The 71,773-nt window shown below is 44.6% G+C and overlaps 3 protein-coding genes across 3 annotated transcripts; 1 reads left to right on the plus strand and 2 right to left on the minus strand.

Annotated features, from left to right (window-relative positions):
* Positions 1-25,409: 25,409 nt before the first annotated feature.
* LOC137816140 (uncharacterized mitochondrial protein AtMg00310-like) lies at positions 25,410-26,195 on the plus strand. Its single transcript, XM_068619228.1, has one exon. It carries the CDS (start codon positions 25,410-25,412, stop codon positions 26,193-26,195), a length of 786 nt encoding a protein of 261 aa, XP_068475329.1.
* Positions 26,196-27,734: 1,539 nt separating this feature from the next.
* LOC137819630 (peroxidase RIP1-like) lies at positions 27,735-30,115 on the minus strand. The gene is made up of 3 exons (XM_068623533.1): positions 29,805-30,115; positions 29,211-29,405; positions 27,735-28,467 (listed from the first exon to the last, which is right to left on the minus strand). The coding sequence occupies exons 1-3, from the start codon at positions 30,018-30,020 to the stop codon at positions 27,919-27,921; spliced, it is 960 nt and encodes a 319-aa protein (XP_068479634.1). The 5' UTR covers positions 30,021-30,115; the 3' UTR covers positions 27,735-27,918.
* Positions 30,116-43,429: 13,314 nt separating this feature from the next.
* LOC137816160 (uncharacterized) lies at positions 43,430-45,769 on the minus strand. Its single transcript, XM_068619245.1, has 3 exons — positions 45,465-45,769; positions 43,891-45,410; positions 43,430-43,650 (listed from the first exon to the last, which is right to left on the minus strand). Exons 1-3 carry the CDS (start codon positions 45,767-45,769, stop codon positions 43,430-43,432), a joined length of 2,046 nt encoding a protein of 681 aa, XP_068475346.1.
* Between the last annotated feature and the right edge of the window lie 26,004 nt (positions 45,770-71,773).

Below are 71,773 nucleotides of genomic sequence, written 5' to 3' on the forward strand. Positions count from 1 at the left end.
ACAACGTGCATCTTTTGTACTCATTTTGTCCTGTAAAGAAAAAAATGTAAAGAAAACTTTTACTTTTCTAAAACAAATTAATTATCTAGCTTCTATATTTATTTATTTATTTTAATCGAAAAATAAATAATGAATAAATGAGAGTATTTTAGAAATGCTCAAACTCTCACTACAAGAAAATCATGAAATAAAAATCAATTTTAGAGACAAAAAATAATTAGTTGTTATAGTGGCTAAATTAGAAATCATTTTAAAGACTATAAAAAAACTTGGTTTCTAAATTAGTTTTTATTATTGTTAAATGGTTTCTAAATTGGTATCTAATTGTTAACCAAGAATTTTACTACCAAATTAACAATATAAATAATTGGTAGTTAAAACCTTGGTAGCTAATTAGATATAAATTTAGAAACTATTTAACAATAATATAAACTAATTTAGAAACCATTTTTATTTTAGTTTCTAAAGTGGTCTCTAATTTAGTTACTATAGCAACTAATTATTTTTTTGTCTCTAATTTAGTTACTATAACAACTAATTGTTTTTTGTCTATAAAATTAGTTTGTATTTCATGATTTTCTTGTAGTGTCTATTACTGTCCCCGCCGGTTGACCGGGATCGTCTTTGCGCGCGGCTTGTCCTCACGAGCTAGGGCACCTTCATTTTGCTCCGTCTGTGAGTACCTGAAAAGAAGTGAACAAAGGGGCGCCCTCGCGGCCGTTTGCACTCCGACGATCAAGTCAGCTAGCAAGAAACATCAAAGGTGACACACCCTTTGGAGGTGGTCGAAAAACTGCACTGAATAACTGAAACTGAGTAACTAGAACTGTGTTGCCCTAATTGCCTTGTGCTCACTGGGGTGCGCCGCGAAGACAACTAGGGTTTTCTCTGTGTATCTGTGTCTATTAGGTTAAAGAACTCTCCTTTCAAATGCCCCAAGGTCCCTTTTTATTCATCTCTCATGTTTAAAGCGCGTTAAAGCGCATTGAAAGCGTATAAAAATATTCCTTGAAACATTCGAATCTTAACTGAATTAACGCGTACCTTGGAAAACTTTCCCTGAAACCTTTTATGAGCACGTGGGCATTGCCACGTGCCCCTTTGACTTGATCGTTATTCTGTGCAGAGGGCCCCACAGCGCCGCCACCCAACTTAGGGTTTTTCCATTGTGCGAGCCCTCTTTTCTGCGAAGTGCTTCTATCACGTGGGTTGACTTTTTGGGCGCCAACTCATGCGCCCTAATCACTAGTCACTTGCCCTGGGGGTGTATCTACCTTTCTCTCGTATCATGCACGTGGTTCTCCCCTGGTCATGGCCCTCTCGTGGGTCGTATCTGTCCCAGGGTCTCCCAGTAGTGGCGTGGATACTTCACGAGTCGGGCTTACCCCCTACTGGTACTAGAACCTATGGCCTTGAAGTCACCTTTCTTTGCTACTGCCTCGAACCGTTGAGGTCCGATGTCTTTCCTTAGGCGATGTCTTACTTTGGCGATGTCTTGCTTTGCCGATGTCTCTGCTCGGCGATTTCTCTTCTTGGGCGATGCCTCGAGCGATCGACTTGATGACTTTTCTTCCCTGGGTCCCTTGAGGGATCCCACCATGTGTTTGACTTTGACTTCTAGTCAACGCCCGGGGACGGGACGGTACACAAGTCCCCTAGTCTTGAGTTGAAACTTGTTTCAGCGAAAAGACTAAGGCCTCGCCCCTATTGTCCTTGCGGCATTTTGATGTCGTGTCACTCCCTGACCGGTTGACGTGACATTTTCTGCACCGCCGGCGCGGCGTACCCTCAAGGACTCTGATGATGTGATATTCTCTGAGCGAGAAAAGTGACACTTCAAGTCGTACCTTAATCTCGTGACACGTGGCCCAATCGCACGGTGCTCATTTAGCGTCCTTTGGCGCTTCAATTGTAACGCTTGAGTCTTTGAAATCCCGCACTTTAACTCATTGTTTCTACTTTTTCGCATCTTCTTCATATTGTTCATCTTCCCTCCAAAGAACTCTCCCTGCGTTCTTTCCTCGTCGACTCTTTCCTTCTATACTGCCGTTGAACCCTTCTTCTTTGATCTTTAGTTCCTTCATTGACAGTACGTGCCAAAATGGCTGCCAACCCTCCTTCCTCCAGAGTTAATCACAGGGAGCTTTATGCATGGGCCTCAGACGAACTTCTTGATGAGTGCTCGAGTCTAGTCTCCACCAGAGCCTGGAGGGACCACGTAGGGGACCCGAGCGCCTACAATCACCGCGCCTTCGCGAAAAGGCACGATGATGATATCGTCGTGCTTCCTTGTACCCTAGGGGAGCCGGTATGCGGGGATGAGCAGGCCAACAACGGGGTCCCCTTTTTCTACTTCTATCAAGTGGTCTTTAAGTGCGTCGGCGTGCGCCTGCCTTTCTCCAGGTTCGATAGGGAACTGTTGACGGAGATCAATGTTGCTCCGGCCCAGCTGTATCCTAACAGCTGGGCCTTTGTCAAAGCTTTCGACATACTGTTCGGTTTCTTTGGGTGCGCACCTTCTGTTGACATCTTCCTTCACTTCTTCAAAGTGAAGAGGCAAAGGAATAATCTCTGGGTGACCCTCAGCAACATTCCCAGGAGTGTATATGATTGTCTTTTGTTCAATTTGCAACTATCATGAACATTATCTGTAATCGTAACTCTTGATTTACGCTTGCTTTACGTTTAGACGCTACCCGCTTTATCTTTGCATGCTTGCATCTGCTTCTGCTTTCTTTGCTATGCCGCGTGCGTTACCTTCAATACTCCCCTCCATCGTGTTTGACCCTAACTCTTTAGGTAGCACGTGCTCTTCTCTCCTATTCCCCATTCTTTCTTTTTGAGTTGCGGTGCATACCCTTCTCCCCTGATCTCTTCACTTATAGCTTCGCTTGGCCTTCGTACCTGTGAGGGATGCTCACACGCTCGAACTTCCTCGCCTGAACCCACAACAGCTTTAATCTGAGTTTACTGGGAAAACCGGCGATTTGCTTTCCGCGGCGATGTCAGACCATCTGATCTTTTCGTTTCGGCGATGGCACAACCTGGCGATACCTGATTACGTATGTTGCAGAACGCCGCCTCCAAAAACGGCGACTATGTACGCTTCTTGACCACCTGCCTTTCTCTTGTCCACGTCATCACACTCGGTGACCTGATCAGTACATAAGCTGTGATTCGTCCGGCGAGAAGACTAAGAAGTTGAAACTTCGGCGATCTACGTGGCTTCGCGCGCTAACGCCCACGCCATTTACTGATTTGACACTTCACCAACCCCCTCCCGTTAACTGACACGTGGACTTATCAACGACCATCATTTCCTGCCGTTTGCGCTTCTTGTAACGTTCGAAACTCTTAAAATTCTCGCGCCACTTCACTGTTCCATTATCTTCTTCTTCATTCTCAAACTTTCAAAACGCCTCAGCAAACGCTTCGACTCCCTCAATCACCATTTTACGGAACGCTCTTCTGACCATCAAAAGGTAACTTTTTTATCCCTCCCACTGATATTTGTTGCATTTTAATCGGTTTGCATCATCCATTAACTGTCTGGAGCATACGTTGTGGGCTGTTGTTCTCTGTTTTGCTTTTCCTGCGTTTAGGTTTTTCTTTTCTTTTCTGCGAGCCCCCCTTGTTCATGCTGTTTTCACTTTTTCGTCTTTTAATCGAGTCATTTTGTTTATCAACCCTCCACTTTTCCCCTTTTCATCTTCTTTTCGTCTTCTTTGCAGTTCTCCTGATGGCTCGTACAGGAATCACACCAAACCCCCCTACCTCTTCTCGAAACCCTCCTCCAAAGCCACGCAGAAACCATTAGTCATGAAACCCCTCCTCATCTTATAACCCTCCTAGGGACCCCAGCGTCCCTTCAAACCGGGCTCAGAGACCTGCACCCTCTCAATCCAACCAACTGCGACCTACCCCTCCACAAACCAGTGCCACCGTATGCCCCACCCTTGACTACAAACTACTGTACCCTTGGGCTCCCCCAGCCTTGCTGAGTGAGACCTCTTCGATTAACACTGAGGCAGATGTTCTCCGTTTGAGAGACAAGACCCACCTTTCCTTTAGTAAGGAACACGATGACAAGGTGGCCATTAGCCCTTGTCTTCCTGGGGAACCTGTCTGCACTGACAATGAAGGGAACGACGGCCACCCCTTCTGCTTCATCTACCTAACCGTTTTCAAGAAGGTTAAGCTCAGGTTCCCTCTCACTCGCTTTGAGAGGGAGCTTCTAACTGAGCTTGATATTGCCCCCGCCCAACTGCATCCCGACGGCTGGGCGTTCGTCAGGGCATACCAAATTATCTGCACACACCTAGGCCACCCAGCCTCTGTAGAGGTTTTCCTATTTCTGTTCGAGGCTAAGAACCCAGGGGATCGTCTGTGGGTGAGCTTTAATGGGTTTGCTGGGAGATCCATCCTCTCAATCTTCCAGCAATCCTACAAGGACTGGAAGGGCAAGTTTGTCCGCGTGTGCTGCAATGATCAGGATCCTACCCTTCTTGATGGATTCCCCTTGTACTGGGTTAACAAGGGGAAGAAGGAGTCCAAGGACACCTTTCGAAAGGCTAGGAGTCCAGAGAAAATGGGGGAGCTTGACCGAGACTTGTGCAGCTTCTGGAAAGAAGTGGCATCCTCCAACATCATTTTGGCCACCTCCTTGATCATCAAGTTTGAATTCGCTGAAAGTCAACTGGACTTCCACATAGGTATGCCCTCCCTTCTTTTTCGAATTTCTCTTTCTGTGTTAAGTCCCCTTTATTCTTCATCCAATTTGCTTTCTTTACACCGATTCTACACTCATTCTTGGTTGTTTGATCCATGCATTAGTGTTTCCATCATTTGTTTTCCTTTGCATTATTAATTGCCTGAACTGGATTGATTTGCAAACATTGATCTCTTTGTGCAGATACAATGTTGGGGAAAGATCACATGGCCAGGCTACGCTCCATAGTCAAACGTCACAAACTCGCGGCGGGCTCCCAAACCGTCCCAAATTCAATTGCAGGAGCTGCTGCCGCCCTGGGCAAGTCCCCCTAAGTGGACTCACCTTCCCTTGCCACCCTTCCTGCCCCTGAGAGGAAAAAGCTACCACCAAAAAGGGCCAAGAGGAAGACTCCCACAGTGGTATCGGACGAAGAAGAGGAGGAGAGCACTGAGGATGAGCTTGTTTGCAAAAGGAACAGAGCGACCACAACTGAGCCACCAGCAATCGAAAGCACAGGCCCAAACTATGTAGATAATCCCCCCAGCGCCTCCACACCCTTTGAGAGCGCTGGGGATGCTCTCCCATCGAACACCTCAGCTGCTGGGGGCGCTCAAGAGCAAGTTGTGGATGCTCAATCATCTCCCCAATCTGCAGTGGAGCCAACCGTCTCACCACCACGCCCTGATGCTCCCCTCGCCATCCAAACTTATGAGGGTGGTGGTGAGAACCAACCCTCAACACCTCTTCCAATCCCAGCTCTTCCAACCCCCGTTGAGGAAGTCTTGAAGGCCCACGCCGCTCATCTTAGCGCCATAACTACTGAGTGCATGGAGAAACGTCTTCACAAGATGATGGGCGAGGCTCTAAGGGACTCCTTGAGCCAATACGAGTTCGAAGCTAGCACTGCGAAGGCCCAAGTCCAAAAACTTAAGTGTGATATTACGATGCAGGGACTGGAGTTTTCACGGCTAGAGAACGCCCTGAGGGACGAGTTGCGGAGCGAACGTAAAAGTAGCACTGAGCTACGCAAAAAGCTCAATGCCAAACTCTTAGAGGCCGTCGAACTCGAGAGCAGGCTCGTGCCTCAGCAGGAAAAGATAGTTGACCTGGAGGAGGCCCTCAAAGCTAACAAGGCCTACGTGGATAAGCTCGAGACCAAGTCAATCGAGAGGGAGGACCTTCTGGGCAAAGTTGAAGTCGACAGGGACCAAAAAGCTAAGGAACTGAGCGAGAAGGACAAGGAGTTGAGCGAGTCTGCAACAAAGCTTGTCGGGGCGCTCGAGGACAACGAAAAGCTAAAGAAGCAAATCGAAGAACTCGACCTTAGCGCCGCGAATGTTCTGACTTCAGGGTTTGGCGCGGCCTTGGAGCAGTTCGCTTGCGCTTACCCCGACTTGGACCTCTCTCAGTTCTCGGTTTGCCACGAAGTGGTAGATGGAAAAATTGTACCTTCAGATTAACATTTCCACTCGCCACTCTGTTTGAAACATTCTGAAAACTTACATATTCGACCTTTGTTTATATGTAATGAATTTATTTGTAATGACTTTCTCTTCATCCAAACTGCTTTGATACATATAAATATGCACATGGCTTCGCCCTTATCTGTTGCGTAGTCATCTGATCTTCTTGTCTTAAAGAAATCAACTTAGCACCAGCTGGTGCTTAATTCTGCGAAAATCAACTTAACTGAACAAACCATTAGTTCGTAGCAATAGCATTTAATGCAAGATCCCTTACTGGGCAGTAGGCTTGGGTCAATCTTATTATCTGAAATATCGTTCGCCTGAACTGCTAAGTGTTATGCACGTTTCTGTGTCACCGCCTAAAAACCCTACTCACTTAGTTCTCGCCGTGTATCTCTTCTTTCGAGTTTCAACCACAAAGCCATAGGCTTCCGGCGACGCCATTTTCTTTTTAACTGAAACACCTTTGCTTGATTGGAAGAAGAGCTGGCTTTCGGATCTCCCTCTATCTTGCCTGAGTTTTGGAACAATGATTTAGGTGGTGAGGTGTCCTCTGCGAACCTTCCCCAGCCACCCATCCCTGACCTTTCAACTTCATCTTGCCTGAACTCTCCCTGGCGCTTCAACTTGCCCAGGGGTTACATCTCCTCTTCCCCTGGATGCGTCGAGGACTTTTAAACCGTTCTTGCCTGAACTTGCTCAAGGCGAGGAGGACTTTCTCTGGTGCCTCTACTTTGCCCAGGGGTTACATCTCCTCCTTCCCCGGATGCACTGAGGGCTTTGTAATTTGTTCTTGCCTGAACTCGCTCAAGGCGAGGAGGACTTTCTCTGGTGCCCCTACTTTGCCCAGAGGTTACATCTCTTCTTCCCTTGGATGCGCTGAGGACTTTGCAATCTGTTCTTGACTAAACTCGCTCAAGGCGAGGAGGACTTTCTCTGGTGCCCCTACTTTGCCCAGGGGTTACATCTCTTCTTCCCCCGGATGCGCTGAGGACTTTGCAATTTGTTCTTGCCTGAACTCACTCGAGGGTGAGGAGGACTTTCTCTCTTCTCGCCTACACTCGCTCGAAGCGAGGAGGTCTTTTTAATCTCTTCTCGCCTGCACTCGCTTACGACAAGGAGGACTTTTTAAAATCTTTTCTCGCCGGACGGCGATGAGAACTAAAAACTTTATACTCGTGCCTCCAATCGCCAGATGGCGGTGAGGGCTTAAAACTTTATGCTTGTGCCTCAGATCGCCAGACGGCGATGAGGACTTAAAACTTAACTCTCACCTCTGATTGCCAGGTGGTGATGAGGGTTTAAAACTTTATACTTTAAAACTTTGTATTGGATGTATACGATCTGAATTCACCATTGCTTTAAACTACACAAAGGCGATGAAATCTCTTTCCGAAACTTTAAAAACGAAAAGTGTGCAAACTTAATGAACTTGGAAACTTTGATAAACTTAAAAACCTTCTTTATTGGGTGACCTTGTTAAAAAACCCTCTTTAGGGAAAAAGAGTGCCCCGTTGAAAAACTGTTTTATTGCTACTTACAATGCTTTAACTGTAATAAAACTTGAGATGGGTGGCGTTCCAAGTGCGAGGAATCGCCCCTCCTTCCAGTGTTTCCAAGCGGTAGGCGCCGTTCCCGAGTGCTTTGGTTATTCTAAACGGTCCTGTCCACTTGGGTGACAACTTGTTCTTCATCTCGTACTGGTGGGCCCTCCTCATCACCAGGTCGCCATCTCTTAATTGTCTTGGTTTCATTCTGGAGTTGTACTTGTGTTCAACTCTTCTCTTTACTGCTTCAGCCTTCACCCTCGCTTCCTCCCTAACCTCATCCAGCAAATCCAAGTTCATTCTTCTTTCTGCGTTTGAATCTTCCGTCACAAAGTTCTGGAATCTCGGCGAGCTTTCTTGGATTTCAACTGGGATCATCGCATCGCACCCATACACCAAACTAAACGGGGTTTCATGGGTTCCCGATTACTCAGTGGTATGATATGCCCACACTATACGGGGAACCTCTTCCGCCCAAGACCCCTTTGCCTTCTCCAACCTCCTCTTCAAGCCCCTCAACAACACCCGATTAGCTGACTCCACTTGCCCGTTCGTTTGCGGGTGCTCCACAGAAGCAAACACCTGTTGTGTCCCAATATCCTTGCACAGCTTCTTCAACAGGTGACTTGCAAACTGAGTCCCATTATCTGATACCAAACGCTTGGGCACACCAAAGCGACAAACGATGTTCTTCCACACGAAACTCTGAATCTTGTGCGCGGTGATCTAGGCTACTGGTTCTGCTTCAATCCACTTCGTGAAGTACTCGATTGCCACGACCAAATACTTCATTTGCCTGATCGCCAACGAAAAAGGTCCCAGAATATCGATTCCCCGCGTATGGAACGGCCAGGGGCTGTAGATTGACTTTAGCTCTTCTGGGGGGCCTTGTGCCAATTGGCATGTTGCTGGCATTGCTTGCAATGCTGGGCGTATCTTTTGCAATCTTCCCTCATGGTTGGCCAATAATAACCTGCACGGAGAGTTCTTGTTGCCAGGGCTCGACCTCTGATGTGACTCCCACAAATCCCCTCATGGAGCTCAGCCATAATTCTCATGCACTTTTCTCCATGCACACATACTAACAGGGGGTGTGTAAACCCAAACCTGTACAACTCACCATCGATTAAGGTGAACTTGCTGGAGTTCTTCTTTACCTTTCTGGTCTCCGTCGGATCCACTGGGAGAACGCTATCTGCCATGTAGCGCTGGTATGGCGTTATCCATGTATCTGGTTCGTGGATAGCGCAAACTTGCGTCATCTTCGCCTCTCCTACTGGATGCGCTCTAACTCTCGGCGTCCTCAAAGTTTCTTGAGTTAATGATCTGTGACTCCTCGTCATCCCTTCCATCGACTTGCAAACTTGAAGAACCTGGTGGTCTGCTACGAATGCTCGAGGTGTCTTCAGAGTTTCTTGTATAACGGTCCTCTGCTTGCCCCCCTTGCCTGAACTGGCGAGCTTGGCTAGCAAGTCAGCTCGGGCATTCTGCTCCCTTGGCACGTGCACCACCTCGAACAAAGCAAAAGACCTCCTTAACTCCTGCACATACTCCAGGTAAGCCACCATCTGCGGATCCTTGGCCTGGAACTCGCCGGTCACCTGCCCAGTGATCAGCAAAGAGTCGCTCTTGGCCATCAGCACCTTTGCCCCCATCTCCTTTGCCAACAAAATACCGGCGATCAACGCCTCATACTCCGCTTGATTATTGTTGGCTTTGAAAGCAAACCTCAGAGATTGTTCTATTAACACACCGTTGGGCCCTTCCAAAATAACTCCAGCCCCGCTACCCAACTGGTTGGACGACCCATCCACCGAGAGTACCCAACGATCATCACTCCCGGCACTCTGCGCTGTTTCAGAAGATAGCTCAACCACAAAGTCAGCGAAGATTTGCCCCTTGATCGGTCCTCGGGGCTCATACCTGATGTTGAATTCTGACAACTCCACCGCCCATTTTACCATCCTCCCAGCTACGTCCGGTTTCTTTAGAACCTTATGGATGGGTAAGTCAGTCATTACCAATACTGCAAAGCTTTGGAAGTAATGACGCAGCCTTCTCGCCGAAAACACAACCGCCAGCGCTGCTTTCTCCAAGGCCTGATATCTCACTTCTGGGCCCTGCAACACCTTGCTAACAAAATAGATAGGTTTCTGGACTTGATCTTGATCCTGGACGAGCACCGCACTTAGCGCCCTTTCGGTTACGGCAAAATATAACATGAGGGGCGTTCCCACTTGAGGTTTGCACAGAACCGGCAGGCTCGCCAAACGACGGGACAAGAAATCAGGGTTAATTCCTGGCATATCTGAGGCAGACCACACAAACGCGTCCAGATGTCTGCCTATCACCTTGGCGATCTGGTCTTGCGTCTTGCTATCTAGGGTCTTCCCCAGCTTAAACGTCTTTCCACCGATCTCCTTCTCGAGCCAATCCTTAACCGGCTGAGGCCTCCTTTCACTAGCGATGACCGCCCTCGCGATTCCCAACTCCCTGGTGACAACCGGGCAGTCCGTTTCCTCCTCCATCAGAGCGGCGTTCTCAACATCCGCCATCACCACATCCCCTTCGGCAGCCACCTCAAGTGTTGCGTCCACAACTCGTCGGTTTTCCTGTCCAGGCCCCGCGCCAGGGGGTGGCGTTGTGGTTACATGGCACACTGATCGCCTATTCTTGAGGCTGTTTTCGTAGCACTTCTTTGCCTCCTTTTGATCAGAGTGGATGGTGATGACCACCCCCTCCATCGAAGGTAGCTTGACCTTCATGTGCCTAGTGGAGGGCACAGCTCCTATCCTGTTGAGTGTTGGCCTTCCTAACAGGATATTGTATGCCGAAGGAGCGTTCACGACAAGGTACCTGATCTTCTCTGTACGCGAGGTCGCCCCATCTGTGAATGTCGTTCTTAACTCAATGTACCCCCTGACCTCCACTTGATCACCAGCAAAACCGTATAAGCAACCTCCATACGACCTCAGCTGGTCTGGAGACAACTGTAACTTTTCGAAAGTCGGCCAAAACATCACATCTGCCGAGCTCCCTTGGTCAACCAACGCTCGGTGAACCATCCTTCCCGCCGTAACAAACGAGATTACAATGGGATCGTTGTCGTGGGGTACAACATCCCTGAGGTCTTCTTTGGTGAATGTGATGTCCACATCGGGCGAGTGATCCTCAAAAGCTTCTACTGACATCACAGACCTTGCATACTTCTTGCGTTGGGATGCAGTACACCCACCGCCCGAGAACCCACCAGCTATGGTGTGAATCTCGCAGTGAATGGGTACCTCGTGCTGCTGTCCCTCACTGCTCGCCGGTTGTGAACCTGACGATTGTTCTGTCTGCTTCTCCACGATTTACTGAAAGACCCGGGACGTACCCCCTTCCTGAATGCGTAAACGATCATGGGTTCGTCTGTGGTACCCACCTTCACCATCTGCGCCCCGAAGCGGCTTATGTATTCCTTCAGGGTCTCACCTTGAAATTGTTTTACGTCGAAAAGGTCGTACGAGACTGGGGCTGGGGCCCTGTTGGCTAAATACTACTCTCTGAATAATCGTGAGAGTTGGGCGAAGGACGTGATGTGGCCCTCGGGGAGGCTGATGAACCAATCCATAGCCATCCCAGTCAGAGTACTCATGAAGAGCTTGCATTTTACGGCATCAGAACCACCAACCAACAACATCTGTGTGTGGAACGCCGTGAGGTGTGCCTCAGGATCCTCCATCCCTGTGAAGGTTACCTTGGGCCCCGTGAACGTGTTGGGGATTGCTGTCTCTAGGACTGCCTGTGAGAATGGCGTTGTGAATTCCCTAGGTGGGGATGCAGCCTCAGGCTCGTCTCCACCGCGCCATCCACGGCGTAACTCCTCGTTGGCACGGTGGAGCTCATCGTTTCTCGCCTGAGAAGCTGGTAGATCCGCCTGCATGCGCTCCTGCTCCGTTTTCGACGCTGCCATGGCTTCCTGCAGCCCTTGCATCATGCCCATGAGTTGTTGCATGGTCATCTCTTCATTCCTAGCGCGTGCAGGTCTTGTGGTCATGGCTTATCTGGAACTCGAACGAACGCGATCGCACAGAGATTCAACCAAAAGCAATTGGCGATAACTGCACCAATTCTTCAACGAACAATGGCTCTTGGTAAAATCTCGAAGGAACTGGGTTGAAAACTGCAACTGAAACTGAGAAAACTTGTGTGGTGGGACTGATTTTATATCGGCCCCACGGTGGGCGTCAGATGTTCCCGCCGGTTGACCGGGATCGTCTTTGCATGCGGCTTGTCCTCGCGAGCTAGGGCACCTTCGTTTTGCTCCGTCTGTGAGTACCTGAAAAGAAGTGAACAAAGGGGCGCCCTTGCGGCCGTTTGCATTCCGACGATCAAGTCAGCTAGCGAGAAACATCAAAGGTGACACACCCTTCGGAGGTGGTCGAAAAACTGCACTGAATAACTGAAACCGAGTAACTAGAACTGTGTTGCCCTAATTGCCTTGTGCTCACTGGGGGTGCGCTGCGAAGACAACTAGGGTTTTCTCTGTGTATCTGTGTCTATTAGGTTAAAGAACTCTCCTTTCAAATGCCTCAAGGTCCCTTTTTATACATCTATCATGTTTAAAGCGCGTTAAAGCGCATTGAAAGCGTATAAAAATATTCCTTGAAACGTTCGAATCTTAACTGAATTAACGCGTACCTTGGAAAACTTTCCCTGAAACCTTTTATGAGCACGTGGGCATTGCCACGTGCCCCTTTGACTTGATCGTTATTCTGTGCATAGGGCCCCACAGCGCCGCCACCCAACTTAGGGTTTTTCCATTGTGCGAGCCCTCTTTTCTGCGAAGTGCTTCTGTCACGTGGGTTTACTTTTTGGGCGCCAACTCATGCACCCTAATCACTAGTCACTTGCCCTGGGGTGTTTCTACCTTTCTCTCGTATCATGCACGTGGTTCTCCCCTGGTCATGGCCCTCTCGTGGGTCGTATCTGTCCCAGGGTCTCCCAGTAGTGGTGTGGATACTTCACGAGTCGGGCTTACCCCCTACTGGTACTAGAACCTATGGCCTTGAAGCCACCTTTCTTTGCTACTGCCTCGAACCGTTGAGGCCCGATGTCTTTCCTTAGGCGATGTCTTGCTTTGCCGATGTCTCTGCTCGGCGATGTCTCTTCTTGGACAATGCCTCGAGCGGTCGACTTGTTGACTTTTCTTCCATGGGTCCCTTGAGGAATCCCACCATGTGTTTGACTTTGACTTCTGGTCAACACCCGGGGATGGGACGGTACAATTACAAAAGGTACCTCAAGAAACCAATGTGCCTGTTACAACAGCAAAAAAAAACAAAAAAAGGAGAAGAAACTACTAAACACCCATGCACAAAAAGTGTGAATAAAAAGTGCATTTAAACCTAAGTCAACCAGATAGCTACAAAAAATATAAGACCAACATATTCCATCATGCAGGCTCACACTCCCACTGATATCTTAAGGAAAAGAGAAAACCATTCTCAACTTCTTTATTGTTCGAGAATATTGTGACAAATGCCAAAAAGGAAGGTTAAGAGATTTCAACACATTGGTTGATCACTTTATATGTTCTTCACCCTTCCACTCAACTTTTTTCTTCCAGCATTCTCTTTATTGCTACCAGCCTACATAGAGATTTACTTAACTCGAGAGAGGACCTACATCCTGCACAACCACCTAAGCAAAAAAACAGAGGGGAAAAAACTAGACAAAACCTCTCCACACTGGGTTAGTACAAACACACAACAAATTTGAACACCAATGCTACTTCAAGCAACTTTCCGCAACAAAAGTTGAGAACCATTTTAACTGATAGAAATCAAGTTGCACTAGATCTAAACACTAAAAAACATGACTTAGTGTATTTATACTTAATCCATGCTCATGATTTAATTTGAGCAACAACGAAGATTTTAACTGGATCAACCACTAAGCCATTAAAAATCACACTATTTCTTTATTTCTATATCCCAAGTGATAGGCATCCACACACATTTCCACATCTTATTAGCTTTACCATTCAACACCATCAGGTTGTGCTGATTAAAATGCATGTCTGCCCTTTCATGATGTACATTCTCCTTTCTTACCCACCGATCACACAAGTACCACACCTTTGAGGCCACCATACATGTGAAGAACAAGTGAATAATACTCTCTTTGTGTTTTCCTCATAGTACACGCAACCCTAAGCTCACTTGCACACCCCTACGCATTAGGTTATCAACATTGGGTATTCTTCTAATAATGAGTCTCCATGCAAAAAATTGGGATAAGGGAAGAGCTTTGGTTTTCAAAAAATTCTCAAAACTAAAATGTTGCATATGTAGATATTGGGGCATAAGAATATGATATGCTAATTTCATCTTATACACCCCATCAGACTCTCCCTTCCACACTCACACGTCTTCCTTACTAATATCCACTGATGTGTTTTCCAAATCTTGAATAAAACTTAAGACCATACCAAACTCCCTATGGAACCACTCTCTTCTCCAAGACATATTCCAACCCTAAGAGTTGTCTTGCCATATGCCAAATGGATCCACAATACCTTCTTTACTAATTGCATTAGCGAAAACTCTTGGGTACTTATCCTTAAGAGGCACATCCAATCCACACATCTGACCAAAACAAAATTTTATTCCCTTTCCCAACTTTCCATCCCCTATTCATTTCAAACCAATTATTCATGTTATTACCACATGCTCTTTTAATTTTCTCCACCACCAAGAGTCGTAGCGTGATTCATTCACATTATCTAAGTTTCTCCATGAGGCATATTTAGAATCAATTATCCCTTTCCATAAACCTGATTGTTCACTACCAAGTCTCCACTTACATTTTTCTAACTGAGCCATATTGAACAATTTAAGATTTTTAATTCGTAGACCCCGTCCTCCTTCGGTTACTTTCATTTAAAAGTATAGCAAAAAAATTTAATTTTTGAAAAATTGAGCAAATGTGTTTCCTTTTTCCAGTACAAGAAAATGACTATTTAATTAGCGTTTGCCAAAAAACAATACAAATGACAAATTGTTGTTGTTAACTAGAAACAAATTATACAAGAGTGGATGTTACGGCGAAGTCAATTTTCAAGCAGATACTAATGTTGATTAATGTCACACTAAGACTGATGCTATTTATTAAACAACGGGGTATGTAACAATTCAGAATTTTCAATAAAGGAATTAAACTCATTTATTTCGCTGCTATAGTCAGACATAGAGATTAGAATCTTCCTCTCCTATTATCTTCTGATAGAATTAAAATTCTCAGCTACGTACCAGGCCTTAGAAATTTGATTCTTCCAGTACCTGCTAATCTTTCCAAATCAACATCTTATCTTTTAACGAACCAGAGCAATAAACATTTACAATTGTGACTTGTGCTCCAATCCCAACCTTCCATAACCCTTCAATAGTAATGAAATTCCTTCCATTAATGAAACTAGACATCTGAAAACAATTTTTCCTCCACATCGTAATAATCTCACATGCACTATTGCTAACTCCATTTTCAATCCAATCTATTTAATTAGAACCCAAGATAAGATAAAAACTCTCATTATTTAATACAAAACATTTTGTACCTTGTAAACAAACCATATATGCCTATTCCATAGTAATCAAATTTCTTAAATATTTTTTTTTAATGTTGTCTCCTAACCCTCCTAATTATTTTCATCATCGAAAACACTGTTAATCCCTCTAATATTCCTCACCTTGCAGCTGTCCTTTCCGGAAGAAGTGAAACCAATTACTTACCAATACTCCAAATAAGTGGCCTCATTTATATAATTTTTTAGCCAATATAATCTATTATAATTTTTAACTGCACTATCCGAAACAAAGATATTTTCTAACGTCGAAACCGGCTGCTGAACCAGAATGTCAGACTATCCGTCCTCGCAACTTCGGGTTTGCTACCTGCTAACGGGGATTCTCCTAACTCTGACCCATCCATGCCAAAGCCATTCACCTTCTATGAAGCTCAATCTCTCTCTTCCCTATAGTGAGAGATAACACTATTTCTAAACCAAGGGTTGCAGTTGGAGCTAAAAAAACTCGTATATTATTTGGAATTTTTTCTATCTAGAATCCCTCACAGCACGTTGTTCCCACTTCTAATTTTGACTGTTGTCTGTTATTCATCTTTAATGGATATTCTTCAAGATGTTCAGGATAAAATATACCCTAAATTCCTATAAACCATTCATAAATATTGCTTGATTTACACTAACAGCAGTAATTATTGCAACTATACGTGGCTCTAAGAGATTCTTTAACCAAAACAAGATCATGTTAACAAATAATTTTACTTACTTCATGATGAGGGAAGGCATTAGATAGGACTCAGATAGCTTCGTCGTCCCACTTTTTATCTCCAAATTGTGGTGCAATGATACCTTTATTTGCAATGTAGAAGTCTACATAGGAAACAACAAGTCTAGTACCAGGAGGTCTTGGCTTAGTCTCACCATCCTAGAAAATATAAAATTATGACATAACAAATGTGTCCACGTCTTAGCTGAAAGGTAGGAAAGTAGATTTTTCTTTTTCAGGGAATGAAAAGGAAATGACTTTGAAAGAGGAAAGAGTGACCGTGTGGTGAACATCGGTGGCATAAATATATACGAAGGAACAGCAGAATGGTGCATGGCTACCTTTATGCAGTGTATATGAAGGCAAATTACACAAGTTTTTGCACCTTAGCCTTTTTCTGGACGCTACTTAGGAACTGGTTGGCCAATTAACTTTTTGGCTTTTTCATTGCTGTTTCATGTTGGTTTATGCTTCCCTTATAATTTTGGGGCTGTAAAGGTGTTGTCTTAAGAGTTAGAAGCCTTTGTTTGTTTTGGTTCTCTACTCTTAGTTACAAAGAGGTGTAGCCTTGTGGATTTTTTACACCGGTTCTCTAAAGCATTCTTTTAAAGTATTCCTGTTTAATTTAATTTATTTATTATTCATAAAAAAAAAACATAACAAACATTAAATGGAAGTTGAATATATCTAGTTCACAATTCATCACTCACTCACAATTGCAATGAATAGAACCACTACAATCTTTAACCATATCATCAGGTAGAAATATCTTCACATGATAAGTTGCAGCTTAGTATCTTCATCTTCACATGATAAGTTGTAGCATAGCGCCATAACCATTATTCAACTTTCTCATATTCTTAAGCATCAACTATACAAACCAATTTTCTGAAGTTAGATCAGAATCCAAAATTCAAATATTGAATGGTGGGGAACACATGGGTAAGTACAATTCATTTTGAGTTGGCTTGGTACATAAGAATTGATAGGACTTGGTGCAGCAAATACCCAAATAAAGTAAATAACTAAAGTGGATATCATATGCTCTATACACTAGAAAAGAACAGTATAAAAGCACTTAAATATATCATTGACCAAATTACAACATTAAAGAGTTGTGTACAGAGCCACCATATCACTTCTGCTAGGAATTCATAACTTCATAAGTAAAATATATCAAAACATGAATATATACAATCTCAGGGACCAACTAACTTTTTTGTTATAAACTAGGTACTAGGTGCACTTTTAATAAACAAGTGCTAAACTTTTAATAAACAAGTTGTTTCACCACTCCTACATGTAACTTCTTCAACACATTATAATTTGAGTGTTTAGTGAAATATTATAAAAAAATTGAACACTTTTCCAAAAGTGTTATAAACTGAACTTGTGACGAGTAAAAGGCAATGAACAGAATAAGGCAAATTTCTATTTTATATTATGTTAAGTGACTATGGCAGGACGCAATGCTGGCGAGGTGTCAATGCCAATTGGAAGGTGAGATTTGGCTGGTGTGAAGATCTTCTGTATGTGCTGGCTGGATGCTTTAGCTATACCACAGTAGGTCTACCCGTTTGCAGGAGCTCTTAGGTTCTATATGGTGGGTTGTGGTTCTGTCTCTGCTGAAAGACGTGGATGTCCCATTGCAGGTAAGACTTCTGATATGCTGGTGGAACTGTAGGACTGTTGTGTGGAAATAATTAGTAGGTGTAATCTGCATCATCAAGATATCACGGTTAAGTACAAGAAGACAAAGGCCTTACATAGTTGTTGCTGTATGGTGCCAAGGTCATGGGTATGCTTGGCAGGCGCTAATGGGTGCTGTGAAGGGGAGTCCTATTGCAGATTTACTATAGCTGGTTTATACTGGAGCAACAATAAATTCAGATTCAGATTCCTTTTAAGGTAAGCAGGTTGTAGCTGTGATCCTATGTTCAGATCCAGATTCTGAGTCCAAACCGTTATGCGCTTAGTGGCTGCAGTGTGGTTTTTTGAGCCAATTGGATGGGCTGAAGGTCTGGTAAATGGTTTAGTAGATGGTTGGCCCTATGGTGTATATGGTGCTCTTCTGGCACGGTAGCAGTAACTCTTAGCTTGTGATACAATAGTAAATCTATGTGTGAGCAAATGAAGGCTTTAGCTTGTGTTAACCCCTTAGTTTGTATCTGAATTTTGTACAAGGGTTGGGACACTCCTCAAGTGTCCCATTTTAATTTCATTAATTATTTACTGATCAAAATAAATTATGTTAAGTGACTACACAATTTCACTCACTCTATTTTTCATATTTCTAACACTTGAATAAAAGAATGGTGATAGTTCAATGAAGAGGACACCATAAAAACTCCTTTTTTTTTCTTTAAAATAATAACTAAGTATGGTCCACAAAATAATCAGGAAAAATGATTTAAAGTAAGCTAGCATAATTTGAAAGTTTTTACACATCTATGCATTTTATTTAACACTGAAGCACGAGAATTTGGTAATGCAATAATCTAAAAAAAAACTAATACATATCAATGTGACATAGTTCACCACTTTAGAATTAGTTATAAAATAGCATCAACAAAAGAAACAAAAAGAAAGGTAAACAAGAGACCAACAGAGAGATCCTAAGCATTAAAACCACAAAATGTGTTGTAGTTCCTAATACAAAAATGCAATGTAGTTATGGAACGAAAACGCACCATTGAGAACAATTTGTTCAAAAAAGCAAAAACAAATCTGCTCACGAAAACGCAACACCCGAGAATTAGTGACAAAAGTGTTATAAGACATGAGAAATAGGAAAAGTGAAAACCAATTGAAAAACCAAATAGAGCAAAATGAAAACAATTTATATTTGAAACCATTTGTCTCGGAAAAAAATTGTAGTCTCGCATGAGTAGCAAACCAATTTTCTATGAAACTAAAGAATCTAACGCGCTTGAGTTTTCAGGAAATATATATCGAGTGTGTAAACCCTAAACAAAATCAGGAAAAAAACAACTTTTAACTCAACATAAAGTTTTTTTAAAGAGAAAACTAATATACTAAAATCTTTTTTTTTATCAGCAATGAATGAATAAATTAAGAGGGATACTTCAGGGGTATCCCAACCCGTATACAACAATCACATGGTTACTCTTCCTTGAGGCTTAGAGCATAAACCATTATGTGATTTTGCCTATGTGATTTTGTCTAAACAACTAGGGTTACTAACCCCACGAGAAAGAAATACAGGTATAATTTTATGAAGTATGATTACTATATTAATAATTTTTTATACTATTTTTTTATAGTATTTTTTGGGTTTGTTTTATCAAAGTTCTTTACTTTTATCATTTATGTCGATTTTTTTCATCTCTTTATTGGTTTGTTTCCCCCATTGTTCTTCATATTGTTGTTTTTGTGTTTATTACGTTTTTTGCAACATAAAAATTATTTCTTTTAGTTTTCTTATAAAAAAATTGATTGTTTTTTATGTTTCTATTGATATAAAAAATTACGTAAGATTTAAACTATATTATAAAAGTAAAATAAAAAATTAATGTTGTAAGTGAAATCTGAAATATAAATAAAAGTGAATCATAAAATAATTATTTTATGTATATGACATTACATGGGTAGAATAAATACTATAAAGAAAACCATGAATAAAGAGTGTAATAAATATAAACATAATAAATTAAAAATAGAAAATAGAAAACATACAATTTAAATTAATAAATAAATTACACATTACAAAATTCTGAATTACATACTGTCTCAATTTTTATTTAAAAAAATAATAAAAAAAAACTTCATGTCTTCAGTTCATCAAACTCCAGCAAAATCTTATTGTAAGTGAAATCTAAAAAACAACTTTAATATCATATAACACTTATTTTATGTAATATGCAGAACAAATATTGTAAAGAAAACCATAAATAAAACAGTATAATAAATATAAACATAACAGTAAAAATAAATATCCAGAATCCTAAATATAAACATAAAAATAAAAAACATCCGAATCCAAAATTACAATAACTTTAATTTTTGTAAGTAAAATAATTTAGAAAATATTATTTTATTACAATATTTATTTGAGATTATTATTTAAACAGGAAATAAAATAATTTAGAATTTTTATTTATTTAGAATTTTGAAAACTTAGAAATTTATTAATTTTAATTTTTTATTATGACATTAAATAATTTAGGATGTGAATTTATTTTGAATTTTGATTAATTTAAAATTTTTATTGATTTTTTATGTTTATCTAACGACATTACAAAGTTTTGGATTTTTATTTATTTAAAATTTTGAAAAACATAGAAATTTTATTTATTTTATATTTTTCTTTAAGTAGGACATAAAATAATTTATTTTGTATTTATTTTGAATTTTTAAAAACTTTTGAAATTTTATTTATGTATCACATAAAATAAGTTATGATTTGTGTTTATTTAAAATTTTGGATATTTTAGAAATTTTATTTTGTTTCAAATTTTTATTTAAGTAGGGAATTAAATAATTTAGAATTATTATTTATTAATATTTTGAATAATATAATAATTTTATTTATTTCATATATTTTATTTAAGTAGGACATTAAATAATTTAGGATTTTTATTTGTTTAAAATTTTGAATAATTTAGGAATTTTATTTTAAATATTTTAGGAATTTTATTTTGAATAATTTAGGAAATTTATTTCTTGTAAATTTTTATTTAAGTATGACTTTCAATAATTTATGATTTGTATTTATTTATAATTTTAAATAATCTAAGCATTTTATTTATTGCAAATTTTTATTTAAGTACTATATTTAATAATTTAGGATTTTGTATTTATTTAAAATTTTAAATAATTTAAGAATTTTTTATTGCAATTTTTTATTTTAGTATGACATTAAATAATTTAGGATTTGTATTTATTAAGGATTTTGAATAATTTAGGAATTTCATTATTTGGTATGTTAGCATCTGCTTCAAAAAATATGTTAAATGACTTTTTTTGAAGTAATTTAACATACAAAAATTCTTTTATCCCGCTCTAAGTTTGTTGATTTATTTGATGTGTTTTCTTACACTATTTTTTATAAAAATATAATTTACATAATTAAATATTATATATATATATAAGTGTAAATGTAAATAAGAAATTAAATAAAAAAAACACAAAACAAATATTAGTATATAAGAAATAAACATAAGCATATCTTAATAAATAAATTAATATAAACAATGTATAATTATAAATAATATACCATAAATAAATAAATTGTTCAACTATCAACAAATTGACACAAAGTTTTAGGAAAATAAGTAACAATAAAGAGTTATGTAAAAAAAAATGATTTATCATAAAAGAGGAATAACTCGAATTTCATAATTTGGTATGTTAACCTCTATTTCAAAAACAATCTTATCGCATTCTTTGAAATCATATCACATACTAAAATTCTTTCATCCTACTCCAAGTGTTGTTGATTTATTTGACCTGTTTTCTTCACTATTTTATGTACCGGTAGGCACCGGACGAACGTACGTGACCGACCGACCTAATGCACAATAAATGTAAGGGCATTTATGTGACAAGCTAAGGTGGTTAAGATACACCTCCGAAGAATAAGGAATATGCGTTTAAAGAAGATATGTTTCCCGGGTATTCCGGAGCACGACTGGCAAGACATATCCATAACCACCCTGAGCCCAAGGGATAGAAAGCCCATTAGGCAATCCTATAAATACTGTGCTCAAGCCAGAGAAAGGTACGTTTTCATTCACTTACGAAACCGCGCTTAGAATCTCATACTTACTTGAGCGTCGGAGTGCCTTCGCAGGTACCCTCCCCCGCCCGACCGAAGGAGAAGAAGATCGACACGTCAGCAATCTCATTACGTCAACCGACCGTGCCTGGGCCCCATTTCTCCAAACAGGTACATTTTATATAAAATTATAATTTATATAATTATATTATATATATATAAATGGAAATAGGAAAATAAATAAAAAAAATTACAATAAAATGCTAATATATAAGAAATAAAAATCAGAATATATGAATAAATAAATAAACTAAACATACTAAAATTAATATAAACAATGCATAAAGATTAATAATACACGTAAAAAAAATTATTTTTTCAAGTATTAACAAATTGACAAAATTTTTGAAGAAAGTAAGTAACAATAAACATTTATGTAAAAAAAGACGCATAACTTGAAGTTAATAATTTAGTATGTTAACACCTACTTCACAAACAATCTTATCGCTCTCTTTGAAGTCATTTAACATACATAAATTCTTTTATCCCACTCTAAGTTTCATTGACTTATTTGGCACAATTTCTTCACTATTTTGTATAAAAATATAATTTATATAATTAAATATACATATATATATAAATGTAAATGTAAATGTGAATAAGAAAATAAAAAAAATAAAAATCAAATATTAATATATAATAAATAAACATTAGCATATACGAATAAATAAAAAAAACTAAACATACTAAAATTAATATAAACAGTGCATAAAGATAAATAATACATGTAAATAAATAAATGGTTAAGTATGAACAAACTGACACAAATTTTGAGAAAGTAACAAAAAACCGTCATGTAAAAAAATTATTCATCCTAAAAGACGAGTAACTTTAATTTAATTATTTGGTATGTTAACATCTACTTCAAAAAACAATTTTATCGTTTTCTTTGAAATCATTTAACCTACAAAAAAATTAAAAATTAAAAATATATAAGAAATAATCATTACCATATGCGAATAAATAAAAAAGCCTAAACCTACTAAAATTAATCTAAACAATCCATGGACATAAATAAATAATTCAAGTATAACAAACTAGAAAAAATTTCGAGGAAAGTAAGTAACAATAAACAGTTATGTAAAAAATGGGTCATCCTAAAATTCGGATAACCCGAATATTTGTTATGTTAACCTCTGCTTCAAAAACAATCTTATTGTCTTCTTTGAAGTTATTTAACATGAAATTATTTCATCCCACCCCAAGTTTTGTTGATTTATTTGACGCGTTTTCTTTTACTTTTTTGTATAAAAATATAATTCATATAATTATATAATATATATATGTATAAACAGTTATGTAAAAAAGATTCATCTTAAAATTCGGATAACCTGAATTTCATTATTTGTTATGTTAACCCCTACTTCAAAAACTATCTTATTTCACATTTTATTTAAGATTTTGAATAATTTAGAAATTTTATTTATTTCACATTTTTATTTAAGTAAAATATTCAATAATTTAGAATTTGTATATTTAGAAGGTTGAATAATTTAGAAATTGTATTTATTAATTTTTATTTATTTAAGTAGGACATTAAATAACTTGTATTTATTTAAGATTTTGAATAATTAATATTTTGAATAATTTATGAATTTCATTTATTTCAAATTTTTATTTATGTATAATATTAAATAATTTAGGTATGTATTTATTTACGATATTGAATAAATTTGGAATATAATTTGTTTTGGATTTTTATTTAAGTAGAAAATTAAATAATTTAGATTTTGAAAATTTTAGAAATTTTATTTCTTTTAGATTTTTATTTAAGTAGGAAATAAAACAATTTAGGATTTGTATTTATTTATGATTTTGAAAAACTTAGAAATTTTATTAATTTTAGATTTTTATTCAAAAATAACATTAAATAATTTAGGATATGGATATATTTAGAATTTTAAATCAAATTTTGGTTTAAAAATGATATTACAAATTTCAGGATTTTTATTTATTTAGGATTTTGAAAATCTTAGAAAGAAAGAAAAAGTTTTTAAGAATTCAATTGACATTAATAAAAATATATAAATACCTTTTTTAAATTAGTAATTTATTATATAAGTCATGTTAAGTTTCCATTTAGTTACCAATATTATTTCATTTTATTCATTAATTTTTCAATATTATAATTTATATTTTGTTCATAAAATTATATGAAATGAAAATCAAAGCCAATAAATTTGTTATTATTTTTTTTGTGATTTAATTTATGGTTTAAAAAAAATACTATGAATTAGTTACCAAAATTTTTTTCAAATAAAATGAAGAAGGTAAACATTGTAAAATATAAAATACACTGCAGATTAAAGTTAAAATAACAAAGAAAAAAATACATATTACATAGAAATTACATTAAATTTAAATTGTACATTATTAAATAATAAATTCTTAAAAGAAATGTAATTAATTCTATTCCTATAAGTAACACTTTAATAATTTGTTTTTTTCATCAAAGAAATACACATGCACGTTTGTTTCTGCTTACATGCAAATAAAACATTTTGCTAAGTTATATAATATATTACTAAGGTCAGAAAAATGGAGTGATATTATAAGGCCCAACTCTAAAAAAATGTTGTGAGATGACACTTAGCAGTAAGACTTAATGAATGTAATACTGAATACATAGGGAGGGACAAAAAAATGCAAAAAATGAAAAGAATGAGATGAACAAACTGGACAGAACCAATAAACGCACCGTGAACCAAAAAAATTGAAAGAAAGTCTCAGGAGCAGTTCAAAGTTCAAAATTTTAATGAGAAACTCCAAGTACAGCGAAAAGCATAAGAAACAAAGAACCACGAACATAAATAAAACGACAGAAAATGCACCAAAAAATTGAAAAAAATGATAAAAGTATCACCTTTTATGTTCGGAGCAGATCAAAGTTTGAAACTTTAATGAGAAAACCCAAGAACAACGAAAAGCATAAGAAACATAGAATAAAAAATCATCATTTGCGAATAAAAAATACATCAAAACCCAACAAAAATGAAAAGAAATGATTAAAGAATCACCTGTTCTTCGGCAAATGAAAAAAGGAAATGAGATATGAATGGGTCTTTGCACCTATATATTCTCAAAAACCAATCTTGATAACCATTTCAAAATTTCAAATTTCAAAAATCGCGCCAAGTGAAAAATACCTTAAAAAAGAGATTTGTAGTGGTGGTAAGGCAATGAGCAGAAGGTTTGCAGTTGCCAAATCGATGAAAGAGAAGGGGAAAGTAGAAGAGAGAAAGCTCAGAGTTTTGGAGGGAATGGAGAAAGTAAGGGTTTAGTGTGTGGAGGGAATGAAGAGAGTGAGAGGCGTGGTGTGCAGAGAGTCTGAGAGAGAGAGAGAATGCAAAGGGTCAGACTGAAAAAGTTAATATGGGGTGGGAGACGTGGTTAATGTTTGATACGCTACGTGTCATGCATTTAGAGAGTCACGATGATGTGCCCTGAGAGTGACATGTGGAAACAATTCCCTTTGTGGTAAAAAATGTTTTTGAAATTTTTTTTTCCAAAAATTTGAGGTTGTGACACGTGTCTAGACAGACCTGTTTATTTTTTATGTCGTTATTCAAATTGTCTTCTGGGGTGGAAAGGAAGTTGATCAAGATTCAAAGGGATTTTCTCTGGGGATGGGGGGCAGACGGAAGGAAGATTGCTTGGGCTTCCTGGAACTTGGTTTGTAAGCCTCGTGAGTTCGGGGGGCTTGGAATCATACATCCAAAGCAGTTCAACCTGGCTTTGTTGGGGAAGTGGATTTGGAGATTGGGTTCGGCTGAGGTAGGCCTTTGGAAGGAAGTCCTTTTCTCTAAGTACGGCGGTTGGAGAGGTTTGGGAGAGGAAGGTAAAGGTAGAAATTGCTCTCTTTGGTGGAAAGATCTGAAGGAAGTTTGGTCTTCAGAGGGTTGGGGGAGAAGTTTCGAAGACAATTTTGAGTGGAAAGTAGGCGATGAGAATGATATCTTTTTCTGGAAGGATAGATGGTTGAAGGGGGAGGCGCTGAAGAGTGTATTTCCAAGACTTTTCTCCATCAGCTCTAACAAAGACTCAAATTTGCTGGAGGTGGGGTCTTGGACTAACGGAAGATGGGTTTGGCAGCTCGATTGGAGGAGGTCTTTTTTCGATTGGGAGAATCCGATGGCGGATCAGTTGAGCCAGCTCCTGCTTGGGGTTGAGGTTGTCCCAGGTGAGGTTGATAAATGGATTTGGAAGGTTGGGGGTCTCCAATTTTTTACAGTCAGTTCTGCGTATAACCTTATTAGGAAGGATAATGAGGTGGTTTCTTCGTCGGTTTTCTGTAAGTTATGGGGGTCCAAGGCAATTCCTTCAGCAGGGCTTTTGGCTTAGAGGGTGTTGGAAAACAAGCTTGCTACTAGGGTTAATCTTAGTAGAAGAGGGGTGCAGTTAGAAAGTCTGTGGTGCGTTTTTTGCGGGAAAGAGGAAGAGTCTGGTAGTCACTTGTTCTTTGGATGCATTTTTGCTTGGCGAGTTTGGTGTCTATGCTACAGATGGCTTGGGATTCTGTTTGTGTCTCACATTGAGCCGAAGCTGAACTTTGATCAGTTTAGGCTGAGCTTTTCTTCTGAGACGGGTCTGGTAGTTTGGAACACAATTTGGGTAGGGGTGGTTAGTGAAATTTGGAGCCACAGGAATCACTTACTTTTCAAAGGAGGAGTGGCGGATGTATCTGAAGTTTTTGCATTGGTACAAGTAAAGGTGTGGTTCTGGGTGTCTACAAATTCCCGGTCAGTTTCCTTCTCCTATTCTGATTGGTGTTTGGAACCAATGGAGTGTATGAGGTTAGTTTACTAAAGTTTTTTTAGTTTATATATGGACAGGGATTGTTTTGTTGGTTTTGGTGGTATGCAACTGGATTTGGTGGGGTGTAATGTGTATAAGGGTTGAACCACCCCTGAAGTGATTCTAATTTATTTATTTGTTATTGTCGATAAAAAAAAAAAAAAAGACAGACGTGTTTGTGCTCCCTCAATTGTTATATATATAGATAGATATAGATAGATTCATACCCAAAAAGAGACACCAAACTACAACAGCCTTTTGGCAGCACCTACTCTCAGACAACGATACATACTTGAATGAAGCATAGTATGTAGCTATAACCTCTAAGATTAACATACAAATAGTGCACCATCGTGACAGAAAAATTAAACTATAAATGGGTGTGACATGAACCATACCAGCTCCCATACCAGAAAAACAGTTATGCATCACTTGAATTGTCATATAAAATGCTGCTCCATGCACTAAGTTATACCTTCCCAAACTGGTCATCTCCCCAAAGTCAGTTGCATCAGCCACGATTGTAAAAGCACGAGCCTATAAGATTGACATGGCTAGGAACATATGTCCTTTTTCTATGACCCACGTTTGTAGGTAGAATATGGCACCCGTGACCTTCATTCCACTGAAAGTTGTTAGCAGAAGTATGGTATTCCAACCCAACTTCCATTGCTCATGCTCCCTTTCATATACTAAAATCTTTAATGTGGTTTATTAAAAACCACAGATACTTTCCAAGGGTTTGAAAACCCTCATTATGTTGGTGTGTTATTAGAGGTTATTAAAATTTCCACTAATAAACCCTTTTAAAATTAAATGTTTTTTTAATGTATTAATAATATAAACAACTTTTAGATACTAATAGTTTTTTAATTTATAAAATAGTCTTTAATTTAATTAAATAGTAATTAATTATTTTAATATCTAAAATTAATTTTTATTTAATGATTTTTTTTTATAGTGTATAAATGAAGTTAAATTTTAAATCCATTTAGGGTCATTTCTATCATTTATATATGGTTCTAATGTGACCCATGGTGTTGTAACTTCATGCAATGTAAGTTTGAATCAAAGGTAGTCGTACAGTTTCATCAAAACTGTAATATCTTTCTATTTTGAATCTTTAATAGTACATTTTAATAATAAAAAAAAAATCTTGTATCATGAAGGATACATGTACAAACATTACATTACAATATAATAAATTCAAACACTTGCGAAACAAATTTTCACCTACATCTCGTACTTGATTCTTCAGTTCTGTAATGAATTAGTTCACTGTCCTGCAGTTCAGTCGAACTTCCCCTTTACTCCCAGTGAGTGGTTTTATGTTTCCCATCTTAATCATAGATTTTGCAAAGTCCTTGTGGAAAGCCTTAGAATTGTAGCTATATCTTTTAACCAATGCATCAGTAGAACCACCATTGAACAGTTCCTGATCAGAGTGAAGAATCCCTTTCCTATGAATCAAATCAGAGAAGTAGACTGAATCAAATTGTGCTGCTGTGCGGTCCAAAGGAGCAAGGTTGAAGTCACCTCCTTTTTTAGGGCAAATGTACTTAAGTTCTTTTCCAAAACGTTGATTAATATTAGAGTCATCGTAGATATGGTCCCTAAAGGTAGCACAACGTGCATATCCAATTGTGTGGCCTCCAGAGAGAACAACAAGGTCCTTCTCGTTAAGGCCATGGCTCTTGAAGTTGGAGATGAGTTCAGAAAGGCTGAAAAATGGTGCTGGAATGTTTGCATTTGCTGCTTCACGGCTTGCTGTGGTGGAGTCTCTTCTTCCTAGTCTCACTTCCCATGTTGGCCCCCCTAGCTGCAAGGGAAAACACATCATTGTTAATATCAATTTTCTTTCATGTTACTGACAACAACAAGCCAACGTGAATTGCAGATGGCTAAATCAACCCACATGATCACGGTAGCCTATTTTCCTTTTACAGTCATTGTTGTAGAGATGAGGAACAAAATTGTGATGAGTTTATACCTGACATAAAAAACTAGTGATTTTTGTTTATAATTTAAAGTTTGGATCTTCATGAACCTCTTGAAGTTTAGAGTCTCCCTGGCAACAGGAGTTTATATATGATTTTTATTCAGAGTTTCAAGTTCAGTTGACAAATAGTTAAAAGAAAGAAAACATAAAGTTTTTAAGTTTTTATCTTTGACAACATGACAACGAAAATGGGAGAAAGAAGAGTAAAAGTGTCATACAATTTTCAAAGTTGTATTTCATATTTGAATATCTCATGATTACTGAGTCAGGAAATAAAATAAATCTTATTATTAAGTTAGTTTTGTTTGCCTGTTCCTACCATGTTTTTAGAAAATAAAATTAAATCATTTAAACCTTACTCTACTTGACCTGGTAATCTTATTTTTTTTATCAAAACAGAATATATTAAAAGGTACCAGAAGTACCAAAAGAACACACGGTAAATAATATAGAAAAACTAAACATGACTTAATCAATTCAACTATGAAGCACAAAAGAAATATAGACTATACTACTGAACATTAACATAGGAATTTGTTGTAATATACAGTAATATCACTCACCGCAACGACAGAGTCTCGTGCAGCAACAGCCAATATGTCTGCACAAGAAACAACTGGTTTTCCGCATGCTTCGTCTACAGCCTGCTTGATCTCATCCACCACTTCAAATCCTCTTATAGACTGAAAATTTGGAAGTGCATTCTTTTCACTGTCAATGGAGGGTGAAGGGTCTAGTAGAATTGAACCATCACAACCCTGTTGAGTCACAATTACAAAACCAACTTATTCATCACACTACAACAATTTCATCATTCTTTTTATCGGGCATGCAAAGAAATATATAGGTAAAAGAAGTACAAGCAACATCCTCCAAAGACAAATAATAGTGTGTTTTCAGATAATTTTTTTCAAAACTATTTTTACAAAAAGAAAATAAGAAAAAAATTTAAATAATTTTTTACTAATTAAAACTAATTTGTAGAATTTTCTTATAATAATTTCTTAAAATTTCTAGAAAAACTTATTTTGTATCTCATTTTTTTCTTAGAAGTATATATTTATAGAAAAGTTTAGCTATGTCTATCTATAAAACTGATTATTAATATTGTACAAACACATGTACATACACATATACATGCAACTAGAAAGTCTTACGTTAACAAAGCAATCATGGAAGTGCAAGCGTAGGAGAGAAGCTCCCATACGCTGCTCTTTCTGCACCGCAGCTTCCACAACACTTCTGATGGAGCTCAAAGCGTTAGGGCATGAGTAGTCATAGTAATCAGGTGACAGTGAAGAATATGCTGTTGATACCACAGCTGCAAACACAAAGGCATAGAGGAAAACAGAGAAGTGCTTATAGGAAGCCATTTATATCATGCAGTGAATGGTGGATAATAGATAAGAAATCACTAGCTAGTAAGCTAAGAGATAGAACCAATTATTGGGTTATGGTGATTTATGTTTTCTACAACCCTTTTATACATAGGGATGAAGCACTATTCTACGCAATATCATACCTAGAATTGACCTATTCGGGGAAAGAAACGTTCATCAAGGCATTAATGAAATGCTTAACTTGCAAGAGTTCACTTGGATATGTATAAGAAAATGAAAAAAGAATTTGTCATGGATTGATTTAGTCCATGGGATTTGTTAATTGAAAGTCAACCATTGAATGATTAGGTTAAAAAATACTATTAAGGGAAACGTACATCAATGTACATCTCTTTCGATCGAGTCAAAACGAAATATTCACTTTCTTGCCAGTTAATCATTTTACAATATTGATTTGTAAACTATACTATTATTATTTGTTATTTGGAATCATTGGAAAGTTTCAACTTGCCCATATTATATAAACTGAGGTTATTTACGTAGTAGGTTTAAGTTTATCGTTTCACCCTTTCTAGAGTGATGTGAGCTATTTGTGTCTTTATTTCTTTTAGGACATTGAGTCAGATTTTTTATCTCACTACTAAAAAAATGTCAATTTTCTATGATTTTTTTTTCATGGAAAAATAATTCCAAAGAAATTTTACATAATTTTATCTAGAAATAAGTTAAAAAAAAATGTTGAGTTTTAGGGTAACACTGCACTACTAAAACAATAATAGCTATAATAAAATGAAATGGTGAATAAGAAAAATACAATATTCTAAAATAATTTACTAAAAGAGAAATAAATTAGAATACCATTATATCTAACTTAAAGAAGAAAACAATAACACTCTTTATTAAAAATAGGAAAAGCAAATATTAAGAAAACCTTTGAAATTATTTTCTCTCTCTTAAGTTTTCTCTTAAACATAAAAAAAAAAACATTATTTTGGTGTGCTTACTAAATGTTCCTTTAATAACAAAAAATGTAAGCATCAAAGTAATTTTATTAAGGACGAAATCAGTTTTGGTGCTCACTCCAAGAATGTCCTTACTACTGTATAAAAAGCTTTTAACAACTGTTAAAAGTAACTTATAAAAAATTAAAAATGACTTAACTTCTAGATTTGTCATCGTTGTTGTAAGTTTAAGAGATCAATGATGGAATGTTTTAAGAAAATCATCATCATAAATGGATATAATAATATAATACTAATGGCACAATCAAGAGCTTGTTAAAATTGAAAATTTTAAAAAATAATTGAAGAAACAAAGACAGTTTTGAGTAAATTGTCGTTAAAAGTCTCCCAAATGACAATGGTTTTGGATGAACTTTTGTTGAAAATAGTTTTTTTTTTTTAAATTAGATTATTTTTCAAACACTAGTAAAAACAGCACATTAACGACGGTTAAAAAAGTCATATAAAGATGGTTTTCAAACCGTCGTTATTGCGAGTGTCATTATAAATCAGCTATTTATAACGACGATTTCAGAACTGTCGTTTTAAAGCCACTTCAACGACGATTCTAAAACGTCGTTGTTCTACCAAATAACAGTAATTTTAAAAAAAAAACACTTATAACTTTTTAAAGACGGTTCTAATGGAGAACCGTTGTTATAAGTGTTTTTTCTTTAAAAAATAATTATTACATTTTTACTCTAATCTAATTCTGCACAAAATATCAAATTTTCAGAATAATAATACATGTAATATCATAATTTAAATATATAAAAGTGTACACAAGTTCTATAAATATATGGAAAAATTTGATGTAATTCTAAAGTGTTATACATGGTTACCTTAAGGTACATCCAAGTGAGTTTCTTTGCATTTGCACTTGTCTTTCTCCCCCTACTCAACATGTTATATCCACAATAAGCATTGAAATAATAAGATTTCAAGTTAGAACACACAAATAAGATTATGTAATGTAATATATGAATAATAAATAAATTTTTGAATGTAATTTAATCATAATGGTTTGATAAATCTCTAATTTATATTAGAAAGCATCATGTAAAATTTCAGAATTTTCTGATAAGTTTAAGTATGAGAACTAAAACCTTAGAGTACCTAAAAAATACCCAAATAATACTAAAAAATAAAAAATGATAGTAAATGATGGATTTTTGGAATTTTGGTTGGGCCAATCCTCTTTTGGATTGGCAATCAGACTCGTTACCTCGTGTTTTGGCCGGTTGACCGGGATCGTCTTTACGTGTGGCTTGTCCTTGCGAGCTAGGGCACCCTCGTCTTGCTCCGTTTGTGAGTACCTGAAAGAAGTGAACAAAGGGGCGCCCTCGCGGCCGTTTGCACTCCGACGATCAAGTCAGCTAGCGAGAAACACCAAAGTGACTGAAAACTGTGTGATAATCTCAATGACTGAAACTGTGTGGCTAAAACTGTGTTGCCCTAATTGCCTTGTGCTCACTGCGGGGTGCTGCGAAGACAACTAGGGTTTGTGCTCTGTGTGACTTATGAGAATTAGGTTCAAACTCGTGTAACTGTGAAAGCGTACCTTACTAGGGTTCTTCGTGCCCTTTATATAGGTGAAAACTAGGGTTTACCTTTGCGCTGCTGCTATTATCTAGGGTTCCTTGGAGAAGGTCCTTGCGCCGCTATCCCTAGGATCTTGGCGTATCTGGCCCATGGACTTTCCTTATCTGGAGTGCAATGAATAACCTTGCGGCCACTTGGGTTCTAACTTGAACGCTGTATCTCTCGCGCCGTCATACTATTTGGGCACCAACTCATGCGCCCCAATCACTGGTTACTTGCCCTGGGTATGTATACCTTTCTCTCGTACCATGCATGTGATCTAACCCTGGTCGTGGCCCTCTCATGGGTCGTATCTGTACCAGGGTTTCTCAGCAGTGGTCGTAGGTACTTCATGAGCCAGGTTTACCCCCTGCTGGCACTAGAACTTATGGCCTTGGAGCCACCTTTCTTTACCTTGTTACTGTTCTGGATTGTCGAGGCTATGCCTCATCTTGGCGATGTCTCTCTTACGCGAAGTTCCCTTGGGCGACGTCTCCATTGGGCGATGTCTTTCTATGTGTTGACTTTGACTTTGACTTTTGGTTGATCACCCCGGGACGGTACACAAGCCCCCCAGTCTTAAGCTGATGGCTTGCTTCAGCGAAAAGACTAAGGCCTCGCCCCTGTTGCCCTCGCGGCGTTTTGACGACGTGTCAATCCCCGACCGGCTGACGTGACATTTCTGCGTCGCCGGCGCGATGTACCCTCAAGGACTCTGACGATGTGATATTCTCTGAGCGAGAAAAGTGACACTTCAGTTCGCACCTCCATCTCGTGACACGTGGCCCAATCGTAAGGCGTTCGTTTTAACGTCCTTTACTGCTTCAACTATCACGCTTGAATCTTTGAAAACCCCGTGCCTTAACTCACTGTCTTTACTTCTTTCGCATCTTTCTTGCGATATTCATCTTCTTCTCAAGAACTCCTTGTTCCGTGTTCTTTCCTTGTAAACTTTCCTTCTATTCCGCTGCTGGATCCTTCCTCCTTCACCTTCAGTTTCTTCACTGGCAGTTACGTACTAAAATGTCTACCAACCCTTCTTCCTCCAGAGTGGGTCACAAGGATCTTTACCCTTGGGCTTCGAGTGAACTTCTTGACGAATGCTCTAGCTTACTTTCCACCAGGGCCCTGAGGGAACACGTGGGGGAAGAGTGTTCCTATGATCGTCGTGCCTTCGCAAAGAGGCATGATGACGACATCACCGTGCTCCCTTGCACCTTAGGGGAGCCGGTGTGTGGGGATGAGCGGTCCAACAATGGAGTCCCCTTTTTCTATTTTTACCAGGTGGTCTTTAAGCACGTCGGCGTGCGCCTTCCTCTCTCTAGGTTCGAGAGAGAGTTGCTAACAGAGATGAACGCTGCCCCAGCCCAACTGTATCCTAACAGTTGGGCCTTCGTTAAAGCCTTTGATATTTTGTTTGGTTTCCTAGGATGTGCACCTTCCGTAGACATCTTCCTTCACTTCTTTGAGGTGAAGAGGCAGAGAAATAACCTCTGGGTGATTCTCAGTAACGTTCCCGGTAGGATTCTTTTGACCCCTTTCCAGCAAACCTTCACAGGGTGGAAAGGCATGTTTTTCAAGGTGTGCTGTTCCAACCTTGTGCCTTCTGCTTTGGACGGCTTTCCTTTGTATTGGACAAAGGACGCCAGAGCCTTGAAATCTAAGCCTCTTAAGAGGTTGCCTCCAAGGGATCAGGAGGCTTGCAAGATCCTGGCGGGCGCTGGAGGTTTTGACGCGGCTGCCTTGATAAGCCTAGAATATAATGTCGAGCTTCTGGGAAAATATATATGTGCGGGAGGCTTTCCTTATGACCCCCTACTCCCTACTCTCGTTGGATTTCTTGTATGATTTTGTTTCGAAATGCTTCGTTTCATGCCTGTCTCTTACTGTGCTTGACCCTTTTTTTATGTAGGTTCGGAGATAAACGATCATCAAAGGACACTGCTGACTCAGGCTTTGAGACTTGGAGACGGGGCTTCTTCGTTGTACTGCTCAAACTCTGGGGGCCACTGATGAATGGCCTGTTTTTGCTTTTTGTGCAAACATTAGAATGTGTACAGGATTATATTTTCATCTTGCAACTGTTATGAACTCTGTCTGTAACCATAACTCTTGCTTTACGTTTTCCTTTATGTTAAATGCTATCCGATTTATTTTTGCATGCTTGCGTTCCTTGCTATGCCGCGTACGTTACTCCTAATATCTCCCTTCGTCATGTTCGGCATGAATTCCTTAGATAGCATTTACTCGTCTCCCCATTCCTTCCCTTTGGACTGTAGTGCATACCCTGCCTCTGATCATTTGTGGCTTTACTTGGCCTTCGTATTTGTGAGGGATGCTCGTTCATTTAAGCTTTCTTATTCGAACCTCCGACATCTTTGCTCCGATCTTATTGGGAAAGTTGGCGATGTGCTGCTCGTAGCGGTGTCAGGTCGCCTTTTTTCTTTCATTTTGGCGACGACACAGCCGGCGGTCTCATATGTTGCAGACCGCCATCTTTACGATCGGCGACCATGCGCACTTCTTGATCACGTCATCGCTCTTGATGACTCGATCGGTACGCGGGCTGCGATCCTTCTGGTAAAGAAGATAAGTTAAACTTCGGCGATCTACGTGGCTTCGTGCGCTAATGCCCGGGCCATCTACTGATTTGACACTTCACCAACTCCTTCGATCGTTCGACACGTGGACCCATCGACGGCCATTGTTCATTGTCGTTTGCGCTTCTCGCAACGTTCGACATTCTTCGAAACTCTTAAACACTTCGCGCCATTTCACTGTTTCATTATCTTCTACCTCTCTTCGAACTCTCAAAACGCTCCAGCGAACGCTCCGATTCTCCCAACCTCCATCCTTCTGACCGCTCTTCTGATCGTCTAAAGGTAACTTTTTTACCACTTCTACTGATATTTGCTGCATTTTGATCGGTTTGCATCATCCAATACTTGTCTGGAGCATACGTTGTGGGATGTTTCTCTGTTTCGTTTTTCTCTTCTCTGCGTTTAGGGTTTCTGAACCTTTCTCTGCGAGCCCCCCTTGTTCTTCCCTTTTCTCTTCTTTTGTCGAGTCTTTCTGTTTACGAACACTCATACCTTTTCATCTTCTTGTAGCTTTCTCGATGACTCGTCCAAAACTCACACCAAACCCTCCTCCATCTCCTCGCAACCCTCCGGCGAAAACCCGTAGGGCCAACCCCTCTTCTTCTCGCGACCCCCCAAGGGGTCCCAATGCTTCCTCCGACCGAGTCGTGAGACCCGCGTCTTCTCGCCGTAGCCAACCGCAACCAAACCCACCACAAACCAATGTGGTGGTAGAACCCCTACAAGCTTTCATTTATGGCTTTACTTGGCCTTCGTATTTGTGAGGGATGCTCGTTCATTTAAGCTTTCTTATTCGAACCTCCGACATCTTTGCTCCGATCTTATTGGGAAAGTTGGCGATGTGCTGCTCGTAGCGGTGTCAGGTCGCCTTTTTTCTTTCATTTTGGCGACGACACAGCCGGCGGTCTCATATGTTGCAGACCGCCATCTTTACGATCGGCGACCATGCGCACTTCTTGATCACGTCATCGCTCTTGATGACTCGATCGGTACGCGGGCTGCGATCCTTCTGGTAAAGAAGATAAGTTAAACTTCGGCGATCTACGTGGCTTCGTGCGCTAATGCCCGGGCCATCTACTGATTTGACACTTCACCAACTCCTTCGATCGTTCGACACGTGGACCCATCGACGGCCATTGTTCATTGTCGTTTGCGCTTCTCGCAACGTTCGACATTCTTCGAAACTCTTAAACACTTCGCGCCATTTCACTGTTTCATTATCTTCTACCTCTCTTCGAACTCTCAAAACGCTCCAGCGAACGCTCCGATTCTCCCAACCTCCATCCTTCTGACCGCTCTTCTGATCGTCTAAAGGTAACTTTTTTACCACTTCTACTGATATTTGCTGCATTTTGATCGGTTTGCATCATCCAATACTTGTCTGGAGCATACGTTGTGGGATGTTTCTCTGTTTCGTTTTTCTCTTCTCTGCGTTTAGGGTTTCTGAACCTTTCTCTGCGAGCCCCCCTTGTTCTTCCCTTTTCTCTTCTTTTGTCGAGTCTTTCTGTTTACGAACACTCATACCTTTTCATCTTCTTGTAGCTTTCTCGATGACTCGTCCAAAACTCACACCAAACCCTCCTCCATCTCCTCGCAACCCTCCGGCGAAAACCCGTAGGGCCAACCCCTCTTCTTCTCGCGACCCCCCAAGGGGTCCCAATGCTTCCTCCGACCGAGTCGTGAGACCCGCGTCTTCTCGCCGTAGCCAACCGCAACCAAACCCACCACAAACCAATGTGGTGGTAGAACCCCTACCAGATTACGAGCGGTTATACCCGTGGGCCTCCGCAACCTTGTTGGGCGAGACCTCCTCCGTCAACTCCGACCTTGACGTCTTTCGCCTCAAGAGGGGTGACAAGGCAAACCTCTCCTTCAGTAAAGAGCATGATGACAAAGTGGTTGTGCGGCCTTGTCCTCCCGGTGAGCCAATCTGCACCGATGATCAGGGGAGCGACGACACCCCCTTCTACTTCATCTACACCACCATGTTTAAGAAGGTCAAACTCCGTTTTCCCTTTACACTCTTTGAGAGGGAGCTCCTGACCGAGCTCGACATAGCTCCCGCCCAGTTCCATCCCAACAGCTGGGCGTTCGTGCGAGCTTACCAGATTATTTGCGCACACTTGGGGCTCCCGGCCTCTGTGGACGTATTCCTGTACCTGTTCGAGGCGAAGAACCCGGGCGATCGTCTATGGGTCAGCCTCAATGGGATCGCCGGGAGGTCTATTCTTTCTATCTTCCAGCAATCCTACAAGGATTGGAAGGGGAAGTTCGTACGTGTGTGCTGCAGCACTCAAGACCCTTCTCTTCTCGACGGGTTCCCCTGTACTGGGTGAACAAGGGGAAGAAGGAGTCAAGTTTCAGGAAGGCCAGGGGGCCGGAAAAGATGGGGGCGCTCGACAAGGATTTGTGCAATTTCTGGAAAGGAGTCGCCTCCTGCGACGTGGTTCTCCCCACCTCTTCCATTATTTCTTATGAGTTTCACGAAAGCCAGCTAGACGTCCATATAGGTTCGTCCTTGGGCTTTCTTAACTTACACTTGTGTCGTCCGACCTTTGTCTCGTGTGTAGTTTTAGCTTTCCCTATGTGTTGTCTTTCATTACTTATCTTTCTTTGCATTGTTAACCACTGGACTAATCATGGGCCACTATGCAGATATGTTGTTGGGAAAGGATAAGATGGTTGAGCTACGTGCCATAGCTAGGCGCCACAAGCTGGCGGTGGGCTCCCAAACAGTTCTGAATTCTGTTGCGGAGATCGCCGCCGCCCAAGGCCAGTCTTCGCCAGCTGATCCACCCGCAGCCGCCACTCTTCCAGCCCCTCAACGCAAGAAACTACCCCTCAAGAAGGCCAAGAGGAAGGCCCCTAGGGTAGTGTCTGATGAAGAGACGGATGAAGCCACTGAGGATGGACTAATCTGCAAGAGGAAGAGGGTGCGGTGGCAGAGCCCCCAGCGATTGAGAGCGCCGCTCCAAACTTCGTTGAGAACCCCCTAGCGCCTCCACACCATTCGAGTCCGCTGGGGAGGTTCCACTTTCAAACGCTTCAGTTGCTGAGGTCACCCCCGAGCAACTTGCTGATACGCAAGCCTCCATCCAAGCCGCCGAAGAGCTGCCCACCTCACCACCACGCTTCGAAGCTCCCCCCGTGATCCAACCTTGCGAGAGTGGTGGTGAGCACCAACCCCCGCCCCCTCCATCAACACCGGGTCTTCCAAGCTCCCTCCAAGAGGCCTTGAAAAACTTCAATACGCGTCTTCATGCTATGGCCAACGAGGGCCTCCCTCACATCGTCGCCGAAGGGCTGAAAGGCCACTTGGAGAAGCTAGAACTCGACTGTCGCATCCATCAAGAAGTTGCAAGCACCGCGAAGGCTGAAGCTAAGAAGATCAAGTGCGACATGCTGCTGCAAGGCATCGAGTTCTCGCGGGTCGAGAATGCTCTCAAAGACGAGCTCCGAAGCGTGTGCGATGACAAGAATGAATTGTGTAGAAAACTGCACGACAAGCTTCAGGAGATCATCGAGCTGGAGAGCAAGCTCGTCCCCTTGAGGGAGAAAATCGCCAAGCTGGAGGAGGCTAAGAAAGCCGATGCCCAACAGGTGGCCAACCTAGAGAAGAGATCGATCGAGAGGGAGACTCTTCTGGGAAGAGTTGAGCAGGATCGGGACAAGGCCTCCCAGGAACTAGCTGAAACGGCTGCGGAGCTTGCTCAAGCTCGTGAAGAAAACAACGGGCTCAAGAAGAAAACTGACGAGCTCGATGAAGAGAACCGCGGGTTGAAGACAAAGGTCGATGAACTTCAACTCGATGCTGCCCAGGTTCTCACTTCCGGCTTCGGAGCAGCTCTGGAGCAGTTTGCTTGCAAATTCTCCAATCTGGACCTCTCGGAGTTTTCCGTGTACAATGAGGTTGTGGATGGCAAGATCGTCCCCCCCATCGATTTATCGCCTTGAAAACTCTTGTACTTGACTTTGGTCTGTAATTTTCATTCTATTTGAACTATTTGATACTCATGTGCACGCATATATATATATATATATGTATAATCTTCTAACTTATCCGGTAAAAAGGGCTTAGGTCGACCTTAATATCTGTACCCTTTCTCGCCCAATCTACCAAGGGCCAAAGGCATTTCTACGTCGTCGCCTGGAACTTTGCTGACGTGGGCCCTTGCCATTCAATCCTCTTCTGTTTCATTTTCGTGCAATGGGCTTCTGGCGACGCCACCTTCCTCTTAACTGAGAACGTCCCCCACGGGACCATCTCCTGATTTCATCTTTGCTCATCTGGGAGGAGAGCTGCCTTTCGGATCTCTCTCTACCTTCCCCGAGTCTTTACCCTGAAATAACTCACATCATTGTTCCCTCATCTAGGGGTAGAGCCGCCTTTCGGATCCTTCTCTACCTCCCTGAGTTTCAGAACAATGATTTGGGTGGTGGGGTGCCCTCTACGAACCTCTCCTACCACCCTTTAACTTTTAACTTAACTGGTCTTACTAGGTCAATATTGGTGTCTCACTCAAGGGGAAAGAGTTCTTCTCCAACCCTTCTTTCCCATATTTGAGATTGTTAACACCCCTGACTTTTCGGTTTCATCTTGCCTGAACTCACTCGAGGGTGAGAAGGACTTTCTCTGGCGCCTCAACTTGCCTAGGGGCTACCTTTTCCCTGGAGGCACTAAGGACTTTCAATCTCATCTCGCCTGAACTCACTTGAGGGTGAGGAGGACTTTCGAACTTTGCCTCAATTTGCTTACGCAAAGAGGTCTTGCAATCTGTTCTGAACATTAGATGTTGAAGCTAGCTGTTCCTACTTGAGGAGGGGCGTCCCGAAGAAATCCCTTAACCCCTGATCAAGGGCTAGACATCCAGATTTAACTTATATCTATCATCTGATACCGGGGCTAGCTATTCCTACTTGAGGAGGGACCCCTACTCAAGGACTAGACGCCCGAATTTTAACTCACACTGAACGTACCTTGTTACCTTGCTCTAGACTTGACTTCTGCTTGATTATCTGGTGGCGACGCCTACTTCTGGCGACGCTCTGTCCTAGTGGTACCTTATCTTAATCTCTTCTCGCCTACACTCGCTCACGGCGAGGAGGACTTTTAATATCTTCTCGCCTACGCTCCCTCACTCTGCGAGGAGGACTTTTGCTCTCTTCTCGCCTACGCTCGCTCACGGCGAGGAGGACTAAAAACTTCACACTTGTGCCTCCGATCGCCATATGATGATGAGGACTTAAAACATTATGCTTTAAAACCTTGTATTGAATGCATGCGTTCTGAATTTGCAATGTTTTAACTGTAATAAAACTTGAGATGGGTGGCGTTCCAAGTGCGAGGAATCGCCCCTCCTTCCAGTGTTTCTAGGAGGTAAGCGCCGTTTCCGAGTGCTTCGGTTATTCTGAACGGTCCCGTCCACTTGGGCGACAGCTTGTTCTGCATCTCGTACTGGTGGGCCTTCCTCATCACCAGGTCGCCATCTCTGAATCGCCTTGATTTCATCTTGGAGTTGTACTTGCGTTCAACTCTTCTTTTTACTGCTTCGGCCTTTACCCTTGCCTCCTCCCTGACCTCGTCCAGCAAATCCAAATTCATTCTTCTTTCGGCGTTCGAGTCTTCTGCCACGAAGTTCTGGAATCTTGGCGAGCTTTCCTGGATTTCGACTGGGATCATCGCATCGCACCCATATACCAAGCTAAACGGGGTTTCGTGGGTTCCCGATTGCTCGGTGGTATGATATGCCCATACTATGCGGGGGACTTCTTCAGCCCAAGACCCCTTGGCTTTCTCCAACCTCCTCTTCAGTCCTCTCAGCAAAACCCGATTGGCCGACTCCACTTGCCCATTCGTTTGTGGGTGCTCCACAGAAGCAAACACCTGTTGCGTCCCAATATCCTCGCACAACTTCTTCAATAGGTGACTTGCGAACTGGGTCCCATTATCTGATACCAAACGCTTGGGCACACCAAAACAGCACACAATGTTCTTCCATACGAAATTCTGAATCTTGTGTGCGGTGATCTGGGCTACTGGTTTCGCTTCGATCCATTTCGTGAAGTACTCGATCGCTACAACCAAGTACTTCATTTGCCTGATCGCTAACGGAAAGGGCCCCAGAATATCGATTCCCCACGTATGAAACGGCCGGGGGCTGTAGATTGATTTTAGCTCTTCTGAGGGCGCTTTGTGCTAGTTGGCGTGTTGCTGGCATTGTTTGCAACGCTGTGCGTATTCCTTGCAATCTTCCCTCATGGTTGGCCAATAATAGCCCGCGCGGAGAGTTCTTGTTGCCAAGGCTCGACCTCCGATGTGGCTCCCGCAGATCCCCCCGTGGAGTTCAGTCATAATTCTTACGCACTTCTCTCCATGCATACATACTAACAGGGGGTGTGTAAATCCGAACCTGTACAGCTCTCCATCGATTAAGGTGAACTTGCTGGAGCTTTTCTTTACCTTTCTGGCCTCCGTCGGATCCACTGGGAGGACGCCGTCTGCTATGTACCGTTGGTATGGCGTTATCCATGTGTCTGGTTGGTAAACAGCGTAAACCCGCGTTGTCTTCGCTTCCTCTACTGGGTGCGCCCTAACTTTCGGTGTCCTCAAGGTTTTCTGAGTTAAAGATCGGTGACTCCTTGCTATCCCTTCCGTCGACTTGCAAACTTCAAGGACCTGGGGGTCTGCTGCGAACGCCCGGGGTGTCTTTAGAGTTTCTTGTATAACAGTCCTCTGCCTGCCCCCCTTGCCCGAACTGGCGAGCTTGGCAAGCAAGTCAGCTCGGGCATTCTGCTCCCTCGGTACGTGCACCACTTCGAACAAGGCAAAAGACCTTCTTAACTCCTGTACATATTCTAGGTAAGCTGCCATCTGTGGATCCTTGGCTTGGAATTCGCCGGTCACCTGCCCGGTGATCAGCAAAGAGTCGCTCTTGGCCATCAGTACCTTCGCTCCCATTTCCTTTGCCAAAAGAATATCGGCAATCAATGCTTCATATTCCGCCTGATTATTGCTGGCTTTGAAGGCAAACCTCAGGGATTGTTCTATTAACACGTCGTTGGGTCCTTCCAGGATGACTCCAGCCCCACTACCTAGCTGGTTGGACGACCCATCAACCGAGAGTACCCAACGATCATCACTTCCGGCGTTATGCGTCGTTTCAGCGGACAGCTCGACCACAAAGTCGGTGAAGATTTGCCCTTTGATCGGTCCTCGGGGTTCATACCTGACGTCGAACTCTGAAAACTCCACCGCCCATTTTACCATCCTCCCAGCTACATCCGGTTTCTTTAGAACCTTTTGGATGGGCAAGTCAGTCATCACCCATACCGCGAAGCTTTGGAAGTAATGTCGTAGCCTTCTCGCCGAAAACACGACCGCTAGCGCCGCTTTCTCTAGGGCTTGGTATCTCACTTTCGGACCTTGTAATACCTTACTGACAAAATAGATAGGTTTCTGAATTTGTTCTTGTTCTTGGACGAGCACCGCACTCAACGCCCTTTCGATGACGGCGAAGTATAACTTGAGGGGCGTTCCCACTTGGGGTTTGCACAGAAACGGCGGGCTCGCCAAGTATTCCTTGAGTTTTACGAAAGCCTCTTCACACTCTCTCGTCCAGACAAACCTGTTATTCCTCTTTAAACACTGGAAATACGGGTGGCCCCTCTCCCCACTGGCAGATACGAATCGTGACAGAGCGGCCATCCGACCTTTAAGCTGTTGTACCTCCTTGACAGTGGCAGGGCTTCTCATTGCCAGGATGGCGGCACACTTATCAAGATTCACTTCGATTCCTCTTTCTGTTAAGAGGAAACCCAAAAACTTTCCCGCTTCTACGCCGAAAATGCACTTCTCGGGATTTAGCTTCAGCCTGTACTTGGCTATTGTAACAAATAGCTCTTCTAGATCGGCAACGTGCCGATTCTTCTCCGAGGACGTCACGACCATGTCGTCGACATAAGCTTGCACGTTCCTCCCTATCATAGGCGTGAGCACTTTATCCATCAGCCTCTGATACGTGGCTCCCGCGTTCTTCAGCCCAAAGGGCATCACCCTGTAACAATAGCACGACCTTTCCGTCATGAAGGCAGTCTTTTCCTCATCCATGGGGTGCATCTTGATCTGGTTGTACCCCGAGAAGGCATCCAGGAAGCTTAACAGCTTGCACCCTGCTGCACTGTCCACCAGGGCATCTATACTGGGAAAAGGGTAGAAATCCTTTGGACACGCCTTGTTCAGATCTGTGAAATCGACGCACATTCACCATCTCCCATTGCTCTTCTTCACCAACACAACATTAGCGAGCCACTCCAGATACTGCACTTCCTTTATGTGGCCCGCGGCGAGGAGTTTTTGTGTTTCCTCTTTGATCGCCTGCCTCCTTTCTTCATTGAACTTCCTTCTTCTTTGACGGACCGACTTGACTTGGGGGTCCATGGCCAAATGATGGGACAAAAAGTTGGGATCAATTCTCGGCATATCTGAGGCGGACCACGCAAATGCATCCAGATGTTTACTTATCACCTTGGCGATCTGGTCCCGCGTTTCGTCATCTAAGGTTTTTCCCAACTTGAATGTCTTCCCACCGATCTCCATCTAGAGCCAATCCTTGACCGGCTGGGGCCTCCTTTCACTGGCGATGACCGCCCTTGCGATTCCTGACTCCCTGGTGGCCTCCGGGCGATCGCCTTCTTCCTCTATCCAAGCGACGCTCGCCATACCTGGCATCTCCACATCCCCTTCAGCGATTACTTGAAGTGTAGTGCCTACTCGCAGGTTCTCCTGTCTGGGGCATGCACCAGGGGGTGGCGTTGTGCTTACATGGCACACTGATCGCCTATTTCTGAGGCTGTTTTCATAGCACTTTTTTGCCTCCTTTTGATCAGAGCGAATGGTGATAACCACCCCTTCCATCGAAGGGAGCTTGACCTTCATATGCCTAGTGGAGGGTACAGCTCCTATCCTGTTGAGTGTTGGCCTCCCTAACAGGATGTTGTATGCTGAGGGGGCATTCACGACCAGGTACCTGATCTTCTCTGTTCGCGAAACCGCCACATCTGTGAATGTCGTTCTTAACTCAATGTATCCCCTGACCTCCACTTGGTCACCAGCAAAGCCATATAGGCAGCCCCCATACGGCCTCAGATGGTCTAGGGACAACTGTAACTTCTCGAAAGTTGGGCAGAACATCACATCTGCCGAGCTCCCTTGATCGACCAATGCTCGATGAACCATCCTTCCCGCCGTGACTAGCGAGATCAAAATGGGGTCGTTGTCGTGGGGCATAACGTCCCTGAGATCTTCTTTGGTGAACGTGAAGTCCACATCGGGCGAATGATCCTCAAAAGCCTCTACTGACATTATGGACCTAACATACTTCTTGCGTTGTGACGCAGTACACCCACCGCTCGAGAACCCACCCGCTATGGTGTGGACCTCGCCGTGGATGGGCACCTCGTGCTGCTGTCCCTCGCCACTCGTCGGTTGCGAAACTGACGATTGTCCTGTCTGCTTCTCCACCAAGTAGTCCTTCAGGAAGCCATTCTTTACGACTTCATCCAACTGGTGACCCAGCGCCAAACAATTGTTAATATGATGCCCAAATGCTTCGTGGAATTCGCACCATGATTCCTTGTGGGGTCCCAGCACCTTGTCAGACTTCACCGACGGCCTCAACCTGTCGGCTATGTTGGGCACCACGATCAGATCTTTGAGTTCCATCACAAAGTTGTGCCTCGGTGGCCTGTTTCCTTCTCTCCTTTCCTCTGCTCGACCCCTAGGCTGGGTCCTCCTTGGCTCGTAGGCGCGCATTCTGTCTAAGTGTTTTCTCTCCGTGGCGGCTTGGTGAACCCTAACAGGTTGCGTACGTATCTGTGCCTTGGGCCGCGCGGGTGCAGTGGTCGTGCACTTCTCGTACGCCTCACCTTTTGAGGCAATGTGCTCTACCGCTCGTCGCCTTATTTCAGCGAAAGTTTTGGGGCGGCTGCAGTTAAGCGTTTTACTGAAAGATCCGGGACGTACCCCCTTCCTGAATGCGTATACAATCATGGGTTCCTCCGTGGTGCCCACTTTCACCACTTGTGCCCCAAAATGGCTTATGTATTCTTTTAGGGTTTCGCCTTGGAATTGCTTGACGTCGAAAAGATCATACGAGACTGGGGCGGGAGTTCTGTTGGTTAGATACTGCTCTCTGAATAGTTGTGAAAGTTGGGCGAAGGACGTGACGTGGCCCTCTGGGAGGCTGATGAACCAATCCATAGCCATCCCCGTCAAGGTGCTCATGAAAAGCTTGCACCTCACGGCGTCTGAACCGCCTACCAGCAACATCTGTGTGTGGAACGCCGTGAGGTGTGCCTCAGGATTCTCCACCCCCGTGAAGGTCGCTTTGGGTCTTGTGAACGTATTGGGAATCGCTGTCTCCAGAATTGTTTGCGAAAACGGTGTTGTGAATTCCCTGGGTGGGGATGCAGCCTCAGGCTCATCTCTGCCACGCCACCCACGGCGTAATTCCTCATTGGCGCGGTGGAGCTTGTCGTTTCTTACTTGAGAGGTTGCCAGATCCGCCTGCATGCGCTCCTGCTCCACCTTTGAGGCTGCCATCGCGTCCTGCAGCCCTTGCACCATACCCATGAGTTGTTGCAGGGTCATCTCTGGAGATCCTCGCAACTTATCTGGGTTTCGAAAACTGGAATTGAAAACTTGTGTGGTGGAACCGATGTTTATATCGGCCCCACGGTGGACGCCATATGTTCTGGCCGGTTGACCGGGATCGTCTTTACGCGTGGCTTGTCCTTGCGAGCTAGGGCACCCTCGTCTTGCTCCGTCTGTGAGTACCTGAAAGAAGTGAACAAAGGGGCGCCCTCGCGGCCGTTTGCACTCCGACGATCAAGTCAGCTAGCAAGAAACACCAAAGTGACTGAAAACTGTGTGATAATCTCAATGACTGAAACTGTGTGGCTAAAACTGTGTTGCCCTAATTGCCTTGTGCTCACTCGGGGTGCTGCGAAGACAACTAGGGTTTGTGCTCTGTGTGACTTATGAGAATTAGGTTCAAACTCGTGTAACTGTGAAAGCGTACCTTACTAGGGTTCTTCGTGCCCTTTATATAGGTGAAAACTAGGGTTTACCTTTGCGCTGCTGCTATTATCTAGGGTTCCTTGGAGAAGGTCCTTGCGCCGCTATCCCTAGGATCTTGGCGTATCTGGCCCATGGACTTTCCTTATCTGGAGTGCAATGAATAACCTTGCGGCCACTTGGGTTCTAACCTGAACGCTGTATATCTCGCCCCGTCATACTATTTAGGCGCCAACTCATGCGCCCCAATCACTATTTACTTGCCCTGGGTATGTATACCTTTCTCTCGTACCATGCACGTGATCTAACCCTGGTCGTGGCCCTCTCATGGGTCGTATCTGTACCAGGGTTTCTCAGCAGTGGTCGTAGGTACTTCATGAGCCAGGTTTACCCCCTGCTGGCACTAGAACTTATGGCCTTGGAGCCACCTTTCTTTACCTTGTTACTGTTCTGGACTGTCGAGGCTATGCCTCATCTTGGCGATGTCTCTCTTACGCGAAGTTCCCTTGGACGACGTCTCTCTATATGTTGACTTTGACTTTGACTTTTGGTTGATCACCCCGGGACGGTACACCTCGTTTCGAACAACTTTCATTTTTTCCCACTACTTATTCTTTGCAACTCAAAATCTATCGTTATTTTCCAAGTTGTGAGGACTCCTCCATCAAATATACACTGAATCAAGTTACCACAAAAAAATTGGATCAAAAATCATTTTTTACCTATTTTTAATGAATTTTACAATATTGCCTGATCCTGCCTGTTGACCAGAGCGTAGGAAACTGCCTCGTCAAAGGATCAACTTGCACCGCTTCAAACGTCCGTCCTTCTTCAAGATCTACCTCAAGAACCTGCAAAAGAACAGAGCGGCGCCGCTGCGGCCGATCGCACTCCAACGCCCAAGTCAGTGACTGAATCACCAAATACTAAGAGAAACTAGGAACCGTGCAAATTCTCTCTCACAGTGTGCTCTAAGCGTAAAGAGTATAATCTGAACGCGCGTACCTCAGAAAGTTCGTTGAGAACTCTTATATACCTGGTTACTTTCTCTCTCCTGGCAGTTACAGACTTGGACACGTGGCTCGCATCCAACCGTACACGTGCCATCATCTGGAGCCTCCTTGGCTTGGGCGCTGCTTCTACTCTCGTTTTGCTAAGTTACCTACGCATGGTACTGCCCAGTGCATAGCTAACTTGGGAGTGCGATCTCTACTGGAACTGACGAGTTAGGGTGCCTTCATACACCTTCCTTGTGGTCTCGCCGGCCGCCTTCATAATCTGCACCACCTTCATCTCTGGCGATGTGCTTTCTCTGGCGATCTCCAATCACTAGGTCGCCTGAGTCTACATCTGGCGACTTCATCTTTAACCCGGTGATCGCCGATTCTGGTATGCTGGAGATCGGAACACGCCAACTTCATAACTGGCGACTTCACGAGCCCCCCGACTTCCTTCCCTTCTGCCAACCTGGCGCCTTGTCAACACGCCTATACTGTAGCTTGATGCCACGTCATCACTTCCGACTACCAGGACGGTACATTGCCTTACCTTGTTCATCCATCTTGTATCTCAAGACCCATTTTGTGCCTATTACATTACATTCATCAACACAAATATTATCTAAATCAAAATTGTCGAAGGTCGAACACCCCCGGACTCAGAACCAATCAACCAACACGTTGTATTCACAAATTTATTAAAAACAGTAAAAAGTATTAAAACCCTAATATGGTGGACCCTAACCTGCGAAAAAAAGTTGTGCGGATGAGATGAGTGGTGGTAAGTGTTGAAGATGGATGCTGCCCCTTCAAGACAAAGTGTTTGATCAAGCCAAATGTGTATTTTTCCTTAGTGTTTGTATTTGCTTTAAGGATGTCTTAGGTATAGATTAGAGGTTGGTTAAAGTAGGCTTTTTGCTGGGTAACTCACCTCTTAACCCCTGACCATGTGATAAGAGAAAGCATAAGTTTTATGAAAATGTTTTTCACATGTTTTGCAAAAATATCCTTTACTGCATAGAAAATGAATCTGTTCTTTTCTAAATGAATAGATTCTTTTCTTAAACTGATGCCTTGATTAAGTGTGTTTTGAAAATTATGTTTTATGCATCAAGTATCTTAACTAAGTTTTCATTCCATCAAAACGATTGTGTTTCACTTGTTAAAAAGTTCTTGTTATCGTTTTAAAAATGAATTTGTTCTTCTGTAAATGAATAGATTCTTTTTAGTCTGGTGCCATGTTTCTCTTAAAGGTTTTTCACAGTTTTATCCTTGCACCAGGGAGTTTGACTAAGTCTCTTACATACAAAAAAATCTCTCACTACCTTTGAAAATAAATCTGTTCATTTTATTTTCAATCTGTTCTTTTGTAACAGCTTTAACTGTTTTTTAAAAGTTTGTTATAAAATGTTTCCTATAAAAAGAGAGTTTGTTCTGGCTTTAAAATGTTGTTGATATAGTTGAGAAAACTGGTTTTTTTACAACTGAGACAAAAGAGATTTAAGAGGATTGGCACGAGTTCTTGAAAGATTTTTCAAATTAAAAGTGTGCTTGTTCTTGGTTGGTTCTAAGGCTTGGCTAGAGGTGTTGTCACTATGTGAGCAATATGTTTTACTGGTCTAAGGCAGATTTCTGCATTCTCTATCAGATGTATTCGTTTCATATCTCAATTACTTGTAAAGTGTGTTTGTAAAACTCTTCTTGATAGGGTTTCTTGAAGAGTTGTGGCTATGTAAGTGTTTTGATTCGTTTGTTTAGTGGATTTCACCTTGAATTAGGTGAGACTGGATGTAGCTCATTTGAGTGAACCAGTATAATCGCTGTGTGTTCAATTTCTCTTCATCCCTGCACTCTTTTACTGCTTTATCCATTAATCTGTCAGAAATTGAATCTGTTCAATTAAAAATAAATCTGTTCTTTTTGGGCTTGTTTATTCTCTTCTTGATTTCTGGAAAATCTGTTTTGGTTCTTTTAAAAAAAGTGTATGAACTGTTGAATACAACTGGAACTGTTTGATTGTGGAAGTTTACCCAATTAATTGTCAAGCTTGTAATTGAACGTTTATCACTTGCTTTAAAAGTGGAAGTTCACTGATTTTGTCTTCATTGTTTCTCTCTAAAATTCCATGTGAGTGTAGCTTGCGAATCAATCTGCTTAAAATAAAAAATCACTTAACTGATATAAATGTTTTAATACATAAGAAGTATAAAAATAAATCTGTTCATTGTTAAATAAATCGATTTATTTTCTTTGTACTGTGCTAATAAATGAATCTGTGCGAAAGTTTTAAAAGCTCAATTCACCCCCCCACCCCCCCTCTTGAACTTTGACACTATTGAACCCAACAATAAGATGGAACAAAATTGGCAGCAACGTTCTCCTTCGGTTGTAGGAGGAAGGGAGGCAGGCGACCACAAACTTAGGGATAGTCGTGCGGGCATAAGGGGGGTGGCGTGTTTTGAGGGCGGTTGACAAAGCAGCGCCTAGTGCAATGAAGGGTGAAGGGTTGCAGGTGAAGTGAGAGTGAGAGTGAGAGTGAGGAAGGTGGAAGGTGAAAGGATGAAGGTGAAGTGAGAGTGAGGAAGGTGAAGAGAGTGAGAGGAAAAAGATAAAGTGAGGAGAGAGTGAAGAGAGCCTGCGCATAAAAAAGCGTTCCAGAATACATATAACGACGATTCAACAAAGAACCGTTGTTAAAAACACTGGAAGACACACATAACGACGGTTCATAAAGGAACCGTCGTTAAAAACACTAACAACATACATATAACGGCGGTTCATGCGAGAACTGTCGTTAAAAACACTGAAAATTTGCGAAAAACTACAAAAATGCCACTGCCTCTGATATGAAATCAATAGCAAGATAGAGATGATTCTTTGACATTCTATGGTATCAACTTGAGTTGGAGATAGCTTAGGCACTTTTAAAAGAATTGGATCAAGGTTCTATGTTTCAAGAACTCACCAAAAAACTTGCACCAAACACCAAACTCACATGGAAGATCCATCTATTGCCAATTGAACCGATTAAAATGTGTAAAAAGGCAAATGAACCGATTGAAACTCTTAAGAAAGCAATTGAACCGAACAGAACATGAAAAGAAGCTACTGAACCAAATTAAAACAGAAGCAATTGAAAATAGCTGAACATAAGTGCAAGAAAAGGAAGATGAACCGAATAAAAGAAACTAAGACATGTTTAAGCTTCATATGAATATGGAGATGAAAGAAAGAAGAACTTATGGAGATGAAGGCTTTGGTTTGATGATCATGCCACTTGGATGGTGAAGGCTCCAAGATAAGTGAGCTAGTGCCGCCACTTGAGAGAACCAAATGCACTCAAGATAAGACAAGGTGAAGGAGAAGACAAGTTCTCACAATTCTCTCTCAAATTGAGTAGAGTTCTCTATTACTAATTTCCAATCTGATTTTGACAAAGGCAAGCACCTTTATTTATAGCCTAAAAGGTGTTGAAATGAAAAGCTAATTAAACACAAATTTCCCCCCAAATGACATAAAAGTGGCGTCAACTTAGAGCATGAGGAAGGTGTGACTTCCTCTCTTAGTTTGACACCTCCCTATTACGCCTACACCTCCCTACTAAGCTCACACCCCCCAAGCTTCCTATTATTTTCCTAAACTAAAGACCTAAAGATGCTTTTACAAAAGAGGTTTCTTATGTTTCCCTCTAAGCACCTTCTAACAAAGATATTACAAAAAGAGAAAACAACCTTCCATTATTTCCTGATCCTGCCTGTTGACCAAAACGCTGGAGCTTTGCCTCGTCAAACTTGGATCGACTTCTGCGCCGTGTTAGCCTCCGTCCTTCACCGCGATTCCACCTCAAGAACCTGCAAAAGACGAAACGGCGCCGCTGCGGCTGATCGCGCTCCGACGCCCAAGTCAGCGACTGAACCACCAATTACTCAAGAGTAAAACTCAAGAACTCTAAGGAACCGTGACTAGTTCTCTCTCAGTGTACTCAAGACTCGCAAGCGTAAAGAAACAATCTGAACGTGCGTACCTCAGAAGTTCGTTGGAAACTCTTATATACCTGGGCACTTTCTCTCTCCTGGCAGTTACACATCTGGACACGTGGCTCGCATCCAACTGTACACGTGCCGTCATCTGGAGCATCCTTGACTTGGGCGCTACTTCTGACTCTTCTTTGGCTAAGTTACTTATGCATGATACTACTCAGTGCATAGTTGCCCTGGAGCGTGATCTCTTCTGGATGGCGAGTTCGGGTGCCTTCGTACACACCTTCCCTGTGGTCTCGCCGGCCGCCTTCATGATCTGCACCACCTGTTTCACCGTATATGCTCAAGTAAGCTGTCCCCCGACCTCATCCTCTGGCCAGCTGGGAAGTGTCTATCTGCCTTCATCTTCGGCGATGTCTTTGTTTCGGCGATCTCTAATCACTTGGTCGCCTGGGTTCGCATCTGGCGACTTCATCTTCGACTCGGTGACCGCCGGTTTAGGTGTGATGGAGATCGGAGCACGCCAACTTAATAACTGGCGACTACGCGAATCCCCCGGCCTCCTCCCCTTCTGCCAGCCAGGTGTCCCGTCCAACACGCCTATATAATAGCTCGACGCCATGTCATTACTCCCGACTACCAGGGCGGTACACAAGCCCCCCAGTCTTAAGTGAAGACTTGTCCAACGAAAAGACTAAAGGAGTCACGTCACTACCGGTCTACGTGGCGCTGGCGCAGAATTCCAAACGTTTGTACTTTCTGCTTTCCTGACGCTCCACCAAACACTCTTCCAATCGCTCGACACGTGGCTTCATCAACGGTTACCTTCAATTGTCGTTTGCGCTTCCAAAACCCATTCGAAAAACCCTTAAACCCATTTCACTTTTACTGTTCCATCACCTCCTTGCTTTCTCAAACGCTTCAAGCTTCTTCTGCAAAAACCCACGACGCTCTTCAACCTTCTGGATTCTCAACTTCCTTCATCGTTCATCTGATCATAAAAAGGTACTCCCTTTACTTCTTCTGCTGAGTTTTCCTGCATTTTAACCGATTCGCATCATCCATTAACTGTCTGGTGCTGTACCGTCCCGTATCAGGGCGTTGACTAAGTCAAGGTCAAAGTCAACGACTGGAGAGTCAAAGTCAACTCAAGGTGTCGCCCAGGTGTAGAGACGCCAAGGGGAAGCGTCGCTAAGGCAGGACAAGGCGTCGCCAAGGCAAGGCGTCGCCTGGGTGGAGGCGTCGCCAAGGCAAGGCGTCGCCTGGGTAGAGGCGTCGCCCAACCAGGGCGTCGCCAGATCAAACAGTGTAAAAGCAAGGCAATCACGGTGTGGTTCCCCGATACCCATGGGTAGGAAAGACCATGGAGGGAGTGACGTCGTGGGAAAGCCTCAGGTCCCGATATCTCGGGAAAGTGATAAAGAGAAGGAAAAGGTGGCTTCAAGGCCATAGTGATAGTACCAGTGAAGGGCAGCCTGACTCGCGAAATACCCCTGCTGCCCCAGAGACGCCTGCGGGACAGATACGACCCAAGAGGAAGGTCACGCCCAGGATAACCGGGTGCAGGGTGTGAGAGGAAGGCAGATACGCTCTCAGAGTAAGTGGCTAGATACTTGGGAGCATGAGTTGGCACCCAAAAAGCCACCCCTAGCGCAGTAGCACTCCCAGGCAGGAGGACCCACACGTAGAAACGTCCCCAGATGGGCAGAAACGCCCCCAAATGGGGTCATGGCGTCGTGAGGCCCTCCACGTGTACGACAGCCATGCCAGAATGGAAACACCCTCTAGTCAGGTGCCAGGTAATTAAAGATATTCAATACAGTTTCCCTTTCGAGCATTCTGGTACTATTAGGGCTCCCAAGCGTTTCAACGTCTTAAATGCGCTACGTTTCGTAATTAAGCGCTTTAAAGAGTGCGTTACGTTAGAGATTAAAAGCGCTTTAAGGCGCTTTAAATGCTGGGCAGTTTAAATAGCGCTGAGAATGTCGGAAAAAGGGTTGGAACCTTTGGCAAATTTACGAGAAACTCTTTGGTTGCTTGCCCGTGCTTTAAGGTTACGTACAACTGACCGGAGAATATTTTTGCCTAAAGGAGACAACACACACACATATACGCAGTTTCTTTTACCACCCTCAGAGTGCCATACGCGGTGCTCAGAGACGTGGGTGGACAGTTTTTGGTGTTTCTTGCTGGCTGACTTGAGCGTCGGAGTGCACACGGCCGCTAGGGCGCCTCTTTGTCCTCTTTTTTGCAGGAATTCACGGGCAACCAGCGGGAAGGAGTCCCCAGTTGACTGTTGAGGTCGTGCACGAAGACGTCCCGGTCAACCGGACGGAACAGGTGCATACGCTGTGGGCTGTTTCTTCTGTTTCTCCCTTCTCGTAACTTAGGGCTTCGTCTCCATTACAACGAACCTTCGTTCGTTCGTTTCTTCATCCTTCTTTCACGATTGAGTCAGCCTCTGCGAACCCTGCTCACATTTCCCTTTCTTTTTCCTTTGCAGTTTCCGCGATGGCTCGCTCAAAGATCACCCCAAATCCTCCTCCCTCGTCACGTAACCCTCCGTCTCAAGCACATAACCCACCACGAGCACCTGGTACTTCTTCTTCCCAGGCTGAGAGGCTTGCAACCTCTCGCCCTGACCTGGCTCAGGCTACTCCACCGGTCGCCGGAGGAGCCTCCATTCCTTCCCCAGACTTCAAAAAGCTATACCCATGGGCCACCCCGACTTTTTTGAAGGAAACTTCCTCAGTAAATTCTGCTGGGACAGTTCTTCGATTGAAGAAAGGGGACGAGCCCCACCTGTCGTTCCACAAGGAGCACGATGACAAGATGATGGTGCTACCTTGTCCCCCCGATGTGCCAGTTTGTGCAGACGACAAAGGGAATAACGGCGAGCTGTTTTGCTTCATATATACCACCTTATTCAAGAAGGTGAAACTTAGGTTTCCCTTCACTCGTTTCGAAAGGGAGCTACTCACCGAGCTTGACATCGCCGCCGCCCAGCTCCATCCCAACAGCTGGGCATTCGTGCGGGCGTTTCAAATCATGTGCGCACATCTGGGACTGCCAGCGTCAGTAGACGTTTTCCTTTTCCTGTTTGAAGCTAAGCATCCAGGAGATCGCCTCTGGGTGAGTCTGAACGGGATTGCTGGGAGGTCGATCTTCTCTATCTTCCAGCAATCCTACAAGGATTGGAAAGGCAAATTTGTCCAAGTGCGCCCAAACGACCAGGACGCCTCGCTGCTCGACGGCTTTCCTTTGTATTGGGTAAACAAGGGAAATAAAGAATCCAAGGGGAGCTTCAGGAGGCCAAGGAGCCCCGACAACATGGGAGCCTTGGACAAAGATCTGTGCCTCTTCTGGAAGAGCGTGGTAGACACCAACATCACTTTCCTTACCACTGCGCTCATCTCCTTCGAGTTCTTCGAAGATCATCTCGAGGCTCGCATAGGTTAGTGCTTCAACGTTTAAGTCTTTGCCCCGTGCTGTTCCTCTGTTAACTGCTGCTGGGCGTCTTGTCGGTTGTGTACAAGACTTGGGTTTTATTTTCTGCATCATTTGTTTGCTTTTCTTGCATACTGACTTATGTGTTTATCTCTCTCTCTGAGCTGACCCATGTACCTTTGCATTATGCAGATCTCATGTTGGGCAAGGGAAAACTGGGTGAGTTGAGGGCGCTCGCCCGAGCCCATGGGTTGGCGTCGGGTTCCCAGACCGTGCCAAATTCAGTGGTGGAGATCGCCGCTGCCCAGGGGAGATCGCCCCCTAAAGGCCCAGCCCCTTCAGAGGCCCAGCCCGCCCAACAACGCAAAAAGCTCATCCTCAGGAAACCAAAGAGGAAAACCCCTCAGGTGGTCCAAGAGGATGAAGAAGAAGACGATGAGGCAACCGAAGATGGCCTTATCACCAAGAGGAAGAGGGTGGCGCCTTCTTCACCACTTGCTCCACCTCCTCTTCCAACGTCAACACCACCTTCCACGCCGGCTCCACCTCCAACACTGCTTCCTCCCCCAGCTCCCACATCGCCAGTCCAAGCAGTTCCCCTGGCAGCTGCACTTCCTGTGGTTGAGGCTGCCGAGCCCAACTTTATGGAGAACCCCCCGAGCGCCTCCACGCCATACGTATCTGCTGGAGGGGGCCCTCCTTCAACTGCCTCAACTGCTGGAGCTGCACCAGGCGGGGATGAAGGCGCTCACAACTCGCCTATCATCATCACCGAATCCCCGCCGTCGCCACCACGCCAAGAAGCTCCCATTCAACAACCAACTCAAGAAGGTGGTGGCGAGAACCAACAACAAGCTCTCCTGGTGCCCCCACGAGCAAACCTCTCCCTTGAGGTAAAAAGGGTGTGGGAACCCTTCTCAGCGAAACTCAAGATGATGGCGGAGGACTTCCCCTCCATCATATCCAAAGCTGTGGAGAGTTCCAGCAAGATGCTCCAGGATGACATCTCCGTGCTCCAAGAGGAGAATCGCCTAATCAGGATCGAGGCGGAGAAGTTATCCTGCAATCTTATGCTCGCGGAGATCGATCACTCTCGAGTGGAGGACGCCATGAGCACTGAGCTCCGGGCGGCGCGCAAGGAGGCCACCGATCTACGCCATAAGGTGCAGCTCTTAGCTCAAGAAAAGATCGAGCTGGAGAGCAAGCTGGTCCCTTATCGCGTCAAGGTGGCTGACCTGGAGGCGTCAATCAAAGCAGATGCTGCCAAGGTAAAAAACCTTGAGAAGAGGTCAGCAGATCGAGAGGTCTTCTTGGGGAAAGTCGAAAAGGAGAGAGATGACACCATGGCCAAACTCACCGAGGCCAAAGAGGAAAACGGGAAGATCATCACAAAGGTGGCTCAGGCGCAGGCGGAATCCAAGAAGGTTGGTGAAGACCTCCTTCAAGCTCGTGAAACAACTGAAGAACTCAAGAAACGAGCTGAGGAGCTAACACAGCAGAACGAGGAGCTCAAGAAGCAGATTGAAGAACTCGAGCTGAGCTCTGCCCAAATCCTTGCTGCTGGGTTTGACGCTGCCTTGGAACAATTCGCCTGCCTGTACCCTGACTTGGATCTCTCCATGGTGTCGCTGAACAACGAGGTGGTGGAGGGGAAGATTGTTCCTTCTGAAGACTAGCCGCTCGCTGCTTCCCTTCATCACTTACTCATCTGTCTCTCTCTTACCCAATTTACTTGTAATAAATTTTTCCCTTTTCTGCTCATGTATCTTGAACTGATCATACTTTATTATAAAGTCTTTGTGCTTCTTCTTACAACTTCTCTGTTTGCCTTATCTCTCCTCGTATAATTCACTTCAACGAAATTAACTTAGTAACTCCGCGAGCGCGATTGTATACTTAACTGCTTCGAACCACTGACTTTCGAACAATAACATTCTAACAACTTGTATCCTCAAGGTAATGAACCTTAGCGTGAAATCGCTCTTCAAATAACGAACTTCAACCCAACTAATGGCTCAAGAAACAGCTCATCTGATCTGCCTTATCAAAACGGGCCTTGGCTTTCTCGCCATCGCTTGAATTTCTCCTGGTCGCCAAAGACTCTTGGCGATACCAGCTTCCTCTTGCCTTCACAACTTGGCCATTGTTCCTTTATCTGGGGGTAGAGGCGCCTTTCGGATCCTTCTCTACCTCCCTAAGCTTCAGAACAAAAGACCGGGTGGCTAGGCGTTCTCTTCGAACCTACCTTAGCCACCCTCCGAACTTCTTCCACCCTTTACACCATACCTGAACTCGTTCGAGACGAGAAGGATTTTATCTTGCCTGAACTCGCTCATCGGCGAGAAGGTCTTTAACTCGCCTGAACTCGCTCATCGGCGAGAAGGTCTTTAACTCGCCTGAACTCGCTCATCGGCGAGAAGGTCTTTATCTCGTGCCTCTACATTGCCCCAGGGGTTACATCTTCTCTCCCCCAGAAACACTGAGGACTTTTTGCTGGTGCCTCTACATTGCCCCAGAGGCTACATCTTCTCTCCTCTGGAAGCACTGAGGACTTTTTACTGGTGCCTCTACATTGCCCCAGAGGCTACATCTTCTCTCCTCTGGGAGCACTGAGGACTTTTTACTCTTCCTCGCCTGCACTCGCTCGACGGCGAGGAGGTCTTTATCTCGCCTCAGGACGCGCGAGGGCGTTGAGGTCTTTTAACTAGTGCCTCCGATCGCCGAAAGACGATGAGGACTTTAACTTTAACTGAGGCCGCCAATCGCCGAAAGACGATGGGGACTTAGAAACTTTTTAGAAAGCATGCAACATAACTTCAACTTGCCTTAAATCACATATAAGTGACAAGGTCTTTCTTCAAAACTTTCAGAAAACAACAAGCATGCAATCTAAAACACTTTAAACTTTGAAAACTCTTCTTTATTGGGCGGCCTCATTAAAAACCCTCCTTAGGGAAAAAAGAGTGCCCCCTCCAAACTGTTTTAACAGAAACATTGTAAAGCTCTTCGTGTTTGTTTTTACTTACAAAGTTCTTAACTGTAATATAACTTGAGGTGCGTGGCGTTCCAAGTGCGAGGAATCGCCCCTCCTTCCAATGTTTCTAAGCGGTAGGCGCCGTTCCCGAGCGCCTCGGTTATTCTGAACGGTCCCGTCCACTTAGGCGACAGCTTATTCTCCATCTCGTACTGGTGGGCCTTCCTCATCACCAGGTCGCCCTCTCTGAACTGTCTTGGCATCACCTTCGAGTTATATCTTCGTTCAATCCTTCTCTTCACCGCCTCAGCTTTCAATCTCGCCTCCTCCCTGACCTCATCCAGCAAATCTAGATTCAGCCTTCTTTCCTCATTCGAGTCTTCCGCTACAAAGTTCTGGAATCTCGGCGAGCTCTCTTGGATTTCTACTGGAATCATTGCGTCACATCCATAGACCAGGCTGAATGGGGTCTCATGGGTTCCTGACTGCTCGGTGGTGTGGTACGCCCAGACTATACGGGTACCTCCTCGGCCCAGCTTCCTTTGGCCTTCTCTAGCCTTCTCTTCAAACCTCTGAGTAGTACCCGATTGGCTGACTCTACTTGGCCATTCGTCTGAGGGTGCTCGACGGATGCAAATACTTGTTGAATTCCCACCCCTTCGCACAGCTTCTTCAACAGGTGACTTGCAAACTGAGTCCCATTGTCCGACACTAGGCGCTTGGGCACACCAAACCGGCACACAATGTTCTTCCACACGAAACCCTCGATCTTGTGTGCGGTGATCTGGGCCACTGGTTCTGCTTCGATCCACTTGGTGAAATATTCAATCGCCACCACCAAGTACATCATCTGCCTGATCGCCGGCGGGAATGGTCCCAGGATGTCGATTCCCCATGTATGAAACGACCAAGGGCTGTAAATCGACTTCAACTCCTCGGGAGGCGCCTTGTGCCAATCGGCTTGCAGCACTGCGCATACTTCTTGCAGTCATCTCTCATTGTTGGCCAGTATTAACCTGCACGGAGAGTCCTTGCGGCCAGAGCTCGACCCCCGACGTGGCTTCCGCATATCCCTTCATGGAGCTGTGCCATAATTCTTGTACATTTCTCGCCGTGCACACATTCCAGGAGTGGGTGAGTGAACCCAAACCTGTACAACTCGCCATCGATCATTGTGAACTTGCTAGAATTCTTCTTTATCTTCCTAGCCTCTGTCGGATCCAGCGGGAGAAGGCCATCCGCCAGGCATCGCTTGTACTGTGTTACCCAGGTGTCTGGCTCAGGGGTCGTGCAGACCTGCGTCATGTTCACCTTCTCTCCCCGACATGCTCTTATTCTTGGCGACCTCAAAGTCTCTTGAGTCAAAGATCTATGACTCCTCGCCGCTTTCTCCGTTGACTTGCTTATCTGAAGAACCAGGTGATCTGCCACAAATGCTCTGGGCGTCTTCAGAGTTTCTTGAATCACCGTCCTCTGCCTACCCCCCTTGCCAGAACTGGCGAGCTTAGCTAGCAAGTCAGCTCGGGCATTCTGCTCTCTGGGCACACGCACTACTTCGAAGGAGACAAAGGAACTCTTCAATTCCTGTACATACTCCAGGTAAGCCGCCATTTGTGGATCTTTAGCCTGGAACTCGCCTGTTACTTGTCCCGTGACTAACAGCGAGTCACTCTTAGCCATCAGCACCCTAGCTCCCATCTCCTTGGCCAGCAAGATACCGGCGATCAGCGCCTCATATTCTGCTTGATTGTTGCTGGCCTTGAAGGCAAACTTCAAAGATTGTTCGATCAGCACGCCGTTGGGTCCCTCCAAGATGACTCCAGCACCGCTACCCTGCTGGTTCGACGATCCGTCCACTGAAAGCACCCAACGGAAGTCATCCCCTTCAACTCGCGTCGCTTCAGACGAGAGCTCGACCACGAAGTCTGCGAATATCTGCCCCTTGATCGGACCTCGGGGCTCATACTTAATATCAAACTCCGACAGCTCCACTGCCCACTTCACCATCCTCCCCGCAACGTCGGGCTTCTTCAAGACCTTCTGGATGGGCAGGTCGGTCATCACCAGTATCGTGAAGCTATGGAAATAGTGGCGTAACCTCCTTGCCGAAAAGACTACTGCCAGTGCAACCTTCTCCAGGGCCTGATATCTCGTTTCGTGGCCCTGCAGCACCTTACTAACAAAATAAATGGGCTTTTGAGCCTGATCTTGGTCCTGGGCGAGCACCGCACTCACCGCCCTCTCAGTTACAGCAAAATACAACCTGAGAGGGGTTCCTACCAGCGGTTTGCACAAAACCGGCGGGCTCGCCAGATACTCCTTAAGCTTGACGAAGGCTTCTTCACACTCCTTCGTCCAGGCAAATTTGTTATTCCGCCTTAAACACTGGAAATATGGATGGCCCTTCTCTCCGCTAGCCGACACGAAGCGAGACAGGGCGGCCATCCGACCTGTAAGCTGTTGTACTTCCTTCACAGTGGCCGGGCTCCTCATCGCCAAGATGGCGGCACACTTGTCAGGGTTGGCTTCTATTCCTCTCTCAGTTAAGAGGAAACCCAAGAACTTCCCAACCTCCACGCTAAAGATGCACTTCTCGGGATTCAGCTTTAACCTGAACTTGGCGATCGTGGTGAACAATTCCTCCAAGTCCTCCGCGTGCTTGCTCTTCTCCGGCGAGGTCACGACCATGTCATCTACGTACGCTTGGACATTTCTTCCCAGCATGGGTGCAAGTACCCGATCCATCAACCTCTGGTACGTGGCCCCTGCGTTCTTCAGCCCAAACGGCATCACCTTAAAACAGTAGCACGATCTCTCGGTCATGAAGGCAGTCTTTTCTTCATCCATCGGATGCATCTTGATCTGGTTATACCCCGAGAAGGCATCCAGGAAACTCAACAACTTACACCCTGCAGCGCTGTCCACCAGGGCGTCTATGCTTGGCAAAGGATACGAATCCTTTGGGCAAGCCTTGTTCAGATCAGTGAAGTCGACGCACATGCGCCACTTTCCATTGCTCTTCTTTACCAGCACGACGTTGGCCAGCCATTCAGGGTACTGCACCTCCCTGATATGGCCTGCAGCGACGAGCTTCTGGGTTTCGTCTCTAATCGCCTGCCTCCTCTCCTCGTTGAACTTCCTTCTCCATTGGCGCACCGGTCTGACCTGATTGTCCATCGCCAAATGATGGCACAAGAAGTCGGGATCGATCCCGGGCATGTCCGAAGCGGACCTTGCAAACGCATCCAGATGCCGCTCTATCACCTTGGCGATCTGGTCCTGGAGCTCAACTTCCAGAGATCTTCCCAGCTTGAAGATCTTTCCCCCGATCTCTCTTTCGAGCCACTGCTCGACGGGTTTTGGTCTGGTTTCTCTGGTGATCACCGCCCTGGCGATTCCCAGTTCCCTCGCTTCCTTAGGGCGATTCCTCGCCTCTTCTTCCTCTAGACCGGCGTTCCCCTCCCCCAGCTCAGCATCCACCATTACCACGTCACTCCCGGCGGTCTCTTCTATCACCGTCGGCCTGGGCTTCATACCAGGAGGCGGGGTGGTTGTCACATAACTCACCGACCTCTTGTTCTTCAGGCTATTCTCATAGCACTTCTTCGCTTCTTTCTGGTCGGATTTGATGGTGATCACCACCCCCTCCATAGACGACAGCTTCACCTTCATGTGCCGGGTCGACGGTATAGCGCCTATTCTGTTGAGCGTGGGTCTTCCCAGCAGAATGTTGTATGCTGAAGGAGCGTTCACGACAAGGTACTTGATTTTTTCTGTTCTCGAGCCCGCCTCATCTGTAAACGTAGTTCTCAGCTCAATGTACCCCCTAACCTCCACCTGGTCACCAGCGAAACCATACAAACACCCTCCATAGGGCCTCAGCTGGTCAAGGGGTAACTCCAACTGCGTGAAAGTCGGCCAGAACATCACGTCTGCCGAGCTTCCTTGGTCCACCAGAACCCTGTGGACCTTCCTTCCTGCTGTGATCAGCGAGATAACTATGGGGTCGTTGTCATGAGGCACAACGTCCCGAAGATCTTGCTTTGTGAACGTAATGTCCACATCCGGCGAGTGGTCCTTGATCCTGCCTGTTGACCAGAACGCTGGAGCTTTGCCTCGTCAAACTTGGATCGACGCGTGCGCCACGTTTGCCTCCGTCCTTCGCCGCGATCCACCTCAAGAACCTGCAAAAGAACAGAACGGCGCCGCTGCGGCCGATCGCACTCCAACGCCCAAGTCAGTGACCGAACCACCAATTACTAAGAGTAACACTCAAGAACTCTCAAGGAACCGTGAACCAGTTCTCTCTCAGCTATACTCAAGAACTCGCAAGCGTAAAGAAGACAATCTGAACGTGCGTACCTCAGAAGTTTGTTGAGAAACTCTTATATACCTGGCCACTTTCTCTCTCATGGCAGTTACACACCTGGACACGTGGCTCGCATCCAGCTGTACACGTGCCATCATCTGGAGCCTCCTTGACTTGGGCGCTGCTTCTGATTCTCCTTTGGCTAAGTTACTTATGCATGATACTACTCAGTGCATAGTTGTCTTGGAGCGCGGTCTCTACGGGGATTGGCGAGTTAGGGTACCTTCGTATACACCTTCCATGTGGTCTCGCCGGCCGCCTTCATGATCTGCACCGCCTGTTTCACCGTGTATGCTCAAGCAAGCTGTCCCCCGACCTCATCCTCTGGCCAGCTGGGAAATGTCTATCTGCTTTCATCTCCGGCGATGTCCTTGTTTCGGCGATCTCTGATCACTTGGTCGCCTGGATTCATATCTGGCGACTTCATCTTCAACTTGGTGACCGCCGGTTCTGGTGCGCTGGAGATCGGAGCACGCCAACTTAATAACTGGCGACTACACGAGCCCCCCCGACCTCCTTCCCTTCTGCCAACCTGGCGTCTCATCAACACGCCTATACAGTAGCTTGATGCCACGTCATCACTTCCGATTACCAGGGCGGTACACAAGCCCCCCAGTCTTAAGCGAAGACTTGTCCAGCGAAAAGACTAAATGAGTCACGTCAATGCCGATCTACGTGGCGCTGGCGCAGAATTCCAAGCGGTTGTACTTTCTGCTTTCCTGACGCCCCACCAAACACTCCTCCCATCGCTCGACACGTGGCTTCATCAACGGTTACCTTTAATTGTCGTTTACGCTTCCAAAACTCATTCGAAAAACCCTTAAACCCATTTCACTTCACTGTTCCATCACTTCTTCGTTCTCCCAGACGCTTCAACCTTCTTCTGCAAAAGCTCACAACGTTCTTCAACCTCCCGAATCACCAACTTCCTTCATCACTCTTCCGATCATAAAAAGGTACTCCATTTACTTCTTCTGCTGGTTTTTCCTGCATTTTCACCGATTCGCATCATCCATTAACTGTCTGGTGCATACGCTGTGGGCTGTTTTTTCTATTTCTCCTTTCTCGTAACTTAGGGCTTCGTCTTCGTTACAACGAACCTTCGTTCGTTCGTTTTTCACCCTTCTTTCACGATCGAGTCAGCCTCTGCGAACCCTGATCACCTTTTCTTTTCTTCTTCCTTTGCAGCTTCCGCGATGACTCGCTCAAAGATCACCCCAAATCCTTCTCCCTCGTCACGAAACCCTTCAACTCAAGCTCACAACCCACCGCGAGCACGTGGTACTTCTTCTTCTCAGGCTGAGAGGCCTGCACCCTCCCGCTCTAACCTGGCTCAGGCTACTCCACCTGTCGCCGGAGGAGCCTCCGTTCCTTCCCCAGATTTCAAAAAATTATACCCATGGGCCACCCCGACCTTGCTGAAGGAAACCTCCTCAGTAAACTCTGCTGGGGCGGTTCTTCGATTGACGAAAGGGGATGAGCCTCACCTGTCGTTCCACAAGGAGCACGACGAAAAGATGATGGTGCTACCTTGCCCCCCCGACCTGCCAGTGTGCGCCGACGACAAGGGGAACAACGGCAGGTTGTTCTGCTTCGTTTACACCACTCTGTTCAAGAAGGTGAAACTTAGGTTTCCCTTCACTCGTTTTGAAAGAGAGCTTCTCACCGAGCTCAACATCGCCGCCGCCCAGCTCCATCCCAACAGCTGGGCATTCGTGCGGGCGTTCCAGATCATGTGCGACCATCTGGGGTTGCCAGCGTCAGTGGACGTCTTTCTCTTCCTTTTTGAAGCCAAGCACCCAGGAGATCGCCTGTGGGTGAGCCTTAACGGGATTGCTGGGAGGTCAATCCTCTCTATCTTCCAGCAATCTTACAAAGACTGGAAGGGCAAGTTCGTCCAGGTGCGCCCAAATGACAAGGACGCCTCACTGCTCGACGGCTTCCCCTTGTATTGGGTAAACAAGGGGAATAAAGAGTCCAAAGGAAGCTTCAGGAGGCCAAGGAGTCCTGACAGCATGGGCGCTTTGGACAAGGATCTCTGCTTCTTCTGGAAAAGCGTGGCAGACGCCAATATTACCTTCCTCACCACCACGCTCATCTCCTACGAGTTCTTCGAAGATCAACTCGAAGTTCGCATAGGTTAGAACTCACCTCAACGTCTAAGTCTTCGCTTTGACATTACCTCCACTAACTGTTTCTGGGCGTCTTGTATGTTGTGCACAAGACTTTGGTTTTATTTTCTGCACCACTTATCTGCTTTTGCTGCATACTGACTTATGTGTTTACCTTCTTCTCTGAACTAACCCATGCACCTTTCAATTATGCAGATCGCATGTTGGGCCAAGGAAAATTAGGTGAACTGAGGGCGCTCGCCCGAGCCCACGGGTTGGCATCGGGTTCCCAAACCGTGCCAAACCCGGTGGTGGAGATCGCCGCCGCACAGGGCAGATCGCCACCCAAAGGCCCAACTCCTCCCGAGGCCCAGCCCGCCAATCAGCGCAAAAAGCTTATCCTCAGAAAACCAAAGAGGAAAGCCCCCCAAGTAGTCCATGAGGAAGAAGAAGACGATGAGGTGACTGAAGATGGCCTCATCACCAAGAGGAAGAGGGTGGCGCCTTCTTCACCATCTGCTCCACCTCCTCCTCCCACATCAACACCACCTTCCACACCCGCTCCGCCTCCATCGCCGCTTCCTCCACCAGCTCCCACCTCGCCAGTCCAAGCGGTTCCACTGGCGTCCGCACTTCCCGTGGTTGAGGCCCCCGAGCCTAACTTCATAGAGAACCCCCCGAGCGCCTCCACGCCTTATGTATCAGCTGGAGGGGGTCCTCCTTCGAACGCCTCAACCGAAACGCTGCACCAGTCGGGGATGAAGGTGCTCACCACTCTCCAATCCTTATTACTGAATCCCCGACGTCGCCACCACGCCAAGAAGCACCCAAAGAACAACCAACTCAAGAAGGTGGCGGCGAGAACCAACAACAAGCCCACCCGGTGCCTCCACAAGCAAACCTCTCTCTTGAGGTCAAGAGGATGTGGGAGCCCTTCTCAGCAAAACTGAAGATGATGGCGGAGGATTTCCCCTCCATCATATCTAAAGCTGTGGAGAGTTCCACCAGGAAGCTCCAGGATGACCTCTTCGCACTCCGAACTGAGAATAGCACCATAAGGATTGAGGCGGAGAGGTTATCCTGCAATCTGACACTCGCCGAGATCGAACACTCCCGAGTTGAAGATGCCATGAGCACCGAGCTCCGGGTGGCACGCAAGGAGGCCACCGATCTACGCCATAAGGTGCAGCTCTTGGCTCAAGAGAAGATTGAGTTGGAGAGCAAGCTGGTACCTTATCGCGTCAAAGTGGCTGAGCTGGAGGCATTGATTAAAGCTGACGCCGCCAAGGTAAAGAACCTCGAGAAAAGGTCACCCGATCGGGAGGTCTTCTTGGGGAAGGTGGAGAAAGAAAGAGACGACACCGTGGCCAAGCTTGCTGAAGCCAACGAAGAAAATGGGAAGATCGCCGCAGAACTGGCCCAGGTGCAGGCAGAATCCAAGAAGGTTGCTGAAGACCTTCTTCAAGCTCAGGAAACCATTGAAGAACTTAAGAAACAAGCTGAAGAGCTGAAGCAGTAGAACGAAGGGCTAAAGAAACAGATCGAAGAACTTGAGCTGAGCTCTGCCCAGATTCTTGCTGCTGGATTCGAGGCCGCCCGGGAACAGTTCGCCTGCCTGTATCCCGATTTAGATCTTACCATGGTGTCCCTCAACAACGAGGTGGTGGACGGGAAGGTCGTTCCTTCTGAAGATTGATTGCTTCCCTCCATCCACGATACTTATGCTTTCTCCTTCATATATACCTACCTTGTAGTAAACTTTCTTTTTTCTTGTACATGTACCTTGAACTGATGTTTTACATTATGGTAAAGCCTTTGCGCTTCTTCTTATAACTTCTTTGTCTGCTTCATCTCTTCTTGTATGATTTTACTTCATAGAAATTAACTTAGTAATTTCGTAAGCGCAAATATATACTTAACTGCTTCGAACCGCCGACTTTCGAACAATAACACTCTAATAACTTGTAACTTCAAGGTAACGAACCTTAGCGTAAAATCGTTCTTCAAATAACGAACTCCAACTCAACTAATGGCTCAAGACACAGCTCACCCGATCTGCCTCATGAAAACAGGTCTTGACTTTCTCGCCATTGTTTGCATTTTTTCTAGTCGCCAAAGACTCTTGGCGATATCAGCCTCCTCCTGGCTTCACAACTTGGGCATTGTTCCCTTATCTGGGGGGTAGAGGCGCCTTTCGGATCCTTCTCTACCTCCTTGAGCTTCAGAACAAAAGACCGGGTGGCTAGGCGTTCTCTTCGAACCTACCCTAGCCACCCTCCAAACTTCTTCCACCCTTCACCCCATACCTGAACTCGTTCAAGACGAGAAGGATTTTCTCTTGCCTGAACTCGCTCATCGGCGAGAAGGTCTTTAACTCGTGCCTCTACATTGCCCTAGGGGTACATCTTCTCTCCCCCAGAAACACTGAGGACTTTTTGCTAGTGCCTCTACATTCCCCCAGGGGTTACATCTCCTCTCCCCCAGAAACACTGAGGACTTTTTTGCTGGTGCCTCTACATTGCCCCAGGGGTTACATCTCCTCTCCCCCAGAAACACTGAGGACTTTTTGCTAGTGCCTCTACATTGCCCCAGGGGTTACATCTCCTCTCCCCTAGAAACACTGAGGACTTTTTTGCTGGTGCCTCTACATTGCCCCAGGGGTTACATCTCCTCTCCCCCAGAAACACTGAGGACTTTTTGCTCTTCCTCGCCTGCACTCGCTCGACGGCGAGGAGGTCTTTATCTCGCCTCAGGACGCGCGAGGGCGTTGAGGTCTTTTAACTGGTGCCTCCGATCGCCGAAAGACGATGAGGACTTTAACTTTAACTAATGCCGCCAATCGCCGAAAGACGATGGGGACTTAGAAACTTTCTAGAAAGCATGCAATATATCTTTAACTTGCCTTAAATCACATATAAGTGACAAGGTCTTTCTTCAAAACTTTCGGAAAACAACAAGCATGCAATCTAAAACAACTTTAAGCTTTGAAAACTCTTCTTTATTGGGTGGCCTCATTAAAAACCCTCCTTAGGGAAAAAAGAGTGCCCCCTTCAAACTGTTTTAACAGAAACATTGTAATATAACTTCATGTTAGCCTGTAGTTACAAAGTTCTTAACTGTAATATAACTTGAGGTGCGTGGCGTTCCAAGTGCGAGGAATCGCCCCTCCTTCCAATGTTTCTAAGCGGTAGGCGCTGTTCCCGAGTGCCTCGGTTATTCTGAACGGTCCCGTCCACATAGGCGACAGCTTATTCTCCATCTCGTACTGGTGGACTTTCCTCATCACCAGGTCGCCCTCTCTGAACTGTCTTGGCATCACCTTCGAATTATATCTTCGTTCAATCCTTCTCTTCACCGCCTCAGCTTTCAATCTCGCCTCTTCCCTGACCTCATCCAGTAGGTCCAGGTTCAACCTTCTCTCCTCATTCGAGTCTTCCTCCACGAAGTTCTGGAATCTCGGCGAGCTCTCCTGGATCTCTACTGCAATCATTGCGTCGCACCCATAGACCAAGCTGAACGGGGTCTCATGGGTTCCAGACTACTCGGTGGTGTGGTACGCCCAAACTATACGGGGTACCTCCTCAGCCCAACTTCCTTTGGCTTTCTCTAGCCTTCTCTTCAAACCTCTTAGCAACACCCGATTGGCTGACTCTACTTGGCCATTCGTCTGAGGGTGCTCGACGGATGCAAACACTTGTTGAATTCCCACCCCTTCGCACAACTTCTTCAACAGGTGACTTGCAAACTGAGTCCCATTGTCTGACACCAGGCGCTTGGGCACACCAAACCGGCACACAATGTTCTTCCACACGAAACCCTCAATCTTGTGTGCGGTGATCTGGGCCACTGGTTCTGCTTCGATCCACTTGGTGAAATATTCAATCGCCACCACCAAGTACTTCATCTTCCTGATCGCCAGGGGAAACGGTCCCAGGATGTCGATTCCCCATGTATGAAACGGCCAAGGGCTGTAAATCGACTTCAACTCCTCGGGAGGCGCCTTGTGCCAATCGGCGTGCTGTTGGCATTGTTTGCAGCACTGCGCATACCTCTTGCAATCTTCTCTCATTGTTGGCCAGTAGTAACCTGCACGGAGAGTCCTTGTGGCCAGAGCTCGACCCCCGACGTGGCTTCCGCATATCCCTTCATGGAGCTCTGCCATAATTCTTGTACATTTTTCCCCGTGCACACATTCCAGGAGTGGGTGAGTGAACCCAAACCTGTACAGCTCGCCATCAGTCATTGTGAACTTGCTAGAATTCTTCTTTACCTTCCTAGCCTCCGTCGGATCCAGCGGGAGAAGGCCATCCGCCAGGCATCGCTTGTACTGTGTTACCCAGGTGTCTAGCTTATGCGTAGTGCAGACCTGCGTCATGTTCACCCTCTCCCCCCGACATGCTCTTATTCTTGGCGACCTCAAAGTCTCTTGAGTCAGGGACCTATGACTTCTCGCCGCTTTCTCCGTCGACTTGCTTATCTGAAGAACCAGGTGATCTGCCACAAACGCTCTCGGCGTCTTCAGAGTTTCTTGAATCACCGTCCTCTGCCTACCCCCCTTGCCTGAACTGGCGAGCTTAGCTAGCAAGTCAGCTCGGGCATTCTGCTCTCTGGGCACATGCACCACTTCAAAGGAGGCAAAGGAACTCTTCAATTCCTGTACATACTCCAGGTAAGCCGCCATTTGTGGATCTTTAGCCTGGAACTCGCCTGTCACTTGTCCCGTGACCAACAGCGAGTCACTCTTAGCCATCAGCACCCCGGCTCCCATCTCCTTAGCCAGCAAGATACCGGCGATCAGCGCCTCGTATTCTGCTTGATTATTTCTAGCCTTGAAGGCAAACCTCAAGGATTGTTCGATCAGCACGCCGTTGGGTCCCTCCAAGATGACTCCAGCACCGCTACCCTGCTGGTTCGACGACCCGTCCACCGAAAGCACCCAACGGAAATCATCCCCCTCAACTCGTGCTGCTTCAGACGAGAGCTCGACCACGAAATCTGCGAAGATCTGCCCCTTGATCGGGCCTCGGGGCTCATACTTAATATCAAACTCCGACAGCTCCACTGCCCACTTCACCATCCTCCCAGCAACGTCATGCTTCTTCAAGACCTTCTGGATGGGCAAGTCGATCATCACCAGTATCGTGAAGCTATGGAAATAGTGGCGTAACCTCCTCGCCGAAAAGACTACTGCCAGCGCAGCCTTCTCCAGGGCCTGGTACCTCGTTTCGGGGCCCTGCAGCACCTTACTAACAAAGTAAATGGGCTTTTGAGCCCGATCTTGGTCCTGGGCGAGCACCGCACTCACCGCCCTCTCAGTTACAGCAAAATACAACCTGAGGGGGGTTCCCACCAGCGGTTTGCACAAAACCGGCGGGCTCGCCAAATACTCCTTCAGCTTGACGAAGGCTTCTTTACACTCCTTCGTCCAGGCAAACTTGTTATTCCGCTTTAAGCACTGAAAATATGGATGGCCCTTCTCTCCGCTAGCTGACACGAAGCGAGACAGGGCGGCCATCCGACCTGTAAGCTGCTGCACTTCCTTCACTGTAGCCGGGCTCCCCATCGCCAAAATGGCAGTGCACTTATCAGGGTTGGCTTCTATTCCTCTTTCAGTTAGGAGAAATCCCAGGAACTTCCCAGCCTCCACGCCAAAGATGCACTTCTCGGGATTCAGCTTCAACTTAAACTTGGCGATCGTAGTGAATAACTCCTCCAAGTCCGCGACGTGCTTGCTTTTCTCTGGCGAGGTCACGACCATGTCATCCACGTACGCTTGCACGTTCCTTCCCAGTATGGGTGCAAGTACTCGATCCATCAGCCTCTGGTACGTGGCCCCCGCGTTCTTCAGCCCAAACGACATCACCTTGTAGCATTAGCACGATCTCTCGGTCATGAAGGCAGTCTTCTCTTCATCCATGGGATGCATCTTGATCTGGTTATACCCCGAGAAGGCGTCCAGGAAGCTCAATAACTTACACCCTGCAGCACTGTCCACCAGGGCGTCTATGCTTGGCAAAGGATACGAATCCTTTGGGCAGGCTTTGTTCAAATCGGTGAAATCGACGCACATGCGCCATTTCCCATTACTCTTCTTCACCAGCACGACATTGGCTAGCCAATCGGGGTACTGTACCTCCCTGATATGGCCTGCAGCGAGGAGTTTCTGTGTTTCGTCTCTAATCGCCTGCCTCCTCTCCTCATTGAATTTCCTTCTCCTCTGCCGCACTGGTCTCACCAAGTTGTCCATCGCCAAATGATGGCACAAGAAGTCGGGATCGATCCCGGGCATGTCCGAGGCGGACCATGCAAACGCATCCAGATGCCGCTCTATCACCTTGGCGATCTGGTCCTGGAGCTCAACCTCCAGAGATCTTCCCAGCTTGAAGATCTTTCCTCCGATCTCTCTCTCGAGCCACTGCTCGACAGGTTTTGGCCTGGTTTCTCTGGCGATCACCGCCCTGGCGATTCCCAGCTCCCTCGCTTCCTCAGGGCGATTCCTTGCCTCCTCTTCTTCCAGACCGGCGTTCCCCTCCCCTAGCTCAGCATCCACCATCACCACATCTCTTCCGGCGGTCTCTTCTATTACCGCCGATCTGGGCTTCACACCAGGAGGCGGGGTGGTTGTCACATAACTCACAGACCTTTTGTTTTTCAGGCTATTCTCATAGCACTTCTTCGCTTCTTTCTGGTCGGATTTGATGGTGATCACCACCCCTTCCATAGATGGCAACTTCACCTTCATGTGCCGGGTCGACGGTATAGCGCCTATTCTGTTGAGCGTGGGTCTTCCCAGCAGAATGTTGTATGCTGAAGGAGCGTTTACGACAAGGTATTTGATTTTCTCTGTTCTCGAACCCGCCTCATCTGTAAACGTAGTCCTCAACTCTATGTACCCCCTGACCTCTACCTGGTCACCAACGAATCCATACAAACACCCTCCATAGGGCCTCAGCTGGTCAAGGGGTAGCTCCAACTGCGTGAAAGTCGGCCAGAACATCACGTCTGCCGAGCTTCCTTGGTCCACCAGAACCCTGTGGACCTTCCTTCCTGCTGTGATCAACGTGATGACTATGGGGTCGTTGTCATGAGGCACAACGTCCCGAAGATCTTGCTTTGTGAACGTAATGTCCACATCCGGCGAGTGGTCTTCGAACATATCCACCGTCATCACAGACCTGGCATACTTCTTCCTCTGTGACGCGGTGCATCCACCACCCGAGAAACCTCCTGCGATGGTGTGGATTTCCCCGTGCGTAGGCATCTCGTGTTGCTGGGCCTCTCCACCTGCTGGTTGGGAGCTCGACGCGCCCCCCGTCCTTCTGTCCAACAAGTAGTCGTTTAGGAACCCGCTCTTGACCAGATCGTCGAGTTGGTATCCTAAAGCCAAACACGAGTCCACGGTGTGACCAAAGCCCTGGTGAAACTCACACCAGGCGTCTGGCTTTCAACCTAGCTGATATATTGGGAATGGCGATCAGGTCTGCCAATCCCATGACAAACTTGTGCTTAGGTGGGCGATTGTACTCCCGGCGTGCTGGTTGCGGGCGTCCTTGGCCCCTGCCCTTGTTCTTCCTTGGGTCATAAGGATGGCGAGTCCTCTGATCCCTCCTGGCCGCCGCTGTCTCCAGCACCCTCTGCGGTTGGACCCTGG

This window comes from Phaseolus vulgaris, chromosome 10, assembly GCF_000499845.2.
Source record: "Phaseolus vulgaris cultivar G19833 chromosome 10, P. vulgaris v2.0, whole genome shotgun sequence".
Lineage (NCBI taxonomy): Eukaryota > Viridiplantae > Streptophyta > Magnoliopsida > Fabales > Fabaceae > Phaseolus > Phaseolus vulgaris.

Excerpts from the sequence above, each read along its gene's own strand:
- LOC137816140 (XM_068619228.1), top strand. The coding sequence starts at position 25,410 with ATGTCGTTATTCAAATTGTCTTCTGGGGTGGAAAGGAAGTTGATCAAG.
- LOC137816160 (XM_068619245.1), bottom strand. The coding sequence starts at position 45,769 with ATGGCAGCCTCAAAGGTGGAGCAGGAGCGCATGCAGGCGGATCTGGCA. Across the intron at positions 45,411-45,464 it reads GGCGGTTCAGACGCCGTGAG|CCTCCCAGAGGGCCACGTCA; the intron begins GTGCAAGCTTTT and ends TTGGTTCATCAG. Across the intron at positions 43,651-43,890 it reads AGGGGATGTGGAGATGCCAG|ATATGCCGAGAATTGATCCC; the intron begins GTATGGCGAGCG and ends GGTCCGCCTCAG.
- LOC137819630 (XM_068623533.1), bottom strand. The coding sequence starts at position 30,020 with ATGGCTTCCTATAAGCACTTCTCTGTTTTCCTCTATGCCTTTGTGTTT. Across the intron at positions 29,406-29,804 it reads TCCATGATTGCTTTGTTAAC|GGTTGTGATGGTTCAATTCT; the intron begins GTAAGACTTTCT and ends GTGACTCAACAG. Across the intron at positions 28,468-29,210 it reads CACGAGACTCTGTCGTTGCG|CTAGGGGGGCCAACATGGGA; the intron begins GTGAGTGATATT and ends TTTCCCTTGCAG.